This window comes from Lycium ferocissimum, chromosome 7 (assembly GCF_029784015.1).
Source record: "Lycium ferocissimum isolate CSIRO_LF1 chromosome 7, AGI_CSIRO_Lferr_CH_V1, whole genome shotgun sequence".
Lineage (NCBI taxonomy): Eukaryota > Viridiplantae > Streptophyta > Magnoliopsida > Solanales > Solanaceae > Lycium > Lycium ferocissimum.
Window position 1 is genome coordinate 42,293,732 of NC_081348.1, and position 72,089 is coordinate 42,365,820.

At 33.1% G+C, this 72,089-nt stretch overlaps 6 protein-coding genes across 8 annotated transcripts in view; 3 read left to right on the top strand and 3 right to left on the bottom strand.

The window, feature by feature from the left end:
- Positions 1 to 3,165: 3,165 nt before the first annotated feature.
- Positions 3,166 to 8,229, top strand: LOC132065159 (protein kinase STUNTED-like). Its single transcript, XM_059458417.1, is given in 12 exon segments — positions 3,166 to 3,607; positions 3,829 to 4,181; positions 4,261 to 4,334; positions 4,445 to 4,563; positions 4,690 to 4,805; positions 5,022 to 5,185; positions 5,188 to 5,605; positions 5,895 to 6,143; positions 6,228 to 6,385; positions 6,784 to 7,011; positions 7,109 to 7,258; positions 7,765 to 8,229. Coding segments are annotated over 11 exon segments (2,067 nt in total). The 5' UTR covers positions 3,166 to 3,607; positions 3,829 to 4,045; the 3' UTR covers positions 8,020 to 8,229.
- Positions 8,230 to 20,370: 12,141 nt separating this feature from the next.
- Positions 20,371 to 25,542, top strand: LOC132065160 (basic leucine zipper 23-like). Of its 3 annotated transcripts, none has more exons than XM_059458419.1 (5): positions 20,371 to 20,667; positions 22,024 to 22,070; positions 22,147 to 22,580; positions 22,918 to 23,314; positions 25,034 to 25,542. In XM_059458419.1, exons 3-5 carry the CDS (start codon positions 22,179 to 22,181, stop codon positions 25,057 to 25,059), a joined length of 825 nt encoding a protein of 274 aa, XP_059314402.1. In that variant the 5' UTR covers positions 20,371 to 20,667; positions 22,024 to 22,070; positions 22,147 to 22,178; the 3' UTR covers positions 25,060 to 25,542. The 3 variants fall into 3 exon arrangements, with proteins under 3 accessions (XP_059314402.1, XP_059314403.1, XP_059314401.1); XM_059458420.1 differs by lacking the exon at positions 22,024 to 22,070 and having other exon boundaries at positions 25,034 to 25,097; positions 25,202 to 25,542; XM_059458418.1 differs by lacking the exon at positions 22,024 to 22,070 and having other exon boundaries at positions 20,372 to 20,667.
- A 4,531-nt stretch (positions 25,543 to 30,073) lies between these two features.
- Positions 30,074 to 34,243, bottom strand: LOC132065162 (WD-40 repeat-containing protein MSI2-like). Its single transcript, XM_059458421.1, has 6 exons — positions 33,868 to 34,243; positions 32,548 to 32,871; positions 32,275 to 32,418; positions 31,405 to 31,529; positions 30,798 to 30,893; positions 30,074 to 30,595 (listed from the first exon to the last, which is right to left on the bottom strand). The coding sequence occupies exons 1-6, from the start codon at positions 34,180 to 34,182 to the stop codon at positions 30,385 to 30,387; spliced, it is 1,215 nt and encodes a 404-aa protein (XP_059314404.1). The 5' UTR covers positions 34,183 to 34,243; the 3' UTR covers positions 30,074 to 30,384.
- A 2,309-nt stretch (positions 34,244 to 36,552) lies between these two features.
- On the bottom strand, positions 36,553 to 40,380 carry LOC132065163 (heavy metal-associated isoprenylated plant protein 26-like). Its single transcript, XM_059458422.1, has 2 exons — positions 40,089 to 40,380; positions 36,553 to 37,161 (listed from the first exon to the last, which is right to left on the bottom strand). Exons 1-2 carry the CDS (start codon positions 40,167 to 40,169, stop codon positions 36,781 to 36,783), a joined length of 462 nt encoding a protein of 153 aa, XP_059314405.1. The 5' UTR covers positions 40,170 to 40,380; the 3' UTR covers positions 36,553 to 36,780.
- Positions 40,381 to 63,625: 23,245 nt separating this feature from the next.
- LOC132062863 (probable BOI-related E3 ubiquitin-protein ligase 2) lies at positions 63,626 to 65,066 on the top strand. The gene is made up of 2 exons (XM_059455339.1): positions 63,626 to 64,256; positions 64,386 to 65,066. Exons 1-2 carry the CDS (start codon positions 64,146 to 64,148, stop codon positions 64,890 to 64,892), a joined length of 618 nt encoding a protein of 205 aa, XP_059311322.1. The 5' UTR covers positions 63,626 to 64,145; the 3' UTR covers positions 64,893 to 65,066.
- A 5,452-nt stretch (positions 65,067 to 70,518) lies between these two features.
- Positions 70,519 to 72,089, bottom strand: part of LOC132065164 (chloroplast protein FOR GROWTH AND FERTILITY 1) — a 5,954-nt gene continuing 4,383 nt past the window's right edge. Inside the window, exon 2 of the mRNA XM_059458423.1 lies at positions 70,519 to 71,544. Coding sequence (XP_059314406.1) covers positions 70,744 to 71,544 — 801 coding nt within the window. The 3' untranslated portion in view covers positions 70,519 to 70,743. The remainder of the gene's footprint in view (positions 71,545 to 72,089) is intronic.

Genomic DNA, 72,089 nt, shown 5'->3' on the forward strand with positions numbered 1-72,089 from the left:
ATATGATTATATCGAAAAGCATAATGAATTTGAATTTTTCTGTTGGTCCATAATAAGGGATATTCACAGGGGCTAGGAGCAAGATGAGTCAAGGAAATGGACCCTGACCTTGGATGTCTATATAAAGAACACGACTGGGCATAAATTTACTACTATTATGATATATTGAATATCTTTTATAAGAATTTAGAGAAATGTGCGATGAGTTTTTCTTGAAAATCCGTTACAAAATGTTTCAAACAATTCCTTCCTTTCTTTTGTGTGGTTATATAAAGATGGACCCCTCCCTAATAGGAAATCTCATGTTTAAGCTTTAAGAATAGAGAAACTCATAGTAGGACACTTCCCCTTTTAGTGAACCTTACACGATGTGAATTTAAATTAGTCAGACCAATAAGTTTCGGATACTTATGATCATTAAAAAACATAGACCTATCAAGTATTTTCATTGAGAAGTAACTAAGGTGACGAGAGTAATTTTCACTAATTTTCTTCAAACTTTGAGCTTTTTCTGATGCATTATTCTTTTATAGTTTTTTTTTTTTTTATGTGATGTATTGTTCTTTCCACATAAATTATTCAGTGGGAATACTGCTCATTTTTCGGAAGTTTGGATCTAACAAAAGGACAAGTATAAAATTAATGTTGATTCTTGGTGTTGGGGCAGGGAAAAAGGTTAAATGAAAATTCTCCATTGCATTTCCATAATATGCTTCTTCGTCCATCTTGAGCAACGAGCTCGTCAAAGGGATAAAAGAATGACTCTGAATAACGTAGTCAATTGGTAATTGCATTTTGCAACTTGGTTATACTGTAATGAAAAGGCTTAATGCATATGTAGCCCCTGAAATTGTTCCTTTTTTTCATTTTGGCATCTCAACTAGATATTATTTCTATTGAACCCCTGAACTCGTCCTCAAGTGTGTCTATCAAATATTCTGAATCTGATTTTTATTAAAAGCAAAAATTAAATTGTGGTAATGAAGGTGAAGTAATATTTTAGGCGATGGTGTATTATTTTCAGCTCATGGGATGTGTTGGTTTACTGCCGATTCTATTTTTCCAACAAGCCTTAATTAAAAGCTTACTCTTTTTTTCCTTCTCAATTGCTTCTAATCTTAGCTAAAAGATGGTATAATTAAATTATAATATATATTAGCATGTTATTACATTGAAAATAGAATACTATGTAAGTCAGATTGTGTTTGATAGACACACTTGAGGATGAATTTAGGGATTTAATAAAAATAACATCTTAATTAAAGTGCCAAAATAGAAAGAAAAAACAAGTTCAGAGGATACATATACATTAAGCCTAATGAAAATATATTGGCTTTTCATTTAGTGGTCAAAAATAGTCACACTTGTCCATTTTACACTGAGTTTTGATTTTGCTTTTAAAATCATATTAAACTGAACCTGTCAAAATTTTCTTTTGGTCTGACATTTCTTCTTTTATTGTTGGACAACAGAATAAAACAAACAATGATATCAGGGAGCTACAGTTTGACATTTATGATCGCACATATTAAGGAGTAGTTTGGACATGATTTAAAATTTTGAGATGAAATTATGATTCGAAATTACGTTTAGACATGCAATTTAAATTTTTTAAATTATATTTTTTCTTATAAATATGAAAACTATCAAAATATTCTCAATTCTTATACAATCTTACCAAATGAGTAAGTTATAGGTCATAACAAAATTAATACACTACTAGAAGACTTTTCTAAAAAATACAATATCAATTGATCAAACTTTAGTTTAATAAAAAGAAAACTTAACATTTAATAAGAATGTAACACTTTTTAATATAATTCTCCATATGGTATACATAAATAAAGGTTGGTAAATGGTTGATGGAGTAATTGTTAAAAATATCTATCAATTTATGGGTCTTTTCTTATAAACTATAAACTTATGGGTTAAGTTAAAATATAAAGTTATGGATCAAGTTTTATATTTAAAATTTTTAAAATCATGGTTTGAAACCCCAAATCATACCTTTTTGGATGATTTGGGATTTCAATCCATGTAAAACCATGAGATGAAATGTATGTCCGAAGGCTGATTTCATCTCATTATTTTAAACTATGGTTTCAAATCGCATGTACAAACACCTACTAAGGATGAAGGATTAAAGCGTCATTCTCTATTTCATTGGTTCAATAATGATAAGTATTAATTTTCTGTTTAAATCATTATAATCATGCTTATCCTTTCAGTATCTTTTTTGTTTCTTCAAAAGACTGCTAAAAAAAGATAATGGAAATTGATTTCCACGACGGTCAAATTTGATTTAGTCATAATTAAAGTAAAAAATGAGGACCTCCGAAAGTTGACCATAGAGGTTGTTCTCAGCATTGGAGCACGCCACTAGGGACGGGTGATCCAATGGTTATTTCTCTCCTTTTAGTTATTTTTTGACCATTGAAAACATATTAAAATACATTTTTTAAAAACTCGATGCTTTGATATATTTATTTTAAATAAAATAACTATTTTATTAATATGATTTATCTATAAACGAATAAAAATAATTTTAAATAGGGCAATTTGTTCAATGGCGTCATTTTAATTCAAACAATCTTTGGACAAGTTACGAGCCAAAGTGTTTGTTGACTTAATTCGCTTTAAGCTGTTCAAATATTAGTTCAAGCTATCTATTTAACAACCAAAGATTGCAGAAAGGTGATATAAGTATCACCCTATTATTTCTTAGAAATTTTGTATTCGAGCCCTGAATTAAAGTGGACTTATCGACGTAAATCTAAATTAAACGGACTTCCAAATGTGTATTGATATTGGGCGGAAAACCGGAAAAGAAAAAAAAGTTATCGAATGAAATGGTAAGTACCTCAATATTCTTATCCGAAAGTTTCAAGTTTGAGCTTTATGAATGAAATAGTATCAGGTACAGAATGCTTTACTTTCAAGTGGGACTTCTCAATGAAAATTCAGACTAGTTGAGCCAGACTAGAATTAATTTTTTTTTTTTTTTTTTGACAGAGTTCAAATCTCAAAATAATGAATGTTTTCACTATATAATATCATCGTTGTCGTAACGTTGCGGCAACTATTAACTCGCAACAATAATAGATTTCTCAGGCCTATTTGTCGGTGGTTCTTTATAACTGAACTAAATATAATCACGGTTTCTCGGTATTTTCACCGCGTATTACCTGCCTGTTTTTGCTGAACAAACTCAAACAAAAAAAAATATCACACAAAATTTAAACCTCTGTTTTTTTTCAAATTACGTTGTTTAATGTTTATCTCTGTTTTAACTTTTAATCCCTCTTTTCGCGGGAACTCTATATTCCTTACCCTTCTCTCACTTTCCTTCTTCACTAGTAGAATTTTAGGTATCAAATTCCAAAAAAAAAAAATATCTCTGTTTTTAATTTATAATATTTAAAAAAATATTGAAAAACAAAGAATGCCCATATGCTGAAGTAAGCTTCATTGTCAGCAAAGCACCCACCTTTGGCATGTATTTATTTGTTTGTTAGTTGATACAAGTTTGTATATAATCTTGGCGGCATTTCTTTCTTTTTATTCAAAGCTTTAATGGCTTTTTGCGACATATGGGTTCATATTTTAGGTAATTCTTGTTGTCTGATCCTTTTTTAAAGAATTTTTAGCAGATTCAATACGTATTGATATATTGATTATCGGTCATTGTGGGTGTTTACTTTTATTTTTATATTCATTGGAGGGACATTGACACTCTCCTTTCTTCATTCTTTATAATTCAAGATTTGGTTTTATCTTATTGTACTTATTAACGGGGTGTTTTTTTTTGTTTGCTTTTTGACTATTCAGATCAAGGCTTAAATTCTGGATTAGTGTCTTGTGAAGCACTTCTTCCTTTGTCTTATCAGCTGGGGCATTCCCTTTTTGCAGAATCAAAAAGCATTAAATTTTATATGTTGATGGAATATATATAAACTGTAGTATTTAAGAAAAGAGAAATTTTGATATGTTTTGAAAAGAAGGGGAAAAAAAAAACATTTTTTGGCCGTCAATATTTGAAAAGGCAATGGAATTAGAAAAGAGAAATGTGCTTGTGGGAGTTAGATTTGACGGCCATATCAGAGAATTGTTGAATTGGGCTATTGTAAAAGTTGCAGAACCTGGAGATAGAGTTATTGCTCTACATGTTTGTCGAAATGAAGGTATTAAACTTTACTTGTCCTAATTGAATTTTGCTTAACTAAATGTGTTGTCTTGATATTGTACCTTATCATTTTTCAGATTCAATTGCAAAAGATAAATCCTCGCTGGATACTTATCTTGATGATTACGATGGCTTGTGTAATAAAAAGCAGGTTGGTTCTTCTTTTTTCCTTTCTCTAAATTGTTCGTTGTCTTTTTGGAAAAATAAAGAAAAGCACCGATTGTGATTGATGTATGTTGTTTTTTTTATTGGGAATTTCAGGTGGATATCATTTCTCTGGTGTCAAAAGGAAGTTCTATTAGAAGAGTTTTAGTAAGGGAAGCGAAAAAACATGCTGCATTAGCTGTAGTAGTAGGAACTAGCAAGCATAGTACTCTTGGGTAAGTAAACCTATATACCTCTTCTTCTTCTTTTTTCTATTACTGGCTCGACTAATTCAGATTTTGGTTATTCTATTTTAAATTCATGTATATCGTGCTGATTAAATTTGAAAGGGACTTGTGTAGGAGCTGGACCTCAATTGCTAAATATTGTGCGAAGCGGCTGCCTAACACTACTGAGGTTATGGCCATTGACAATGGGAAAGTTTTCTTTAGAAGAAGCTCAAGTTCCCAACTCAAAGGTTTGATAATACTTCTAGATTGCACATTTGAGCTGAAAACGCTGCTAAAAAGAATAGGAATTAACGAATTCTATAGCTAGACAGCAAAATAGTCGTTAATCCTATTTAACCACGGATTAGTGTCGAAGTTCGTAGCTAATTCCAGCTTCTTCTTTTTGTAGTAAATTTTTTTCTTTTTGTATAAGAGAACTGAATTTGTTCTGTTCTTGATGATAGGTTCTTTTGGTGATCCAAAACCAAGTCTTTTTCTAGAAAGAAATTCCACTTTAAGGGATTGCCAATCTGAATCTGGTGAATCCAAGACATCGGAGATGGGAAGGTTCAGTTGTGAAGTGACTAGGACTTTAGAGAGATGGTCGAATGGTGCGGAGACCAAAAAGAGGAACGTACTACAAATCCTTCAGGAAAACACAAGAAAGGTTCTCTTTCACTAGGTTCATTTTCTCTTCCTACCGAAGATTTTGCTACTGATACTCCTGGTTGGCCCCTTTTACAAACTGCAAGTTCATTGAATCAACCGGCTAAAGTAGGAAGAAATATGTCGGTAGTGCAGTGGGTGATGACCTTGCCAAATCGATCTATGCTAGATAGTCCTAAATCCGATTCTTCTCCAAAGGAAAACCGAAATGTCTTTGCAATGGAAAATAGCTACTCCATCATGGATTGTAATGAAAAGGAAAGTTCATCAGTTTGTAACCAGCTGATCAAAGATTTGCAGCTTATTCTTGAGGCAAATTCATCCGGATGCAAATGGTTTAGCTATGATGTTTTAAAATCATCTACTTCCAACTTCTCCTCAGGTTGGTTTTCTCTAGCTTTTTTCTACAACATACTCTTTTTTTTTATTTTTTTTTATCCCATAGTCACTCTTTGCAGCCTTGTAAACATTGAAAATTGGGCTTTCTTATTTTTGGTCCGTCGGCCGAAATTAAATACGGGTGCCAGCCAAAACATACAAAACCTACACTATGTATATTATATGTATATAATATGTATCTTAGACGTAAATTTTGTACTTAATATACATTTTCCGGCTATTGTTTATTTGAGCAGTCCAAAATGGTAATTATCTCTTGAAACTTTGTACAGAGAGCTTGATTGGGAAAGGAGGGGGCAACAGTGTATACAAAGCTTTGCTTTCTGATGGAAAATCGGTGGCGGTGAAGGTTTCAAATTCATCAGAGGAAGCAAAGAAAGATTTCAGGCAGGAAATGGAAATTATGATCAGAGTGAAGCACAAGAATATCGCTCATCTACTTGGAATTTGCATAGAGGATTCCGATCTGATATCTGTTTATGATTTTCTTTCAAAAGGGAATTTAGAAGAAAATATACATGGTAAGCTGCAAACACCAAGAATATATTCTGTCAATAAACCCTGCCGGGTCAATTCTCTAACGTTTAGTTAATTTCCGAAAGCAGGAAGAACTAAATCAGTATTGCGATGGGAAAGAAGATTCAGAATAGCCATTGGGATCGCAGAAGCCTTAAATTATCTGCACAATGAATGTCCACTGCCTGTTATTCACAGAGATGTCAAGTCATCAAATATCCTACTCAGTGATGATTTTGAACCACAGGTGTGCTTTTCAATCTAACAGATAGGATAGTTATTTCATTATGGTACATCAAACAAGATTAAATCCGTTGAGGATTTAAGTTATATACAATCAGTGTAGTTTAACTTGTGATAGCAAGTGAGTTACTAACCATTTTTTACTGGTTTCAGTAGTTGAACCTCTGTATAACAACGTCATTTGTTCCGATAATTTTTAGATGTTAGAGCAAAATGTTGTTATAGAAAATATTTTACATAATTTAACATTAAAGATCGGTTCCACAGAAAATATAATTGTAATAGTGAAATGTTGTTACAAGGATGACTGTTACAGAGAGGTCTGACTGTACTTGTAATCATCTTATGAGTGACTTGATTTTTGTAATTAGCTTAAGCTCGTTGTTTAATTCTCCTTTGCAGCTATCGGATTTTGGATTGGCGATATGGGGACCCACAAATGCGTCGTACCTGACTCATAGTGATGTGGTAGGAACCTTTGGATATCTAGCACCAGAGTATTTTATGTATGGGAAAGTAAGTGATAAGATTGATGTCTACTCCTTTGGTGTGGTTCTGCTGGAACTATTATCAGGGAGAAAAGCTATTGGCTTTGAGACTCCCAGTGGTCAAGAAAGCTTAGTCATGTGGGTAAGCATCATCTACTTTGACATGACACTTTTAGTCCAAATTACAACATTCATTAGTCAGTTCATCCAAGTTTTTTCCTCTTAACATTATTTTCCAGGCGAAACCTAAGTTAGAAAGCGGGGATTTGAAATCCATTCTGGATGAGAACCTGAATGTAAATATTGAAGATGATCAAGTCCAAAGAATGATTCTTGCAGCAAGACTCTGTCTTACACAGGCAGCACGGCTACGTCCAAACACAAGCCAGGTAACTACAACTCTTTGCATCAACGTCTAGTTCCCAGTATAAAATCTTGTAACAGTAACTAATATAATGCGGTGTTTATGAAAATTAAAGATCTATTACTAATTCTGGTGTAAATTATACAGGAATTTGTGCATTTTTATAGGGCTAATTACATTTTTTGACCTCTCAAAAACTAATAGCCAACAAATATATAGGCTCTGTATATTAAGTATAAATATACGTGTAATATACATATTTTATACATATAATATACACAATAAGTGTGTATGTTTTGTATATTTTGGCTAGCGCCTTTAATTAATTACAGCCGACGGGAAAAAATGGAAAAATATACAGGCTTGAATGCCGGATTAGAAATTTAGAATACATGTATTAGCAATACGTAAATAAGAGTAACTGAAGACAAAAATGTCCTTAAATTATGCCATCTCTACATAATAATTCATTTTATTATTCACGTTGCGTTATAATCTATGCATAACTCGATGATGTTGTTATTCGAGTAGATCCTGAAGATGTTGAAGGGGGAGAAAGGCGGGAATGAAGAAGCTAATGGTGAAAATAATAATTCAGAAGAATATAATGATGATGAAGTGTATCCAGATTCAAGTGCAGAGTCCCATTTAAGTCTTGCATTTCTTGATGTGAATTATGATAATTCCACATCCTTCAGTAGTAGTCAGGACCAAAGCAGCCCTCTCTCTTCTGTAGATGAATACTTGAGAAAAAGATGGAGCAGATCTTCAAGCTCTGAATATTAGCTTATGATTTAAAAAAGTTTGCAATCTGCCATTGTACAGTTTTTTCAAAAAAGCACCCTTTTTTGAGGTGATTAGATGTAGAAGGAACAGAAAACTTTGTGATAATAGCAACAAAGTTTGCCAACCCCACAGATATTTTGCAATTCTGTGGATCAGATTTGAAATTTGAGTGTGATCAAATTTCTGTTTGTAATAAAGTTCTTAAGTATCTTTTTCTTTTGCCACTTTTGAAAGTTATTGAATTCTCAAGACACTCACAAGTTAGTTAATCAGGATTAGTTGTTCTATTCTTCGAGAAAAAAAATCCTAATTCTTTAAAAAAAAAAAAAAAAATAGTGCTAACTTTTGGGGAAAGAAATCAAGTATAATACAATGACTTTCCTTTACTAAATTTAACCTCATGTATGTAGGAATAGACAGCGACATATTAATTTTCAAAACATAATAAAATTGATTAAAATCATTTGATTTTTTCCCATTAATGTCAATAACTATAACACGACAAAAGAAACAAAAACGTACGTTTTCATCTATAATAAAAGAGGAGTAAAACTTACCACACAAGTATTGAAAACTTTCCCTAAATAAAGACCTAGTGGGAATCCAACCCAATATTGAAAACATGTTCTATATAACTTTATGATCTATATTAACGTACTAGGGCTAATTTTTTTTTTTTAACCTTTCTCTGTCTGCATACCCCAAGTTGTTTTCATTGTTTCTCTTTCTGCACAATTATGGAGAATCATTGTTTTGACGACATAGTATTCGAGGTCCTCACATGGCTCCCTGGCAAGTCTCTCTTGCGATTCAAATGTATTTCTAAAGCTTGGAACACTTTGATACAACAACCCAACTTTATGAAATTGCACAATGCTCGTTCTCAAGCACGGCCACCCATGTTTTGTTTCAACTGGAAGTATGTGTCGATTGGGAAAAGGATTTTGCAACAAATGAGAAAAAACAACGATTAGAAGGATTTCCTTTAGAACTAGTTGCGCCTTGTCATTATTTCTACCATAAGGAGATGTGTATTTGCTCAAATCATTGCAATGGCCTTATTTGCTTGTATAGCTTTAAAGATACTCTAGTTTACTTGTACAATGTCACCACAAGGGAGATAAAAGCTTTGCCTCTCTTTGTGAATCACGGGAAGTGGCGATTCGGTCCTATGTTGTTCCTGGGATTTGATCTTATAACGGAAAAATACAAGTTGATTCATACTTTTTTGGGGAACAATAATAATCAACCAAAGACCAGAATTCTAACTCTGGGAACCCATTCTTCCTGGAGAACAATCAATAGGCCGTCTAAGTGTTCTCTTATGCCTTGGAGTTGTATTTTCCTTAAAGGCGTCCTTTATTCAACTAACATACCATCCAATTGTGTCTCCTACTTCAACTTCACAGAGGAGAAGTTTGGGACAATTTCAGCCCCACAATATTGTAATTTCAATGACCTGAATAGGGTGCAAACTGCACTCTCGGGAAAACTAGTTATGCAATGCTGCTTCAATCATAACGGGACGCGCGACGATAGTGATTGCATATACTATGAGCTTAACAAGATTTTTACGAAATTGAACTATCCCACCAATTCGGAGAAGGAGATGTTTGCCTTTTTAGAAGCAGAAAAGATCGACAAGTCGGAGCGAGCACATTTTTTAGTAACAACAAGCATTATTAATACCCCTGCTTCTTTGGTGTTCCCTCCAGGCATTTTCTTAAAGCATGTTAGCAGTTTTGTTGAGAACATCATCCCATTATCGTCTTCAGTTTGATTTTTTTTGTTTTTTTTTTTTTTGTTAATAGTAGTAATTTCTTTTATTTAAGGAACTGTAAACATTGCCGTGAATTCTTCCTACTAGTAAGATTTGTGTAGTTTCTATTAGTAGCATTCTTTGGTTCTACATTGATATACATACATTAGATTAAATGTCTAAACTTATTAGCGTAACAAGATACATGGCTTAGAAATAGAACCACAAGTTAGAATTTTGATGCACATAGTGAAGATGAGACGACGACGACAACAACAACATACTCAGTTTAGTCCAACAAGTGCGGTCTGGGGAGGGTAGGATGTACGCAGAGGCGGATCCATGATTTGAAGCTTGTGGGTTCCCAAATTTAGCGATGTGGGTTGTTATTCCGGGTTCTACCAAATTTCTTATATATTTGAAGGGTTTCACATTATAAATACAAGGTTCAGATAAAAGTTGTGGGGACCCCCCTGGATGTACGCATATCTTACCCCTCCCTTTATGGAACGGAGAGGTTGTTTCCGATAGACTCTCGGCTCGGAAATATCTTCAATCTTCACATATTGAAGATGATCCTGCCCAAGAAAATGATTCTTGCGGCAAGACTGTCTAACACAGGCAGCCAGCAAGCCCCCTTAGGGCTCGTTCGGATTGAATTATTAGAAAAGTTACCTTTCATATAAAACTTAGAATTACTTAACAACTTTCTGGTTTTCGTAATAAACATCACATAAGTTATGCACCGTTCACAAAACCAAACAGCTTGTGTTACAAATTCTGTTATAAATTATGTGGAAATTTATGCATTTTGTTATAGGAATCTATGAATTATTGTGACGAAAAAATCACTCAATTTTACTAAGTATCACGAAATTTACTAAACAATTTTTCCCCAAACCAAAAAAGGATCATAGAAAGTCACTAGAAGAAAAGAAAAGAGACATTTTATATGATACACAAAATTGAATTTCTTTTTCGTAACAAGAAAATATTTAGTGATTATCCTAGGAAAACTTTAGTGATATTTTTGATATAAAATTTATTTTTATAGTAACTTTAATACAATAAGATAAATGAGGAGCGATCATCCGTGAAATTACCCGATAGAAGGAAAAGAAACTTAGTGATAGTAGCAAGAAAGTTGTAAACCCCCTGATATTTTGCAATTCTGTGGATCAGATCTGAATTTAAGTGTGATCAACCTATGTTGTACTGTAATAAACTAATAATTAATAAAATTCATTATATTTTCCTTTTGCTGCTTTTGAAAGTTTAATTTTGGCTGAGGAGAGAAAATCAATCAATATTGCTATATTTCAAATTTTCAATCTCAATAATAAATTATGCGTGGTGTGGGTTTAAATAGTTTACCTTTTTTTCGAGAAAAAAAAAGTGAATAACAATAGTTAGTAGTCTCTCGGTTCACTTTTACTTGTTCAATTTTAACTTTGCACGCTCCTTAAGAATTGATAAATGAAATATGTATTTTACTATAATACCTCTATTAATTGGTGTATAATCTCATTGATCTTGGAGAATGATTTAGAAAGAAGTAATTAATGTTAAGTGTAAAACAAGAAAAAACATTGTCTTTCCTTGATATGCTAAAGTGAACAAGTAAAAGTGAAAATTTATTTTTAATGTAGGGGACAAGTAAAAGTTAACGGAGAGAGTGTATCAGGATACTTGATATTGAATTCTCAAAGAATCACAGTTTGATTCTATTTCCCGAGGAGAATCCTTTGTGGGAAAGTAATCATAAGTTATAATAATACAATTTCTTTCATATTAAAGAACTTTCCTTTGCTAAATTAATTAGCTTCATATACGAGCGAATAGACACCCGCAAGTTAAATACTTTTCACAACATAATTAAAGTTTAATTTAAAATCAATTAATGTCTTCCACGTTTTCACATACAAAAGAATTACTTTAATTTTTTACAAAAACAATTCTAACTCTCCTACAACTCTATTAGGTAATCCAACACAAAGTTTAAAAGCTTGCCCTAAATAAAGCCCTAGTGAGAATCCAACCCCAATATTGAAAATATGTGCCACGTATAACTTTATGGCAATATCAACGTAACCCCCCAATTTATTTGAAACTGAGGATAGTTATAATTGTTATTGTTGCTCTTTCTGCACAGAAAATTATGGAGAATCATTGTTTTGAAGACATAGTAATATTCGATGTCCTCACATGGCTCCCCGGCAACTCTCTCTTGCGATTCAAGTGTCTTTCTAAAGCTTGGAATGCTTTAATACAACAAATTACAGAATGCTCGTTCTCAAGACCGCCCCACCCACCTTCTGTTTCAACTGGACGTATTTCCTGATGAGAAAGAGTGTCTTGAAACAAAGGAGAAAAAACAACGATGAGAAGGATTTCCTTTAGAACTACTCGCGCCTCGTCATTATTTCACTGATAAGGAGACGCTTATTTGCTCAAATCATTGCAATGGCCTAATTTGCCTGTATAGCTTTAAAGATACTCGAGTTTACTTGTACAATGTCACCACAGGGGAGATAAAAGATTTGCCTCTCTCTGTGAATCACGTGGAGTGCCGATTCGATCTTATGTTGTTCCTGGGATTTGATCTTACAACGGAAAAATACAAGTTGATTCATATTTTTTTGGAGAACAATAATCGACCAAAGACCAGAATTCTAACTCTTGGAACCGATACTTCCTGGAGAACAATCAATAGGCCGTCTAAGTGTTCTCTTATGCCTTGGAGTTGTATTTTCCTTAAAGGCGTCCTTTATTCAACTAACAATCCATCCAATTGTATCTCCTACTTCAACTTCATAGAGGAGAAGTTTGGGACAATTTCACCCCCACAATATTGTAATTTCAATCACCTGAATATAATGCAAACTGCACTCTTGGGAAAACTAGTTATGCAGTGTTGCTTCAATCATAACGGGAAGCGCGAAGATAGTGATTGCATTTACGATGAGCTTAACAAGGTTTTTACAAAATTGAACTATCCCACCAGTTCGGAGAAGGAGATGTTTGGCTTTATTGAACCAGAAAAGATCGACAAGTCGGAGCAAGCACATGTTTTAGCAACAACAAGCACTATTAATGCCCCTGCTTCTTTGGTGTTCGCTCCTTGCTTTTTCTTAAAACATGTCAGCAGTTTTGTGGAGAATATCATCCCATTATCATCTTTAGTTGAAAAAGATTTGTTATTAGTAGTAATTTCTTTCATTCAAGGAACTGTAAGCATTGCCGTGCATTCTTCCTACTAGTAAGAGCCCCTGCTTCTTTGACGTTCCCCCATATCAATCAGTTAAACCATGTTAGCAGTTTTGTTGAGAACATTATCCCGTTATCGTCTTTACTTTGAAAAAGATTAATTTGTTTAGTTTGTGTTTTCTATGAATCAGGAAGCTGTAAACATTGATCTGCATTCTTATTGATTTCAGTTTCAACCAGTTTTTGTTCTACATTGAATTTATAGCATAACATAGCAGCATATGATTAAGTACCCTATGAATTATTAGCCTCAAAATATCCCAGAATTTATTTCTAAGAAAAGAAAGGGGATCAAAACTTTGTGATAGTAGCAAGAAAGTTGTCAAAACCCACAATGAAAGTTCACGTGAAACAACTGAGTGTATTACATGCGTCAATTGCCATTTAGCTATTAAGTCCATAGAGATTGAGGGGAGCTATTCCGCAATTCCTTGGATCAAATCTGAAATTTGAGATGATCAAACTGTTACAATGAAGTTCATCTTTTTCTTTGCTTTTGAAACTTTATTTTTGGTGGAGTATAAGAAATGAGTCCATAATTCTCTATTTCAATCTCAACAATTAATTTTGTGTGGGTTTAGTTCCTTTAGATGCCAAAATTCACCCGGGGGATTTTACGAACAGGACACAAGAAATTTTCATGGGAATTAATGATAGGCCGGAGATTTGGAGCAGACCCTAGAGTCTAAAGGGTTCAGGTTGAGCAGAACTAAGACAAAGTAATTGAGTGCAAGTTCAGTGACGTAAGCCACGTGGCAAATGTAGAAGCGAGGATTGATATACGAGTCATCTTCAAGAAAGGAAGTATTAAGTATCTTGGGTCAATAATCCAAGGAAATTGGAGATTGACGATGATGTTACACATCGTATGCGAGGTGGATGAAATTAAGGCTCGCATCCAGTGTCTTGCGTGATAGAATGTGCCCAAGACATAAAGATAAGTTTTATAGAGTGGTTGTCAGACCAGCTCTGTTGTATGATGCACGTGTTAGCCGGTCAAGTCGCACGTCCAGAAGATGAAAGTAGTAGAAATGAGAATGTTGAGATAGATGTGTGTGCATATTATGAGAGATAAGATTAGGAACGAAGATATTCGATACATGATGCGAGTGGCCCGTAATCGATAAGATGAGGGAGATGAGGCTGAGATGGTTTGGGCATATGAAGAGGAGGAGCACGAATACGCTAGTCAGGAGGTGTGAGAGTTTGGCGGTGATAGGTTTAAGGAGAGATAGAGGGACGCTGAGAAGTATTGGACAGAGGTGGTTAGACAGGACATGTCACACCTGCAGCTTTGCGAAGACATGACCCCAGATAGAAATATATGGAGGTCGAGGATTAGGGTAGAAGGTTAGCAGGTAGTCAAACATTGTCTAGTTTTTTTCCTTTTTAGTGTTGTTATTATTACTCTCCTACCTATCTAATTTTGTCGATTTTATTATTTCTTGTTGTTTACTTTGCTTCGGTTACCATATTATTTGTTGTTGCTATTGTTTTCTTCTCCTTTAATTTTTAAGCATGACTTCTTCACTACTGTATTTCCTTTTCATACTTATTTTTTATATGCTTTACTTGAGCCGAAAATTCATCGGACACAGTCTCTCTACCTTCAGGTAAGGCTGCGGCCTGCGTACACACCACCTTCCCCATATCTCACTTGTGGATTACACAAGGTATGTTGTTGTTGTAGGCAAAGTTTAGTGACTTTTTGTGATAAAAATAGCTTAGTGACTTTTGTGATCCTTAAACAAAGTTGAATGATTTTCTTGTTACAATAAAATTACTTATCTTTAATATACAATACAATAAAAATGAGTAATCATCCGTAAAATTACCTGATAAAAGGGGGGAAAAACTGTGATAGTATCAAGAAAGTTGTCAACCCCACAAATATTTGAAATTTAAGTGTGTTCAAACTGTGTTGTAAAACTTGTACTAAAGTAAAATATAAAAATAAATAAAAATTTGTAGTAATTCATTATAGGGAAAAGGGTCAAATTTACTCTCCAAGTATGGTTTATAGTTTAAATTTGCCCTCCGTCAAAGTTTGGGATCAAATTTGCCCTCCCCGTTAGAATACTTGTTATATTTGCCCTTTTTTGGATGGAAATGTGACTTGGACTAAAAAATTAGCCACGTAGGCTCCACGTAGACTTCCAAACCCAATTATTTTAACTCATGGCTCGTGACCCGTTTACCCATCATATAAATTAATAACCCTAACCCTTTTATTTTAGAAAATAGAAAAGAGGAAAGGAAAGGGGAATCAGCGACTTGGAGTTCTCCATTTTTTCTTTAAACCAAATTGTGCCTCACAATTTGGTTATTGAAATCAACGGTAAGTCCGAATCAATACCCAAATTGTGAGGCACAATTTGGTTTAAAGAAAAAATGGAGAACTCCAAGTCGCTGATTCCTCTTTCCGTTCCCTCTCTTTTCTCTTTTCTAAAATAAAAGGGTTAGGGTTATTATTTTATATGATGGGTAAACGGATCACGGGCCATGAGTTAAAATAATTGGGTTTGGAAGTCTACGTGGAGCCTACGTGGCTAATTTTTTAGTCCAAGTCACATTTCCATCCAAAAAAGGGCAAATATATCAAGTATCCTAACGAGGAGGGCAAATTTGATCCCAAACTGTGACGGAGGGCAAATTTAAACTATAAACCATACTTGGAGGGTAAATTTGACCCTTTTCCCTTCATTATATATTACTTTTGCTGCTTTTGAAATTTTATATTTGGGGGAGGGCAAGAAATCAATCAATAGTGCTATTCTCCTTTTCTTTGTAACACTTGGATAGAAGTGAAACCATTAAAAATTAATAACACAATTCCGAAACAGTACCCAGAAATAATCTACCATTCTCCTTTTCTTCTTTATAAATATAAATAAACCATTGTTGCAATTGTCAAACTTAATTACGACCTCTTTAATAAATTCTACTTTTTGCATCAACGATTGGAAAATTTTGGACATATTTTAATCAAATTCAAGTTTACGCAAGGTATTGGGGGAATCAGAGGTTAGTGTTAAGAGACTTGATATTAAATTCTCAAAGAATCAAAGGTTGATGTTATTCTTTTACTTATTCCCCGACAAAAACGTGTTTTGACTTTTTAGTTTAGGGAAAGAAATCAAAGTTACAGTACAACTTTTTACCTACTAGAAAATTTTTTCTTTGCAAATTTTAACCTCATAGATGAAAAAATAGACACCCTAGATTAAATATATAAACAAAATTTAAAAATAATTTGATGTGTGCCACGTTTTCGCATACAAAAGAATTACGTAAAACTTACCATCAAATTTCTTGAGCAAACAAGTCTAAATTGCCTACAATTCTAGTATGTAATCCAACCCAAACATTGAAAACTAGCTATAAATAAAGCCCTAGTGAAGATCCAACTCTAATATTGAAAACATGTGCTACATAACCCCTTGGCAATATTAACGTACTAATTAAGGCTAATTTTGATTCACCTTTCTCTATCCGCACACCCCAATTTATAACCTGTTTGGCCAAGCTTATTTTTCTCAAAAAATACTTATTTTTTTCAAAAAGTGCTTATTTTAAAACAAGTGAGGTGTTTGGCATGTTTTGGGAGAAAATAATAAATTTTGAAGTTAAAAAAATATCGCACTTTCCCCGAAATGACTTTTTCAAAAAGTTAAAAAAAATACACTTAAAAAGCATTTTTTAAAACTTGGTCAACACTAATTGTTGCTCAAAAGTGTTTTTTAAATTAATTGAAAAGCACTTTTGAGAAAAATACACTTAAAAGCATTTTCTTAAAACTTGGTCAAACACTAATTGTTTTTGTTTGTTGTTTTTTAAATTAATTGGTCCAAACACAAGTATTCAATTATGTTTCTAAAGCTTGGAACACTTTGATACAAAAAATACTTTTCAAAGTACGTCACGATAAGAAAGAGTATCGTACAAGCCAGAAAAAATGATAACTCGTGCCTCGTCATTATTTCTACTGAGGAGATGCGTATTTGTTTGAATCATTGCAATGGCCTTGTTTTAGTAAGATTCACGGGGAAGATAAAAGCTTTGCCGGCCAAACAGGCTATTATTGGAGACTTGAGTTTTTGTTGTTGTTTTTTTTTCCACGCAGACAATTGTGGAGAAGCATTGTTTTGATGACATATTATTCGAGATCCTAACATGGCTCCCTGCCAAGTCTCTCATGCGATTCAAGTATTCAACTATGTTTCTAAAGCTTAAAACACTTTGATATGACATGATCCCAGCTTTGTTAACTCCCACCTACATTGCTCGTTTTCAACCCCGCCCCACCGCCACCCGCATTTTGTTTGAACTGGAAGTACGTCCTGATAAGAAAGAGTATCATGCAACAAAGCAGAAAAAATGATGAGTAGAAGGATTTCCTTTACAACTACTCGTGCCTCGTCATTATTTCTACAACAAGGAGATGCATATTTGTTTGAATCATTGCAATGGCCTTGTTTGCTAGTATAGCGTTGAAGATACTCAAACTTACCAGTTCAATGTCACCACAGGGAAGATAAAAGCTTTGCCATTCTATGTGAATCACCTGAAATACCTATTATTTCCTCCTAGATTATCTCTGTGATTTGATCTGTGACAGAAACATACAAGTTACTTCATATTTTTGTGGAAAACAAAACACAATAATCGGGTAACTAAGACTAGAATATAGTGGTTTCGCTTTACTGAATAATATGCAAACTGCACTTATGGGAACTTGTTATGCGATGCTATAATAGGGAACTTGAACATAGTGACTGGATATACGATGAGCTTAACAAGGTTTTTGTGAGATTGAATAAGTCTGATTATCCCAATTTGGAGAAGAAAGTTGCCTTGTTTGAAGCAGAAAAGTTAACAAGTCGAAGCAAGAACATGTTTTAGCACCATCAAGCATTATTAATGCCCCTGCTTCTTTGGTATTCGGCAATCACTTTTTGTTAACACATGTTCGCAGTTCTGTTGAGAAAATTATCTCATTGTCATCTTTAGTTTGAAAAAGAATTGTTTAGCTTCTAGTACTAGTTTTTTTTTTTTTTTTTTGTTTAAGCTCTAAATATTGCTAGGTATAAACTGTCTACCAATTTATGAATTGTACATTTTTATTGATTTCAGTCTCAACTAGTTTTCTTTAGTCAATATTGCTCTGTTTCAATCTCAGTATTGCTATTGTCTTTCCAAGTGAGGCAAAAAATAATTAGTTTACAGTTATTGTTAGATGAATATTTCATAACTGAGCCTTGTGAAGGAACTGAAATAGCAATAGAGTAATGATCAAACTCCATCACTTTGCATATTGGCAATTTAAAACAAAAATTATTTTAAGATTTTATACCAATTGGCTTGTATAGTCAATAATTAAACTTTTTCTCGGGCCCAAAAAACAAGTGGTATATATTTGAAATGGACAGTCTGCTTAAATGTCAACGTCTATATCACAATAATTTGATAATATTCTCATCGTCATTTAAAGAATTAGTGTATCAAAACGTACAGCTTTTAATGTAGCTTATTTGATTTTACAAGAACTCTGCACAGCATCTCAATGATTTCACCCAGGAAATACTCTTATCTAAGTAACTGATGAAAGTATTGACCAATAATTCTTGGACGAAATGTCAATAAACGAAAAGATTAAACAATCGAAAACAATCTATGATGTGCCTATCTTTTTATTTTTATTTTAAGCTGGTACTTTTTTCGAATAGTGCATCAATATTTATGTCAGTACAAACTACTACTAATATATAAATCTAGGCAGGGCTGACATAGAAATTATTGGGATGAACATGTGAAAGATGGAGCACATGTCATATATTCTGTTTAAACCCGAGGAAACAGAATCATTAGAATATAAACTTTGGTGGCCATTTTTTTTTAATAATATTATTATCGGAGCCAGCTTGTACATGCAATATAACTTTGTCCATCAAAATTTGAACAAATATAGATAAATCAATTACTATTTTTGGATGAGACCTGTACACTTCTCTACCATTTTGTTAGCGAATCGAGATCAGGAGTTCACGATATGTGGAGTTTGATAAGTAATGCAATATCTCTTTTTTCATGACCTAGAAATCCTAAAGATGGTACAAGAGTACATGAGACGTAAGCAATTTCGTCGTTCACTCTGAATTTTTCTTATTTGTATTCTACTGGAATAATAATTTAAAAAATAATCCAAAAATATGCAAGTTATTATAATTGCAAATAATCGTCAGACACACGGATCAAAAGAGAGAGAGAAAAAATAGAGAAGCAAGATCAATTAGTAGCTATACAATTTCAAAAAGAAAAAGTAAAATGAAAGGCAAATAAAAAAAAGGTCCGTAAAAATTAGGATTACTCTATCCATATCAATTAAAAGAGAACTTTTAAACGTTAAGTTGTTTCTATGTTAAGAAAAGTGACCTTCTTTTTTTAATAGACTAAAAAGGAAACAATGCCACTTAAATTAGACTGAGAGAGTGTTTAACTTGAAATACCTCTCAAACCACCTGAAATCTTGGTAAAATTATAAAAACAAAACTTGTTATAGAAAAAGTATCATTATAAAAATAATATCAGTATTTATTAATCATTTTAAATATACTCCCTTCGTATATTTTTACTTGTCTTGTGTATTAAAAATAATTGTTCATTTTTACTTTTTTAATTTGAAAAAATCAAGAGATAATTTACCATTCTGTTCCTATTTACTCTTATATTAATTATTAGGTTGGAAACTTAAAGAATTGTTAGTGGTTGCATAACTTTTAAAATATGTTTTGATTAATTTCAATCATTAAATGATTTAGTAATAATTAGATGTGATATACTTGTCCACTTTGGACTTTTCAGGCTGTTTAAGAAATAATAAATAAAGTGCATAATTTATCAATGTACTCATATTAATTGATGCATATTTTTATTGAATTTGAAAAATAATTTGAGATGAATAATTAATACTATAAGTAAAACAGGAAAAAATATATTGTCTCATCTTGATATGCTAAAAGTGATAAGTAAAAGTAAAAATTTATTTTTAAAATATTGGACAAATAAAAATAAATGGAGGAAGTAGTAAAATTATCATTTATAGCTTCTTAAGAAATATGTCAAGTAAATAAACGCCAAGTAAAAATAGACAGAGGAATTAATATATGTATGTCCAAACACCTATTTTGACTAATCGATCATGTTGAGGCAAGTAGAGAGTCACTTCTTAGGTGTGAAAAAAAGAAAAAAGTAAAACATAAGAAACTGCCAAGTGCAAGATAAAGTAGTTGGCTGTGCACCGCTAATTGAAACCGTATAAATAAATAATTCGAATCGGCCCCTCAAATAGGTATAAATAACAAATTGAGTCCCGAGATTTCCAGGAAGGGGGAGCTCAATTTGCAGCAACTAGCAGTAGTGTTGTGTGTGCGCATGTGTTTGGAATCTTGACCAGTGGCCCCTCTCTCTGTTTTTACTCCATTCTTTTTTTTTCCGCCATTAAAAAGAATCCCACACATACATTTCGACACCCCCTTTTTAGCCTTTTCTAGGGTTCCTTCCTCTTTTTTCATCCACCACCTCTGTCACCCCATTTTCTCTGCATCTTCATACTCAGCTTCACTGTAAGTATCTTTTTCTGATGTCTTTTTCACTTTATTTTTATTATTTCAATTCAATTTTACTGCCTTTGAATCCCTTGATTTCTCCTAGTCTTTCTTGTTTTTTTGAGGAGTGATTAGGTGGGTTGTCTGTTCTAACCTAATTGATTTCGACCCAGATTAAAACTTTATGTCAGAAATCCAATTTCAAGATTTGGGTCTTTTTCGAAAATTATAATTATCCTACTTTGCATGCTCAAATTGAAACCTTTATGCATTTTCTTTATGGGGGTTTTGCCTTATTATTGACTGGACTAGTAGTTAGGTTCAATTTTATGTCAGAATTTCAATTTCAAGATTTGGGTTTTCCTTGAAAATTATAAATATCTTACTTTTTATACTCAATTTGAAACCTTTATGCCTTGTGTACTTGCATTTCCTTTCTGGGAGTTTGCTCTATTATTGACTGGACTAGTAGTTAGGTTTTTACCTTGTGTCTTTTTCAGTTAATTTTGGTGAATTCAAATCAGTTTTACTGATTTGTTATTGATTTGGCAGTATCTGAATCCATGGCTTTAGCTTTGTGTTCTTCTACTATTTCTTGTTTTGTGAGGTGTGATTCGGTGGGTTGCCTCTTCTAAGCTAGTCTTTGATTTCGACCCAGATTAAAATCTTATGCCAGAATTTCAATTTCAAGATTTGGGTTTGTTCGAGAATTAGAAACATCCTACTTTTTGTGCTCAAGTTGAAGCCTTTAGCATTTTCTTTCTGGGGTTTTTGCCTTATTATTGACTGGACTAGTATAGTTATGTTCAGTTTTATGTCAGAATTTCAATTGCAAGATTTCTCGAAAATTATAAATATCCTACTCTTTGTGCTCAAGTTGAAACCTTTCTGGAGATTTTGCCTTAGGATTGACTGGACTAGTAGTTAGGTTTTTGCCTTATTGTCTTCTCCTAGTATTTCTTGTTTTGTGAGGTGTGATTAGGTGGGTTGCCTTTTCTAAGCTAGTATTTGATTTCGACCCAGGTTAAAATTTTATGTCAGAATTTCCATTTCAAGATTTGGGTCTATTCGAAAATTGTAATTATCCTACTTTTTATGCTCAAGTTGAAAACTTTATGTCTCATCTTCTTGCATTTCCTTTCTGGTGGTTTGCTCTATTATTGACTGGACTAGTAGTTAAGTTTTTACCTTAGTTTGAATAAGGTATGAAAATTGCGTAGAGGGTCTCTTAGTTGCTAGTGTTTTACTGCAGATTTTGACCTTTGGTTACTACTGAGGTTTTTATGATGGCTGAGTAGTTAGGTTTTTAACTTAATTTGAATGAGGTATGAAATTGCTCAGAGGGTCTTTTAATTTGCTAGTGTTTCACTGCAGATTTTGACCTATTGGTTACTATTGAAGTTTTTATGATGGCTGAGTAGGTAGGTTTTTACCTTAATTTGAATGAGGTATGAAAACTGCTTAGAAGGTTTCTTAAATGCTAGTGTTTTACTGCAGATTTTGACCTATTCGTTACTATTGAAGTTTATATGATGGCGGACGGGGAGCTGGACATTTCTAACCCAGAAATGTTATCAAGTTCAAATTTTGGTGAATTCAGTAGTTCTATGGACAGCTTTTTCAATGAGATTCTCAAAGATGCGCATGCCTGTACTCATGCCCACACTTGCAACCCGCCTGGGCCTGATAACTCTCACACACACACGTGTTACCATGTTCACACCAAAATTGTGCCTACCTCAGACGATGATAAGAACCCTAGCGATGATACTGCAGAGTCGACAGAGAATAATAAAGGAAAGAAACGACCCGTGGGTAATAAGGAAGCTGTTCGCAAGTATCGTGAGAAAAAGAAAGCTCGAGCTGCTTCATTAGAGGATGAAGTTATCAGATTGAGGGCTATAAATCAGCAACTCTTGAAGAGGCTGCAGGTAGGGGTGTCAAATGGGCGAGTTGGGCTGAATTTGGGCGGGTCAAAATGGGCTGAGTTAATAAATGACCCGCCCAAAAGTTACTTGGGCTGAACTGGATTGGGCTAAAAAGCGGCTCATAACCCAATCCCGCCCAATTGTTACTAAGTTTAATTTCTTTATTTGTTCTTTCATAATCTTTCTAAGTATCTAATAAAACTATTTTTCCTTTATTATACAATATATAACATATCAAACAAAGAAAATGTCTTCTTGAAAATTTCTTGACAAGGTTTCTCATGAGTCAATTTGGGTGGGTCATGTTTTCATGGGCTAATTTTGCCACCTCTAACTGCAGGGTCAGGCTGTATTGGAAGCCGAGGTTGCTAGGCTCAAGTGCTTGCTTGTGGATATCCGAGGAAGGATTGAAGGGGAAATTGGATCATTTCCATACCAGAAGCCCATGAAGAGCGGGAATGCATATCAGCACATTGTTAATCCTAACCTTCCCGGAGCATATGTTGTCAACCCTTGCAACCTACAATGTGATGATCAGGTTTATTGCCTTCACCCAGGCGCAGAAGGTAAAAGCTCAGATGGCACTGTATTAAATGGACAAGGCTTCAACAACAACTGTGAATTTGAGACTCTTCAATGCTTGGGTAATCAAAACTCTGGACTTGAGGAGGTTCCTGGGTGTGATGTGGGTAATAGCACACCTATTGCCAACACTTCTGGTCGAAGCAAGAGAAAAGGTGAATTCATTTGCATTTTCTCTTAAAGTTGATATTATCTGAAAATTGGACTATGTTAACTATTTTATAACTTAACTAAGAATTGTCCTTCAGTCACATGAGCACAGTTAGCATTTGGAACTAGGACTAAAGTGCTTTTCCTTCACAAAAGAGTATCTTTATGGCTTACAGTAACTCGTCTAGTCAAATCACTACTTTAATTTTTTTTTCACTGTAACTATAAATTAATATAATGCGTAAGTCAGATCTACATCAAAAATCTACTGGTCAAACATCTTCATATAAAATGGACGGAGGGGAAATGTGTGTGTATATATGGAGGAAATGTGAGTGCATAAAAAAAATGCCAATTACGCGGACAACCTCCTAAAGTTGGCACCATTTTTTTTTGTGACACCTCAACTGACTCTTGTACCTATCATACATTCCAATTCCTACCGAAATGTGCCTATTGAACATTTGAGTCACAATTGGCACCACTTTTCATTTTGACACCTTAACTAACTCTTGTACCTATTGAACACTTCAACAATCACTAAAATGTGCCTATTAAACACTGACATGGCACAAAGAGTGATTCTCACTTATGTTGGCGTGGTAAAAAAAGTACCAACTTTTCTAGATTCTCTCTTGTTCTTCCATCTTCTTCCTCCTTTCCTCCATCCTCGGTCACCATTCTCTACGCGCATAACAAAGCGACACATCGAGGACCCTAATTCATATTTTCCCCATTTTTTTGTCCACCGTGAAGCCCCCTAATATATGTATGCTAAAGAACTAACTATGCTTATATGGAGTGAAGACAAGGAAAGAGTTCAAGAAATTCTGGATCAAAATTCCGAGGTGGACTTAAAATGCTGAAGTTTGCAACCTATTTACCTTTTATGTAAGCTTGTCTACTTGTTAGTCCCAGTATGCCGAATGAGGAATCTTTATGTGTTTGATATCAGAAATTGTGAACTGGAACAGTAAGTGAAATCTTCTTGATCTATAGGGAGTGTTTGAGATCTTGGTGGCTTATGGTATCTTTTCCAGAACTTCTGTTTTTAAGATTTGAAAAAAAAAAAAAAGGGGGTCTTTTTTTTCTAATTTCACTGAGGTTAATTAAAATTGGCAGATGGTAGACAAAAGAAAGATCCCCATGTATTTTACCGTGGCTGTTAAAATAACTGTTTCCAAGCTTCTATGCTATAAATTGGTTGGTGACATGATGAAATTAAAGTGAGTTATTCTGTGTGTTAATTAGGTGGGTGGCAGAAGAACCAGTACACTTCACTTTCAATGAGCTGAGCGATAAACGGTTTGATGTACCAGTGTTGAATAGGGCTGGTAAAATAAGTAACCATCCAATGCGACCCATTAGTCATGGCTGGATAACTGAACAATAAAAACCGGATATCCATAATATGAATACCCATTTGTCTGCTTGTTATTTTCATGATTTCTTGCTTTTTGAGCGTCGAAGCTTATTTTGGTTTTTAGCTTGTGTTTCCACTTGACTATTCCTAAAGTCACGGATAATATGGATATCCATATTATCCCTCGATTAACTCTTTTTTTATCCGTGTTAAATATGGCGGGTCGGATATTTTATCCGTTTTCGTTTCACCCGTTTTCGACCCGCCCGTTTGCCACTCCTGGTGTTGAAGGATAACTTAGTTTTACCTTTAACCCTCTTGGCTGTCCTCCTTTATATTGATCTTTGCTTTGCTTTTTCAGGTACACGTTCAACAACAGCAAGTTGATGAGCTTCTTAGGAGAGCATCTTTGTTCTTGAGGATAAGTATGTTTTGTTATGTGCCCTCTCTTGGGATTTCTCCCAGCTTCTCTGCTTTGTTGAGTTCAATTTTAGAATCTGTTCCAGCTGTTGAGTTGGTGTCCTTGTAGGTGTCTGAGTTTCACTTACTTATCAACAGCCGTGTAAAGCAGAACAAATCGAATGAATATAGCTAGCAGAACACATGAAGAGGATAACCAATAGTTTTGGTTTTCTGTGAAGATCTGGAAGCTTTATTCCTCCGTGTTGTATTTATTCATTCTTTGATGAATATTGCCTCTTGCTGATGGATTTCTAGATTGACAAGTTCTCTTTCTTAGATTATGTGAATTCGAAACCAATAAACTTGGAATAGATGGTGGCTTTTTTTATTGCTCGTAGTTCTGCTATCAAGAGTGGCAACATTCAAACACTCTTGACAAACAATTGAAGTGCATTTGCTTGGTTTCTCTGTTCCTGTTCCCTTTGCATTACTTCTGGAACCAGATGGGTGTGTTCAGTAATAGTTTGAGCTGCAGAAAGTACAAAAAATCTCATGAAGTAGAAACCATGAATTGTGAAATATGTAGTATTTATATGCCCTAGTGGGTTTTTTCTCCTCTCCAATGTTTGGTTTTGGTCCCCCCTTTTTGTGTGTAGGAGAAGGGGGAGGGGTTGTCATTAGCATTGGGTCAAAAGTCAAAGGGCTTGTGGCGCTGGGTCGTGGAGTGGTTGGTACGGGAACAACAAAATAAGTCTCTTTCTCCCTTTGTCAATTTACATCTGAGAGTGTTGAATTTTGATGTTTCAGCCTCACATTATACACTTAAGAATTGAGGTTTTCTCGAGGGTGGTGGGTACAGCTAATTGTTGATTGTGTGTTTTAAGTTATTTTTGCTCTGTTAGATCCATCTTGGAGAAAGGAGATTCATAGGGCTTATTTCAAACTTATTTGGGTTTGAGGCATAGTAGTTGTCTGGCAGATCCATATTTGGAGCAGGTTGGGGTGTAGTAATAGTATATTTGGAGCAGGCAAATTGGATAGGTTTGTTAATGCCCTGCCATTAGAAAGAGAATGTGAGGTTTTTTGGAGTTGGTAACACAATTACTGCGTAACGTATTGCAGGTGCTGTATCAAATGCTGGATGTGACGCCTGAATATATAAGGTTTTGCTTGTGTAACTTAGTATTATCATCAGTCAGATTCTGCACAGCTCATATTTATAGTGGTGTTCATGGTTCGGTTTGCGTCGGTTATTGATTAAAATCATAATCAAACTAATTTAGTCGGTTTTTAAATGTCTAAAATCATAATCAAATCAAATAAAATAATAACCACGTGTTTGGTTATTGTCGGTTTGGTTCGATTTTTTGGATTTTATGACTAGCGATTGAGACTTATCAAGAAAAAAACATAAAAAAGTTGAAAAAAATGTTATTTTTTTTTGTTCAAACGATAACTTTTATTTATAGTTTAAGGTGGAATATACATCATAGAAATATTTTCACTATTAGTGATAGTGTAGTACTCAAGTTATTCAAAATTGCTAAACTATTATATATAGAGCTAAAAATTAACTTAGTAGTGGCTGTATCATTTTTGTCATCTTAATATACATATCTGGAAATAAAGTAGAGCATAGCAGCTTTTAGTTGTTACAAACATACATATTAATTAAACATAAAGACTACTTAAAATATAAATGAAAATATATGAAATAAAAAAAAATCGTGTAATGATCCCAAACTTTGGGGCAGTACTTGTATTTTGCCCTCAATTCTCCCATTTCATTAAAAAAAAATTGTATAATAATTTCAAACTTCAAATGTCTTTCTATCATTTTTTCCAAGGCTAAGGTCTCGATTACAAGGAGTTGTTCTTTTCTGCTTTTTAGGAGGATTACTCACGGAAGAAGTATTAGGGCATTACCATGTGCTTGAGTTGCAGTAAATGCTAATTTTACTGAAGTATCTTTTATAGGAACCTTCAAATCTATGACCTCTGTCTTTTTTATATAAAAATATTAGAAATTTAGGACCCATTCAGATAAGAAAAAAAAAAGATATAAATTCGAAAAAAAAAGAAACAACCTAAAATCAAATGCACGATAAAGAAAGGCTAAAAATTTAAGTTAAAGACATTAGACTCTAACGTGAGAACATGTTAAGTAGGTTTACACTTAACACTTAAAAGAGTTAAAAGACTTAAAGACATGAGCTTGGACATATTCTTAAAAACATAGGCCTTGTGTAAAATAAGTAGATCAAAAAACAAATTAATGATTAAAAGGTATAAAATATTTATAGTTATTTATGAAAAACTAATATTATACATATAAATAATTATAAAATTTATGTATATAATTTATCTGTTTGGTTCGGTTATTTATTCGGTTATTTTTTAATAGAACCAAAACCAAATCAAATATTATCGGTTTTTAAAATTTAAAACCAAATCAAACAAAACTAAATATCGATTTTTTTATTCGGTTTGGTTTTAGTTTTGGTTTTAACCAAAATCGTGAACAGCCCTAGCTTATAATATTATTCGAAGCTCATTCTAAAATCGTTTGGTGGACCTTATTTTCTCCTCCTATATTACTAGAGTTTTTCATCTATTTTTTGGTCTTTGCTGAGTTACAACTGAGAACTGATAGTAGTCTGCATTCATCCCTGAATGTTGTCGGGTATTGTTAACTTCCCCACCAACAATAAACTATAGTGCTATATACTTCATTACTCATAGGGTCCGGAATCAAAATGACCTCAAAAAAAAATCTTTTGAACCAAAATACCCCAATCAAAAAAAAGTGACAAAAGTACCTTTAGCGCAATAATTTACTGCGCTAAAGCAGTTCATGGAGACGGAGCCGTTAATTGCTTTAATACTGCGCTAAAGATTTTTTTTTTTTTTTTGTATAGCGCAGTAAAATACTGCACTATAGCGAGCACTAAAAAAAAATTGGTAAATTTTTTTATTTTTTTTTTTTAACACTTAGTGTGTTTTTTCATACTTTGACCAACGAGTAGTCGTGTGTCAAGACTCCGAAACGTCAATATTTTATATAGAACCTAATTTATTTATTTTTTTGCGTACAATAATGTAGGCTCAATACATCAAGGATACGTAAACGTTCGGATCGTCATTTTAGGGGTTGAAAAAGTGCGCGAAGTAAGTTTTGTTTGAAAAAAATTTAGTGTTTGACTGTAAGGTTATTTTAGTCAACTTTATATGTCGAGAAAACTAGTCAGCTTTATTTTCAAAAATTGAAACCGCAGAAGTGAAATTGACATTCACAGCTACATTATCCCGAGATTTTTACGTTGAAATCTATTGCGTATCATCATATTATAAGTAAACAAAACGAAAATTTCTCGCCAATTTGGGGAAAAATTAAAATTGAATGGGATAAAAGGTGTTTTTTTTTAAAATCGACTCGGCCAAACCGCCTTGCGGCCGTTTGTCCTCATATATCTCGAAAAAATACGCAAGTTCAAAAAAAAAAAAAACGCGTAAAATGAACGTCCTAGCGCAAAGTTATGACCATCTAAAGTTTAATCACTTTACAACTAGTTTTTCTCTCTATATTTTTTAGAATTATATTTATATTCAAAATAAAGTTATGTCTTGATTAAAAAATAACACGCTTAAATCAAAACCTTAAAAAAATAAAACACTTAAACCTAAAGTTTCCAAACAAAACTTACTTCGGGTACCTTTTCAACCCCTAAAACAACGATCCGAACGTTTACGTATCCTTGATGTATTGAGCCTACATTATAGTACGCAGAAAAAAATATCAGGTTCTATATAAAATATTGACGTTTTGAAGTCTTGACACACAACTAATCGTTGGTCAAAATATGAAAAAAACACTAAGTGTTGCAAAAAAAGATTTATTAAAATAAGATGTTGCGATCTTTTTATGGAAAAAATCATTAAGTGTTCCTTAAGTGTGTTATTTTTTAATGCGTAACTTTATTTTGAATATGTTGCAAAAAGAAAAATCGCGTAAATCGGACGTCCGAGCGCAGAAAACCGCGTATATTCGAAATAAAGTTACGCTTTAAAAAATAACACACTTAAATCTAAACCCTAAAAATAAAAAACTTTAAGCTAATGACAACAAGTCTTCAAACAAAAATGGACGTCTATATATAGAACACTTAAACCTAAAGTTTACAAATAAAATTTACTTCGGCACCTTTTCAACCCCTAAAATGATGATCCGAACGTTTACGTATCCTTGATGTATTGAGCCTACATTATTATACGCAAAAAAAAAAATATCGTGTTCTATATAAAATATTGACGTTTCGAGTCTTGACACAACTAATCATTGGTCAAAGTATGGAAAAAAAAACACTAAGTGTTGCAAAAAATAGAGTTGGCCAATTTTTTTTTTTTTTGGTACGTTTTCTATAACGCAGTTTTCTTTGCGTTATAGAATTTTTTTTTTTTAATGCTTCGATAACGCAAGAAAATCTTCGCTAATTAACGATCTAATGGCTCCTTTCCGTGAATTCTGCGCTAAAAGTACTTTTGTCACTTTTTTTTGGGTTGGGTATTTTGGTTCAAAAGGTTTTTTTTTTAGGTCATTTTGGTTCCGGACTCTTACTCATACAGGGAAGGTGAAAGAAATCCAGTCTTTTTTTTTTTTTGGTAGGGGGGGGGGGTGCGGGGGGAGCAGGCTAGAAAAGCTCCAAAGATTTATCGAACGTTGAACAAAGTTGTGGGTTGTTAATAGAAAGATCAGGAGATCAGAGGACACACGCACAATTAGGTTTTATTTATGTTCATTTGATCTTGGTATAACGAAGAAATGATCTTAAAACACTTTCTTCTCACAATGGAGATCTTTTCTTGGTTCAGTCCACAACCTGATGTCACCTTTTAACCACTACATTGTGAACAAAAGATAATTCCAGACCAGAGTTCAGAAAATTCAAGAAAACCAGCTTATTATAAGTTCTTTTTTAGTTTAACACTGCAGTATTCAAAGTCCGTTAACCCGATTAATTCAGATTTCCTGAGAGGGTAAAGCGCTCCCTATCAAAAAGTTCTCATTCCAAGCTAGAACCTTAGACGGTTCTGTAACTAGTTAGCATGCAATCTGACATACAAGTACATATCAACAATACTCTTCTAGTTAATATTAATAAACCTGCATCTAATTAAGTTATATCCAACGCCACATACAAGTGCAAATTAACGGCACTCGTCTAGCTCATAAATCTGCAGAGACAAATACAACGGCCTCAAACTGATGGAGAAGAAAATGCACCAAAAATTGAACATTCAGAGTTTGGAAACTCAGCAGTCGACGTTGTCATCGTCATCACGGTAGATGCTCTCAGCCATCTGCCAGATTTGGACAGTATTGTCTTCTGCCACACTTGAAATGACCCATGGCTCATTCTTGTTCCACGAAAAGTCAGATATCTTTGCTTTATGACCACCATGAGAGAAAAGAAGTTCAGAGGGCCCGTCTTCAGCTTCCCCTTCCAATTGCTCATCACCAATCCTGAAGACATAAAACCAAATCAAATCAACTATTATTCAAGTAGGTAGTAGACAATTAAATGAAGAGGGTTTAAAATAAGCTGCGGTCTGATTATTCAAAGGAAACAACAATTTTGTTTCAATCACCATTATTTCTTATTAAACTTTAATGATACTCCACCACCATGGTTTGTGTTGTGGAATTCATTTCATGCATGACGTACCTGTTAAGATCCCAGACCATCAACCTTCTGTCACCACCTGAAGATGCCAGTACAGTCTCATGATTAGGATCCCATTCTACCTGGAATACCTCATCGCTGCAAAAATTCATTAGCGTTTAGTGAGAAAAGCTTTATCATTTGTACAAACAAAAGGTAGTAGAATGCACGAGTATTAGGAGAAGGGTCAGAATAACTGCTGGATAAGGCAAAGGCCTGAGAATCAAGAATCTTCAGCTATAGTGACTGAATAGAATTGCACTGTAAGATTATTAAAATGAACTAATGTAGAGGTATCCTATTGCAATGTCATCAAAGAAACTATGAGGAATGAGCTGAGGAAGAGCATAAGCAGGGCTCAAAAGCAACAGCAGATTTGACCATTCCTTAAAAGTAGACTTGACAAATACTTCATAGTGTTCATTTGTTTTGGTTTCAAAAGGACTTCTTTTGCATGCCAATGGATCCAAATACTAATAAGTCAATCATCAACAGAGACAAGTATCAGCAAACTGTGATTTGCATAGTCACCAAGCCAATAAGATAATGGGTGACTTAAAAATTTGACTCCACTAAATTTGGAGACTCGAATGTAAGTTGAAGGACATACGTATGACTGCCGAACACATGCAACGGAGTGCTCAGCTTTCGCATGTCGAAGAGACCAACAGTACTATCTGACGACGCTGTAGCAAGAACCCACTCATTATAAGAGTTGAAAGATAAATAATTCACCTGGAGGAAGGAAGAAAAAACAAGATCAGCAAGACTGTTTCAGGGAAAAGTTGTTCATACGGTGAACATGTTATTCACTTGCTGATTTCATAATTCATTAATGTATGTGAAACACGTGATTTAATTAACCTCTTGAACAGATATAAATAGAACCACTAAAATGTATCAAGGATAACCATTGTTAGAGGTTCCATTAGTTCCAATACTCATGACATCTCAACTTCCCTGTCATATTGTTCCATATGAAGCTTTCGTAACTATGATAAATATCATTCAGAGGCCCAGGAAGACCCCTTGTCTAGTTTCTTAACAATTAGCATTGTAGAGTCATGGATAAAGTTCAGGATATTTCTTCTGTACAATAAAGAGATTGTTTCCTTTCAGGTAACATTGTATAGTCATGAATAACAATCTACTTTTTGTTCCACATCATAGTTTCTTATGTTTCTCATAACATTGGATTGGATGCCTAGCTCATCATCTATGGGTTATCAGGTTTCAAAAGTAAAATATGTTGAGGAACATCAAGGAGATTAGATAGATGCAATAGAATATAGATATTATTAGGTATAGTACATTGTGGAAATTAGATATGAATTGTTTTAATTACTTCTAGAATAACAATACGGAAATAAACAATTAGATGAACATAGTTGAGATCAATCTCAATAAAACAGCTAAAACAGAGTCAAGTAAAATATTAAGCAGATGGAATTTAACCGAAATAAAAAGAAAAGACACTTGCCTCTTTCTCGTGCACTAAAACTGAGTGTTGGGCCTTGTTTGTGCGTAAGTCCCAAATGATCAGACGACAATCATCTCCGACGGAACCAAATAAGTTCTCGTTCTTTGGATGCCATGACACGTCCTCAACTACATCTTCATGCTCCTACACAAAATTACTAGAATTAAAATCTCATCTGCCATAGTAAGTACTTCAGCTCCAGAATCAACAAAAGTATCTCAGTCGAATCAGCACATCTCGAGAGTGATGGGCGAAAAGCATAGATCAAATTACCTCATACGTATGATGGGCCATAAGCACTTTGTCTTGAGGCATTGCAGATACATCCCACAAACAAATCTTACGATCATTTGAACCACTCAAAAGAAAACCCTCTTTAAATGGGCTCCAAGACAAACCATAACCTTCTTTATCATGCCCTCTAAGTCTAACATCAGGGTTACAAGATCCCCCTTCATGATCTAGGGGCTGTTTAGAAGAGTCAAAGACATAAACTTCAGAGCTACTAGTCTTTGCTCCAACTACAGCTGGCTTCTGTGGTATACATCTCGCCCTATTAACTTCTCCATCAACATGTATCCTCTGTACTATCTCTACCTGTCAACACTAGCAAAACTTACTAAACCAATTTATTGACAGGTCTTAACAGCAGAAAAAACAATCCCAGATAAAGCTTCCTCATATAAAACACTTCTAGCTTCTATGCATAAGTTCCTTCAATAACAGAGAGCTTCTTCATTTAGATATTTCATCAAACAGTTCATATTCGTAAACATGCATTACTACATAGAAACTTGTAAAAAGGAATTTGAAGATGAGATGAAAAATGATTTTTGGAAGCTGAAATTGTGTTTGGAGATGCATTTTACTTGAAAAGAAGTTGAAGTTTTGTGAGTAGAAAACTTCAAAAACTTGAAAAAACTAGTCTAAACCACTTTTTGAGACTTGAAAAATTCATCTTAAAAAACTGCCCAAAACTGGTCGCTTCTTATAACCAAATTACCAAACAATGTTTTCAAAATATTTTTGAGAAAAACAAAATTATGCCAAACAATTACCACATCCATTACTCCTAATAACTTTTTTTGAAGGAATACTCTTTATAAAATCAGATCTATCTATACTATAAACATTTATATAGAGAATAACTTCCTGTAAATATTCCTACACTATTAGCATAGTTTAAGAGTTTGAGAAGAACTTCTTTAAATTGTTTAAATACGTATAGGTTCCAATGCATAAGTTTTCTCATTAACGGAGAGCTTTCTTCATTTAGGTATTTCATCAAACAGTTCATACCTATACACATATGCATTACTCAACCCGTATCAATGAAAATGTATCTAAGTTACATAAATCCACTCAAAAAATCTTTTGTACTATCTCTACCTGTGAACACTAGCAAAACTTACTAAACCTATTTATTGACAGAAAAGAGCAATTGCAGACAAAAAATTCCTCGTACATTCATTAACAGAGAGCATTTTTCATTTAGATGTTTCATCAAACAGTTGGTATGTGTACAAATATGCACTACTCAACACGCATTTACACATGTCTTAATGAAAACGTACGACTCCAAAAGTCACAGACCTTAGGGATTTGAGGATTAATGAGATTGTGTTCAAGTCCAGAAGCAGGATTACGTGGCAGATGAACATTAGCGACCATGAGGAAGTTAGGGAAATCATCGGAGGTGTGAGTTCCGAGAATGAGTTTGTGGACGGCAAAAGCACCGTCGTTAACGGTGGGTGAGGGAAGCCATTGAACGGTGAGAGAAGGCCATTCAAGTGCGTGACAGACGACAAGATCGTAGAGTAACGGCGTGTTCTTCTTCCAAACGGAGAATTCTTCTTCTACTTCTTGTTCTGTTTCTCCACCAGCCGCCGATATTTCTTCTTCTGCCATTGTTTGGTTGAGGGTGAGGGTTTTTTGTTTCCCGCCAAAAGATGGTAACGGAGTTAGGAAAGGGCGGTTGGAGAATTACTGACATATAAGTAGTGCTGCTGCTGCTGCTCTAATGGATCATAGTGGACTTGGGCCTATGGAATGTAGCCCAAGACTCTTTAACATTTTTTTCATTTTTTTTTTTGCACGGATTGGCCTTCTTTTGGGATGGTCTTTAAATTTTGGCCCTCAGATTTGTGGTCTTTAAATTTTGACCCTCATATTTGTGGTCTTTAATTTTTGTCCTTCGCTTGAAAAGGTGGGCGAATACCTGATGTTCTGGGTTCGAACTCCCGCTCAAGCATAAAATAAAAAAATAATTTCGCAAAGCAAGTACGGGGGACGTGTATGTCGGATGCATACTACGTAAGGAAAATTAAAGTTTTGGGATCAGGAATAACTAAAAGTAGGCGGAACTTTGTCCTTGAGGCATAGTTTAGTTATGCCTTATGGGACAGATTTTTAGTTAAGCGCATGCAAAGACCAAAAGTATGACCCATAAGGAACTTTTCCTTAAGGCATAGACTTTATCGCAAAGCGCAAACTTTTAGTTATGCGGAAAAGTTCCGCCTTATGGGGCATTCTTTTAGTTATGTCTTATGGGGCACACTTTTAATTAAGGCACAACTAAAAGTATGTCCCATAAGGCGGAATTTTTCCTTAAAGCATAACTAAAAGCTTACCTTGAAAAGTAAAATAAAATAAAATATATGTCTCAAGGCAAAGTCAGCCAAAGGGGGCAGAGCGAAATTCAAACTCTGCTTTGCGAATTTTTTAAAATTTTTTATTAAGCGGGGATTTGAACCCGGAACCCATGAATTTTAAGCGAAGGGCAAAACTTAAAGACCAGCAATTTGAGGGACAAAATTTAAAGACCACCCCGAAAGAAGGGCAATTCGCTTTTTTAGAATCTCGCTTGTTTTAGGATCATTCGCACAAATGCCCTATTTAGGGGTGGTCTTTAATTTTTGGCCATCAAATTGCTGGTCTTTCATTTTTGACCTTTGGCAGTTTAAGTGTCCGAAACTACCCCTAAGATTCTAGGTTTGAACCTTGGCAGAGTATAAAAAAAAAAAATGCAAGGCAGAATTTCGTAGCAAATTAGGCCTATTCGGGCAAAAGTTAGGCTTAAGGCCTAACTTTTTTAGAATTTTAGCAGAGTAAAAAAAAAAAAAATGGTAAGGCAAGTTATCCTTAAGGCATAGCTTATATATAAAAGTTATGCTTTAAGACATAATTTCTATAAGGCATAACTTTATCCTTTATTCGGCATAACTTTACCCTTAGGCATAACTTAAAACTATAGTTATGCATTATAAGGCCTAACGTGGAAGTACAGCATAACTAATAGGCCTAACTTTCGGGAAATCTTGTCTTACGATTTTTTTTTTTTCACTGGCGGGTTTGAACCCAAAACTTTGGGGTTTTTTTAAAGACCGGCGTGTTTGAAGAGCAATCACTTAAAAAAAAATGCTTGTTTTACATTTTTTGGGGGTTTTGCAAATTAAAGGGCTATATAAAATTAAAGACCTAAAGAATTTTGAGAGGCAAAAATTAAAGATCCCTTATTATGTTTTTTTCAGGCGTTAAATCAATTTATTTGGTGTGAAGATCAATCCTTAGAGCAAAAAAAAAAAAAAATGCTTGTTTTATTCATACATTGTATTATTTGCCAAATTAAGCAGAGTTTAAGTTTTACTATATAAATTCATGCTTACTAAAGGATAGAGCTTTTTTCCTTTTAGCTAATTAGAATTTTGAAAATAAAAAAGCAAACTGCTTAAATAAGGAGAAATTAGTTGTGTAAAATGTAAATATAAAAATGTTCTTATCCTTTTTCTTATTATGTTTTTTCCAGTGAAGAAGTTAAATCAATTTATTTGGAGTGTATAATCTCCTTTCTTAGAAGCCAAGGGGAAAAAAGGGTCCATTCTTTTCGCTCAGCTTGGCAATTTAAGTGATTTGGCATCCTCTCACACCTCCAATTTCTATCTGGTCATCCCGGAGCTTCATGTCTGTCTAATCACCTCTCCCCAATCCTCTACTTCTACGCCGTTGACATCTTCATTCCTAATCCTATCTCTCTTCCGTATGCTAATCCTATCCCACACATCCATCGCAACATTCTCATTTCCGCAACGTCCATCTCAAACAAAAAGTTTGGCATGCACTGGTGCTTTACAAAAAGCAACATTCTGAAATCCAACAGTTAAAGACTACCGCGCACACAACTCAAATTTTGATACCTAAATGTCAATCATAACAGTGTTAACACTGTCAATGGAAGCAACAATTTGCAAGAGAGAGTTCAGTGACTAAGAAATCACTACAAAAGTTCGAATCTCACTGATCTCACATTCATTGATTTAACAATACACAGTACAATCACGATAGAACTTTAGCTTCGACTAAAAAACAAAAAAGAAACACTATGATGTGTTCATCAAAACTTAAAAGTAGGAACTTCACAAAAAGAAATACAAACTTAACAATAACGAGTGCTATGGTACAAGTCTACAAGATTCATAATTTAACAACAGAGTAGCAGAAATATTAAGTTCACATGACCACACAAGCTGCAGGATTTTCATCGCTAAATGCAGTAGTATAGCGAACTTCAGTAGAACTGGCACGTGCGAGCTGGTTACTTTGATAATCATCTCTTCGCACATACCCAGCGGGAGCCTTCTTATCATACACACCCTGTGCATAGGGATGAGCAACGACGTCGTATGGGACGTATGGCCAAATCTCTGCCTTCTTCCCCGTGCGATGGGCCACACGGGACACAACTTTTTCTGGATCAACATAGCCCACTACTGTGAGCTTGTGCTGTTTGGGCTCCACTGTCACAGATGAAACTCCTTTCATTCCCTCTACGGACCTTCGCACTTTCCTCTCACAGCCTTCACAGTCCATCTTCACTTTTATCTCAACTGTCTGAAATCCATAGTTTCATAAATTAATAACAAGTTATAATTGGATAAGATTCACCAATAACCATTTTTCAATCCCTATAATTAAAAAATTGTCATTATCATAGAGTTTAGAGTTTCAATTTTTCAAAGAAATGACTGAAAACTGGCTAGTGGACGCTATTTATACCTTATAATCTAAAACACTAGTTCGGCACATATCTTGAGTTTAAGAGAATTTCTTCTATATATAAGCTGTTGCTTTGATTCTGACTAAGCGAAAAAATATGAAAAATGATGCAGTCTTCGTGTAAGTATTACACGTCAACCGAAAAAAATATAAAAATGATGCAGTATTCCACCATCGTAACATGTAAGTATTACCAATTTGATACTAACATGGACGTAGAAGTATTTTAACATTCTATTGTACATTTCTATATTATTAGTGCAGGTAAGTTAAAATTTTTTCCACCATCATATTAAAGTAACATGCAATAACTGGTATGGTAAGCCAATTTGATACTAATATAGAGCGTAAAGTATATACTTAACATTCTATAACCAAGTGGCTTAAAACATTTCTATATTTTTCTTCTACTCTCTAGTACACAAGTTAAATCTATACTGACAAAACAAAGTAGCCTTAGCCTAGTAGTAAGTACAGAATCAATAGAGGTATTCACGTTTTCCAGAAGAGAAACACGTACAATTTGAGTTGAAATCCAAGATACGAATCTTTTTTCATTTACATTTCAGTGGAGCCCAAAGGTAACCAATACTGAATCTGAAACTGTCTTTTTGGGAATAACTAAGTTGTTTGATTTGACCCATTTCTTCACACTACCCTTAATGGAAATATTGGGGTGGAAGAGGTATGACATTGTTAATGCTTTTGGTTATAAAGAGATGAGAAAAATGAGAGAGGCTTTGGTTATATCACTGGCCGGTGGGAAAGAAGACAAGTATAGTAGTGAGAAAAGAATTTTACTTCTTTTTTTTTTTTTTCAAAATAAGTTAAATAAGTTTTATATTAGTTTTCTTTTTCTTAATTCAAAATTTAGTAATTACTTTGGGCTCACATGCCACATGTCATTGTTCCATCCATCCTTCTGCCACATCATTCGCGTGTGAGTTACACGCCCTTTATTTTTTGGATGGGTTTTTGTGTTAAATTGGTAGAAATATCAGTTGGGATTAAATGAAATCCCAACCTATCATCCCAAGGTAAATCTATACTGACAAAACAAAGTAATTCACCTAGTCGTAAGTACAGAATCAATAAGGCAGGTCCATAAAAATACGATATGGTCCAGCCAAGGTATGTACATGTGAGTGGAGGCCCAAAGGCCATACTGAATCTGCACTATCTTTTATGCAAAGCCTTGCAAGTTGCAACACACTACCCCTTAATGGAAATATTCTACTTTTTGCTTTTGCTTTTGCAAAGTTAAGAAAAATGAGTACTTTGGTTATATCAAAAGAGACAAGTATAGTAGTAAAGAATTATTTTCCTAAAGGCAGCAGATGACCAGATCCTTCATAGAAAAAGGGTAACCATAGTAATAGGAGAATTACTGGAAACGAGAAAAAAGCGCGCACATGGTAACACCAACCCAAATCTATTATTAGCATGCATTAACTTTTTTTAATTTGTCATTTATCTAGCCGTAAGACCTTTCATGAAGAGAACTCGAAAGTGGAGTTATATAGGGAAAGAGACCTTTTTCAAAAACCGTGTTCGGAGAGACAACGTTTTCACTAAATGGATTTATCATCAATTATATAGACATAAAAAAATTTAACCTTGTATATACAATGTGATTTTTACGTTTAAACTCACATATACAATGTAATTTTTCTAGCGAAAGGTTCAAATGACCCCTGCCGAGCCTCTAGCTCTGTCTAGGGTGTTCGAGTCAGCTTAGGCGCCACTCAATTATTTTACAGGTTACATGTTGCTTCCAACCAACACACGTGTTGAGTCACTTTGCACCTCGAGGATTGGACAAATGGAAAAAGTTCATCTAGCATTTTTTGTTAGTACTAGTAAAATTTAAGCATTAACCTATTTCAACTTTGTACCAGATTATCCTAATTTGAGAGCACAAGAAATAACCAGAAAAGGTGAAGGTAAAATGCTAAACGTGTTAGTAAAAAAGGTTTAAGAAGACCCTTTTAGGATTAGTGGCAGGTACATGGAAATCAGATACAAAATCAAAAAACCGAGACAGCTAGATTTGAGATGTCAGTGGGAAATAAATTGATTTATATTCCTTAACCACCGGCCTAAAACAAATCTATTAAATAAACATCTTATGCAGGTAACAGGAAAGAGGACCTGGAAAGCCATTTGCTCCAATACTGTCTGTTTACATTAATATAGAAAAACTATTAAATGTTTCATTAGAAAGATTAAGGCCTAAATGATCCTCAAAATTACCACAAGAATACTGCCTCCATCTCAAATTATCTATCGTGATTTCTAAAAATAATAACCTCAAATTATTTGTTGTTTTTGAAGTTCAAGACAAAATTACTATTTATAGGGTAATGTTATGATTGTTAAAATACCAATTAAGGGTCCTCCTAATTAATGTTTCTTAAGAGACATGTAAAAGAAAATCACTACAGATAATTTGAGACAGAAGGAGTAACAAACTTGAGATTTAGCAGTCTAATTAATATTAGACTCATAAATAGCTACAGCAATGTAGCTCCATAAATAATTAATCACTTTTATCTGCAAACAGAATTAAAACCTAATCCTAAAGGAGGAGTAAGCTACCATTAACATAGTAAATCTTCAGAACTTACAGATTTTACACAGATCTGACCCTAAACTTGAAGAAAAAGAGAAAGCAACAAAGCCCAAAAACTCATACGACATAGGTGTAAGAAAGAACTAAAGATAACATAGGAAAAAAAATATTGATTAGAACTTGGATATACCTGCAATTGCCTGCGTCTGTTGTGCCTGGAGTGGCCAGAGGAGCAATCAAACATATCAGAAATATGGTCAATAACACCCATTTTCCTTCTTTAATTTCTTTCTGGTTTTGAACAAATTAAGCTCTATTTATAATGTGTGTAACTGTGACACTACTGAGCGTGTGTACTGATGAGAGCAAAGAAGAAGGAAGAGTAATGATTGAAATGAGAAAAATATCTCACTAAACAACCTATCTATATACTCTACAGAGTTGGCAACGTTGTTCTGACAGATGACAACGAGTGATTACCTAAATGGCTTAGTTTGTCGTTATTGGCTATACCTCTTTTTATATACTGATAACTCCAAGCAGCTGTCACAATCATTTTGTTTTGAATTTAACTTATCTATTGTCATTTAAAATAATTTATACTAACGATATAAATAACTTTAACTATTGCTTAGTTCATTTTAAGGAGGTTTAAATCTAAACATCTTTAACCCAATCTGATATTGTAAAAAAATAATTTATACTAACAATATAAATAACTTTAACTATTGCTTATTTCAATTTTTATGTACAAATATCTACTGTTATTCCCTTTGTCTCAAATTATTCAGAAAATATTCATAGTAAAGACAAGATACATTTGGATCAAAAAAATCCGTGCTCAAAGTAAAGTACCCCTGTACAATGAGAAAAGGTTCAAATATACCATCGTTATACCTTAGATTCAAATATACCCCTACTGTTATATTATTGGTTCAAATATTACCCTCATTCGTAGGTTGTCCAAGGTGGACATCCAATCCTACGTGGCAGTGACATTCAATTATGTGGATGCCTTGTGGCATGCCACCTCATCCACCTTAGCCCCCTAACCCATTTTACGCCTCCCCTCTATTTGTTCTTCCATCACTAAATAACGTCGTGGTTATTATAAATAATTGTCTAAAATAATTTATCGTATTAGAAGTTCAAGACACAACTAATTATGTTTTCCCCATTTTACCATTAGTAAAATTTTGTCATTAATGAAGATGACACATAAATAGAGATTATAACTTAGATATAAATAAGGGTAAAGTTAGTCAAATACCCCTCCTGATTAATACTCTCTTTGGATAAAAAAAAGTGTTCACTTAGCCTTTTTTCTTGGGTCAAAAAGAGTGTGCACTTATCAAATCAAAAAAGAATTAACCTTATTTTTTCATATTTGCCCCTATTAAGTGTGATGTGATCAAATCCAATACATATTTAATTAGGGCCAGTTTATTCAAATTAAATATTTTTTTAGGAGATAGTATTTTCTTAAGGAGTGTGCAAATAGTTAAATGAACACTCTTATTTTATCCGGAGGGAGTACTTTTTCTCAAGGGGCATGCAAAACAAAAAAAAAGAACAAATAATTTGAGACGGAGGAAGTAGTAACTTAATAAAGGGTGTTTGTTTAAACTTATAATCCGGTCAAGCTAGCTCATAAGTTATAAGCATACTTTGATTTATCTACTTGTTTGATAAATATTCAAAGTGATTATAAGCCAAAATCAGCAAAAAGTCGTAAGTTGGTCATCCCTGTTTTATTATTTTTTAGCTTATAACCATTTTTAGTTTGATAAATATTATTTTTTACTATTTTATGCTGAATATTTTCTTAATTCTCAAAATACTTTTTTCAAAACAAAATCTCTAGCTTCCTCTCAATTCCATTTTTGTCCTTCATCATTTTATCCGTACAAAGATACTCCTATATTTAAGTTACTTTTTATAAAAGAATAAAGGGTAGTTGAGTTATTTTATTAACATTTTTTTATCGAACACGTTAACAACTTATTAGCTGTTTTAGCACTTTTATCAAATATGTAACTATTTATTAATAAAATTAATTTCAACTTTTTTAAAAAAATTCCAGCATATAATACTTATCATCTACTTACAAATTAGCTTGTCCAAACAAGGTCGGTAACTTCACATAGTCAATCGATTATTGATTAATACATAATGGATTGAAACCTACTTAAAAACGACTATTTTGCTCCCAAGGTGGCTTGTCAAGCATTTGTCAAATTCATACCACCCATTTCAGATAAGATTTGTAACTGGACACACAAACAATCCAACTCATTGAATTTTCTTTTCCTCTTTCTATTTTTTTTTTGGTAGCTCATAGTCTAAGTCCTTAAGTATATCTGAAATTGAACTTTATTAGGAGTATTTTGTAATTTCCGAATTTCAAGTCCTTTTATTTAACAGAATAGCAGAGTTTGTAACCAGCCATAACTCCAAAATAGTCACAGTTTGGAGATCCCACGTGAGCTTCAGTTATTGGACATCCAGAAATTTTGTTACATGGATTACGATTGACCGACCACGGTGACCCTTCGTGCCTTTTGGAGACCAATGACAGATAATTAAGGCCACGGCCCACGGCCCAAACAAATTGGGAATATCAAACTTTACTAATCGAGACTCCTTTTGCTATATTTGAAAATAAAATTTTCAAGAACGATAGAAGAAACACAAAGTATTATTCATGTTCAAAGTAAGCCATATCACCTCTTGTTTTTTTTTTTTTAACTGAAAGGTATAGATCAATTCTTTATTTATTTGATAAGTTTAGAAAATTTAAGTAGTTATGTTACGTCAATAAATTAATGTCTTGTGCATTAAATATATAGCTTTAAAGTTGACCTATTGACTTACTGACAACATTTCACATGCAAGTGTGAAAACATATTTATTGGATTGACGACTAGTCCACATCTCCTGCCCCATTCACATTTAAATTTAAATAGTATAAAAATCCAAATCTAGAGTTTGACAGCCTTCACTTCTAATTTAAGGAATTTTGTAGGTCCGGCCCGGAAGTTTCGGATCGTTGTTCTTATTTGCTTTCATGTTTTGCACTGTATTGGGAAATGAATAGTCATTAATGTAATCGAAATATGTTACTACTAAATAGTACAAAAATGCATTTGGAGTGGTCCCTCACGTCACGTATTTGTTATCAGTCCATTAACATTTTGACCCATTAATTAAGAAAAAACATTTCATAGCATCAAACATAAGGTGTATTTGACTAGATTACATGTATCTCTTTCTTAAATTAGTAATCAATGACTATATCACAGTAATTATGGTGCAGTTACAAAAATAATAATTTGTGACTTTGTGATTTCTTAAATTGATAGTTTTACCACATATTTTTTGTTAATGACCAATAATTCGAGGAGTAGAAATTTTAAAATTATCAAAATTTAATTGGATGAGGCCCATCCAACTGGCCACTAATGCTTTTATTTGGGCTATAGTAAAACTTCCGCAGGAGTGATTAGAAATGGGCCTCGTATCCAAACTCAGAAAGCCCATAATTCTTAATAGGCTTTAAGAGAGAATCGAAAGACCCAAAGCATATCATGGCAGCATAGTTTAATATAACTTATTAATTGATAAAATATACTTTTGATATTACTTTCTATTGAGACCGAATGTAACCGGACCAGTTGGTCCGGACATATTGGATGGTTAGACGTTCTTGGAGAATGTCAGATGACTGGAAAAAGCTTGATTACTAAATTCTTGCAATTATTAGGTCGGTATTTATGGTGACTCGACAATATATTACATTGTGTAATTGTATTAGTAGTTATTTATGATGAATTTGTAATTATGATAAAATAGGATTTTAGTTAACAAGAAGTTATTGAATAGGATTCTTATTAAATTTGCAAGTGGAGACGAACTTAGCGAAGGGCAAAAAGAACGTTATTATGATGAATGAAAGGCGAGAAAAAATTTCATTATCCAACTGGCCACTAATCTTTTATTTGGGCTAAATTCTGATTAGAAATGGGCCTCGTATCCAAACTCAGAAAGCCCATAATTTTAACACTTTCTTTGCCTCATGGCAAAGTCATTGACTTATTAATTGACCATGATTTACCTTCTTGAAAACTTATTGCTAATTAGTTAAAGGAAATGTGAAAATAAAATGATTAATTCAATAATTTGAAATTTGTTTAATATATGTGTTCACTATTATTTTTGTCTTATGCTCTTTTTTGAAATTTGAAATTTGTTTAATATATGTGTTCACTATTCTCTCTTTGATTTCCCTTGACTTGTCTTATGGCTTGTTAAATTATTAATCATTCAAACGAAACGAGCAACTATTTCCATGTGTACGGAAAGGACAAACACATCTTTTGTTATTTTTTACTTTTTTGCTAAGTTTTGAGCAAAAAATATTAAATAAAATAATGATGTTGATACTGGGCTTCTTGGAAACTAGGAGAAAGAAGACGAGAAGAAAAGGCACAAATTAAGGAGGTTAAGTTTGATAAAGAAATAGAACTTGTGGGCCTTGATATTGGAATTTGGAAGAAAGCAAAACCGTGTTAAATCGAAAGAAACATTGATCAGAGGAAAGGAAAAAGAGATACTCCTTATTGATTATTCAACTTAGACAGCTCCATATTCCAATAAATTTAGTACGTTATAAAGGACTTGATTGAAAAAGAACAGTCTTTTTAGAGGATGTAGAATTTACTGACACGCTGAGTTACAAAATGATCCATCAAGTGTTAAATAACAGACTAATACGGGTGATTCGGTTAAGAAACAAATTATGCAAAGATTATGATGTAAGAATTTTTTTTGTTAAATGTTTAATTTGTTATATTAATAATTATTCATGAATAAATAATATTCTATTTTTATTCTACGCTTTATTCCACATAAAATATTACAGAGTCCTGCATAACATATGTTGGCATTATTTATGAAAAATGAAGTATAAAAGTAGCAAACCAAATATTCTATAAACTAATGCCGAATTTACGCAAAAATTAAATCCCCTAAATTCCTAACCAAACCAACAAATTAAATATACGAAGTACCTAATATAAATAACATGACCATTATCTCCTTTTTCAGGAAAAAGCTGAATCATAGTCAAAATTATGGGACCTCAAGCTTTGTTAGAATAGTGTGTGTTAATCAAAGTTGCACGCAAGGGATGGCTCACAGCCTTTGGAAAAATTTCCTTTATCCTTTAAAACATAGAAAAGGACGCAACAATCAATCGTGAGACAATTCAAGTGCATGTACAAATATTAACCACAAAGAACTAAATCAAAATTAAATAATTATCCTTTTCTTGATCATAACACAAGCTTTAATGATTGTAATTATTAGAAATAGATTCATAATTTGATCTTTATGGGTTCGAGTTACGAATTCTATTTCCTACTCGGAATCTATTATTTGTGTTTATCTTTAGCAAAATTTTAAACACACATCAAATTTGAGCTAAATTTATTGAGTTCGAATAAATATATAACGTTAATGTTAGCATCCGCATCCGGTAATTACGACGTAAGTTGTTTGGCGAGCGGTAAAAGCTATTATTGAGTTCCTAAGTTTGCCAAAGAAAAATGTTGTTACCCTTTTCTCTATTTTGAGTAAAAAAAGGTCTTCACCGGATAAGAACAGTTACGAAGCTCTTGAATTTATAATGGCAATCGCTTCTACTTTTCATCTATATATTTGGTGTGTGCACCTAAACAAGCAAGTTATTTTTCAATCTCTTTTTGGATTTCACTCAACTAAAGTCTAATATTAATTCCTTCGTTTCAACAATTAATAAATCTTTTTCAGTAGAACTGAAATTTATCTACCTTCTAGACTAGTACTCATATTCAAAGTAAGTCGTGGAATTCAAACTTTTGCTGGCGGTCTAGCATTTATATTGGGAAAATGACTCACATGTTTAGTCCTTTTATGGCTCACCGCAACAATAAATCCGAAGATAAAACAAGATCGGAAATCAAGACTAACTTTTCGTAGTTATAAAAATACATTTTTTTAAAAAAATTCCAAGATGTACAGACCACATATCTCATCAAATCTTGGAGTCTTTCAATCTTCAGCCTTCACATGAAAAAAAGTGGAGAGGTATGGCCAAAATTAGGAAACTGCATGGAGCCATGGACACGGTATTATCTAATAAAATGGGCACGTCATGCAACAGGTGAAAGAAATAACGCTTTCATTTGAAACAAAAGACTAAAAAGTGGTGGTGGAAGAAACATTATTGTATTTCCAAAGACCAAAGAGAATGCATCACTTCAACCAAAAATTCAAAAGCCATTAGCGTCAAATATACAATTGGCAGTATTCAGTGTTGGACTTCTTCTCGAATAGTAATATTCTGCACAATAAAATTGGTGGATTCTAGTGCTTTGCCACCTAAAAAAGTGACACCTTAAGGTGACCGACAAGAATGCCGTAGCCAACATAGGAATAGTGGCGGAACAAGATTTTCATAAAAGCTTAAAGTAAATCCGATAGGAAAAAAAAATACATACATAATAAGAAGTATTAATAAAATTCAGACATATAATTTCTCCCTCTCTCTCTATATGTGTGTGTATGCGCAACTTTTCAGCGAAAGAGTGTCTTTGACTTTCATTGGATATATAAGAATAGCTCTTTCCCTGCACAGGAGGGATCGGTCCCATGAACCTTTAGTTTTCGAGTCTCTTAACTTGTTTATGGTAACAATAATATTTACCTTTCGAATCCAAATTAATTTGGTACTAATAATAAATGAATTCTCATGTCATTCTTAAAATATTGATGACGAGCATACAAAGCCAATGCGTTATCAACACTGGAGGAATATATAATTGATGTAACATCAATTGGAATTATCTATAAAATTAAACAATTTATAAATAAATATGTTTAAAACAAATTCACAACTAGCGTAATACAATGAAGCTATTATTCATAGATCTGAAACTATAAATCTACGGATGCTAAGTTTGTTTCTTCCCCGAAAACAAAAAATAGTACTACTATTAAAGAGCACTCCGGTTGACTATACATTGCACTGATATATAGCATGTCTCATTAGTCCACATTGACTACTCCATATATAATGCCATCAAAATGGACCACACAAGACCAAACAAATGCTGATAATGGCCCATTCCCTATTTGAGAAATTGTCTAACCTCGCCACGTTTTTCAGTCTTTCTGCTTTAAGCTCAAGCTAGGTAGGCTTAACTAATTGGACAACTTTGAGAGCTATTCAATTACTAGTACTAGTATGGTAGGCACACACATCAATTGTCTATTAAACATGGAGGAGTATGTGAAATAACAACTTGCTATTTATGATTAATGTACGTATAGTTGTACCATCAAGATTACTTAATACATGTTGTTTGCTTGATTAAAAATGACATTTTAAAAAATCACATAACATTTCTCGTGATACGAACAAACATCTGTCATGTGATTAACTCATAATGTTAGCCATGTCCATAATATCATCTTTGGGTGTATGGAAGATACATTGCGAAAACTAAAAATAAAAATCCCATGCTGCCTAAGGAGAGTTGTATGTCTCATATCGTATACTCCTATAACCTATGGGCAAAGCTGAACCTGGAAGATACATTGCGAAAAATAAAAATAAAAATCCCATGCTGCCTAAGGAGAGCTGTATGTCTCATATCGCTGGGCAAAGCTGAACCCAACATTGTCGATACGGATGATAAATATATATGTATGAAATCACTGAAATATCAATAAATATTAAATTGTGAATCAGTTTTGACCTATAGTTTGTTGTCTTTGATTTTCTGCTACTATTTGCTATTCCTTGTACTTCTAGTGATTTATTTATCTATTCCTTTTTCCAGATTGTTGATCATGTTCCTTGATCTTGCACTATTTCATTTTTATAGTGCTTTGAATTGTTTGTCCTTATCAGGCCTTTTTGCGCGTCTTTCTCGAAGTTGATCTTTTCGGAAATGATCTCCCGCATTGTAGGGGTAAGATCTGCGTACACTTTACCTAGACCCCACATTGTGGGATTTCACTGGGTACGTTGTTGTTGTATTAAATTGTGAATCAATAATATCCTTAAGTGTGTAATATATTCAACAGTAATTTATGACAGTACTTATTAGCATTTTAATATTCAAAAATGTGTCATAAGTGTCTATTATATGCTAATAACTTCTGCATGTTAAGAGGCAGAAATGTTCCTCCATTTCCTACGGTTTTTTGCATGCCATAATATTTCCATTAACCACTACTTCATTACTCATTTATTTAGTGGAAGAATATGGTAATAATATTCTTGTAACTCTTTTCTCCATTAACTCAATATTCATGCACATTCTTCTTGTAACCTCTAAATAATAATTCTTCCATTTATCTACCTCCTTTACTACCCTATTCATATCAAATTAATTCAAGGATGAATTTTTCAACTATAAATAGTTTGTCATCCTTAACTTGTGGGGTGTAGAGAAAAATATATACTTTGAAGAGTTCTTGAAAAGTGAGGAAAAAAAAAAGAGCTTATTAGTTGAAGGAAGGTGTTCTTCTTTTTGGTGGAGCTTTGGACTCAACATCTTGTCAAAGTTTGTTCGAGTTATACGACGTGATCGAAACCGTATCCTCGGAGAGGAATAAGTCGGAAAGATTCATCTTTGGATCCAGTAGATTTTCTTTGCGGTGGCTTGAATCTCCTTAAAGAGAGCGAGATATCCGTGCCTCAGTCGAAGATATTTTTATTTCTTCATTTTATTTTTCAATTGTAATTGTAATTTAATTGTATTATCACCAACAATTTTAAGGAGATTCAATGGCAACAATTGAAAAATCCGCCGATGTCAAAGTAGGAGATCTTAACAAGCCATTTCGGTTCAACGGTACTTATTTTAAGAGATGGAAGGGTAAAGTGCTTTTCTACTTAAGTCTTCTCAATGTTTCTTATGTGTTAACTGAGAAGAATCCAAATAAAGTAGACAACTCTTCCATGAATGATGAAGAACTAATTTCTCTTCAAGAAAAAATTGTAAAATACGAGGAAGATTCATACAAGTGTCGGTATTATTTACTTAATTGTATATCAGATAATTTTTATGATTATTATGATAGAACTTACTCTACTGCAAAGAAAATTTGGAAAGCGTTGCGAGAGTAAATATGATACCGAGGAGGTCGGAGCGAAAAAATATATCGCTAGTAGATTTTTTCGTTTCCAAATGGTGGACAACAAATCGGTGGTAGACCAAGCTCAAGACTTTATAATGATCGTTGCGAGCTCGAGTCCGAGGAGATAAAAATTGGAGATAACCTTATTGTTTGTGGCATAATAGATAAACTTCCACCTTCGTGGAAGGAATTTCAAAAACTATGCGCCACAAACAAGGAAACCTCTCTTGAGACGTTGATTATGCGAATCCGCGTGGAAGAAGAGGCAAGGGGCCAAGATGCACTTTTGCAAACGGAAGAGAGCAACTTACAACCCGTCGCAAACAAGGTAAATTTAATTACTTCAAATAATGCTGCTCCTAATGCTAACAAGAATACCTCTATGAAGCCTAAGAAGAAAATATTCAAGAAAAATAATGGTAGACCTCCCAAGAAAAATAATGGTGGTAACAACCAAGCAAAAAATCAACAAGCACAAAATGGAGGACCATGCTTTGTCTGTGGCAAGAGTGGGCATATTGCTAGATTTTGCAAGTTTCTAAACGTGGTCCTACACCTCGAGGCTAACGTTACCAAAGAGCCTTTTGTGGCGGTGATATGTACATAAATATGGTTGAAAATGTTGATGGATGGTGGGTTGATTCAGGTGCAAACTGTCATGCCTGCTATGACAAAGATTGGTTCAAAGTGTATACTCCATTTGAGAAGCCCAAAACCATCATGCTTGGTGATTCTTACAGTACTTAAGTGCTTGGAAAGGGAGATGTCGAGTTGAGCTTTATCTCAGGAAGGGTGTTAACTTTAAAAGATGTACTTTTTACTCCTTCCATGAGAAAAAATTTGATGTCTAGTTTTCTTATAAATGAAGCAGGCTTCAAACAAATTATTGAGTCTGATCAATATGTAATAGTGAAAAAAGGTATTTTTGTGGGAAAGGGGTATGCTTGTGATGGGATGTTCAAGTTGAATGTTGAAATGAATAAAGTTACTAGTTTTTTACATATTATTTTCTTCCATTAATTTTTGGCATGCTCGTTTGTGTAATATTAATAATTGTTATGTGGGAATCATGAGTAGTTTAGGATTAATCCCAATGATTAAAAAGGATTTTGAAAAATGTGAGGCTTGTAGTAAAGCCAAAATCACAAAAAAGCCTCATTTTCAATTTGAAAGAAAAATTGAATTGTTAGAGTTAGTTCATATTGATATTTGTGAACTTGGAGGAATTTTAACTCGTGGAGGAAATATATATTTTATCAATTTTATTGATGACTTTTCTAAGTATACATATGTTTTCTTGATGAAAAATAAAAGTGATGCTTTTGAAAATTTTAAAATTTATCTCCATGAAGTTGAAAATCAGTTTGGTAGAAAAATAAAAAGAATTAGAAGTGATAGAGGCCGTGAATATGAGTCTAATGAGTTTAATTATTTTGTTAGATCATTGGGAATAATTCATGAAACTACTCCACCTTATTCTCCTGCGTCTGATGGTGTAGCGGAGAGAAAAAATAGAACTTTAGTTGAGTTGACAAATGCTATGCTTATTGAGTCTAGTGCACCTCTAAATTTTTGAGGTGAAGCTATTTTAACTGCGTGTTATGTGTTGAATCGTGTGCCTCATAAAAAGACTAAATTAACACCATTTGAGTTGTTGAAAGGTCACAAGCCAAATTTGGGATATCTAAGAGTTTGGGGTTGTCTAGCTTATGTAAGGCTAATGGATCTCAAAATAAGTAAACTAGGTAAAAAAGTTACTACTTGTGCTTTTCTTGGTTATGCTTCAAATAGTACAGCCTATAGATTTTTTAGTCTTGAAGATAATATAATAATATAATCAGGTGATGCTATTTTTCATGAAAATAAATTTCCATTTGATTCTAAAAATAGTGGGGGTCATAGGATTGAAGAAAATATTTTATCACTATCTAGTTCTTCTACTTCTGTTTTGAAAAATAAAGAAATTGATGATTTTGAAATACGAAAAAGTAAAAGAGCTAGAGTAGAAAATGATTGTGGTCCTGATTTTTATGTTTTTAATGTTGGAGATGACCCTATCACTTAACAAGAAGCATTATCTTCAAATGATGCTATTTTTTGGAAAGAGGCCGTAAATGATGAACTGGGATATCTTGTTTTCAATAAAACTTGGAAGTTAGTTGAGTTACCACCGGGTTGTAAAACAATTGGGTGTAAATGGGTCCTTAGAAAAAAGTTAAAACTAGGATGGTTCGTTGATAAATATAATGCTAGACTAGTTGCTAAGGGTTTTAAACAACTAGAAGGCCTAGAATTTTTTGATACTTTTTCTCAGTAACTAGAATTACATCCACAAGGCTTTTAATTGCTATTGCTGCAATTTTTGATTTGCATATTCACCAAATGGATGTAAAACTACTTTTTTGAATGGGGACCTAAATGAGGAAATTTATATGGAACAACCCGAAGGTTTGTTTGAAAACGGCCAAAAAGCAAAGTGTGTAAACTTACTAAATCCCTATATGGCTTGAAACAGGCACCAAAGCAATGGCATGAGAAATTTGATTCCTGCATGATTGAAAATGGTTTTAAAACAAACGAATGTGATAAGTGCATCTATCATAAGTCTTGGAATAATTCACATGTTATTGTTTGCCTCTATGTTGATGATTTACTGATCTTTGGCTCTAACATGAATGTTATTGGTGAAACTAAAAATATTCTTAGAAGCCATTTTGACATGCAAGATCTTGGTGAGGCAAATTTAATTCTTGGAATAAAAATTACTAAAATATGTGATGGAATATTCCTTGACTAGTCACATTATGTTGAGAAAATTTTGAAAAAATATAACTTTCATGATTGCAAGCATGTTGTCAAGTGTTCACTTGTTTCCTGTTCAAAGTGAAAATAATGTGATAAATCAAAAGGAATATGCTAGCTTAATTGGAAGTTTGAGATATATGACTGATTGCACTAGGCCTGATATTGAGTATGTAGTTAGAGTACTTAGCAGGTTTACAAGCAAGCCAGGTAATGAACATTGGTATGCCATAACGAGAGTTATGAAATATTTCGTTGGTACAAAAACTTATGGCTTGTTTTATAAAAAATATCATGTTGTACTTGAAGGCTTTTCTGATGCAGATTGGAACACTTTATCTGGTGATTCCTGTTCTACCACTGGTTATATTTTACGTTGGCGGTGGTGCTATTTGTTGGAAATAAAAAAAGCAAACTATTATTGCTAACTCTACCATGGAGGTCGAACTAATTGCTTTAGTTTGACTAGTGAAAAAGCGAATTGATTAAGAGATTTATTATTTCAAATTCCTTATTTTGAAAAATCAATTCTTCCTATTTTAATTCATTGTGATAGCACCGCCGCAATTGGTAGTTCAAAACCGTTATTGTAACGGTAAATCGGACCTATAAGGAGAAAACACGATCTTGTGAGATCATATTTGACAAGTGGTACCATTAACGTTGATTATGTCAAATCTTGTGATAATCTTGTAGATCTACTAACCAAGGCTTTGGCAAGAGAAAAGGTCTGGAGCACATTGAGGGGGATGGGATTGAAACCCATAAATTCATGAGTCATATATGAGGAAACCTAACCTGGGGACTAGAGATTCTATAACCAGGTTCAATGGGAAAAACGAATCATATGATGACTTGTTGAGAAAAATACACTATTTTATTTATTCCCTCCCTATGGTGTGAGTGCATTATTTTGTAACAGTGTGTGGAGGTTGAGTTTATAAACTTTTAATGAAATTTTGTAACTCGTATGAGTGGGGTGTTAAGTTGCAGAAGCACCCTTGACAGATTTCACCTATGTCAGTGTGGAAGTAGGCCGCTTCCTATGAGAATTGGGCTCATTCTCAAAAACACTCATAAAAACCTGAATAGCACAAGGCCGTAATGTGTTGGCTGTTAAAGCTCATGTTAACACCTTGATTATTATGTGTAAGCAGTAATTCTTTATTTCCCTAAAGCAGTCATAGTTCAAGTCCGAGATCACTACGGCTCTGGAGTGAAGATTATTATTTTACTAAGTGGAGGTTCAATGCAGAGCACACCTTCATTATGCATAATAGTCTCTCTTCAACTAGTAAACTCTCTTGTATTAATATTAAGATGAGTGAGGGATTGACAGTACTTATTAGCATTTTAATATTAAAAAATGTGTCATAAGTGTCTATTACATGCTAATAACTTCTGCATGTTAAGAGGCAGAAATGATCCTCCATTTCCTACGGTTTTTTGCATGCCATAATATTTCCATTAACCACTACTTCATTACTCATTTATTTAGTGGAACAATGTGGTAATAATATTCTTGTAACTCTTTTCTCCATTAACTCAATATTCATGTACATTCTTCTTGTAACCTTTAAATAATAATTCTTCCATTTATCTACCTCCTTTACTACCTTATTCATATCAAATTAATTCAAGGATGAATTTTTCAACTATAAGGGGTCGTTTGGTAGAAGGTATAAGCTGGGATATCCCAGCACTAATTTTTATACCATGTTTGGTAGATAAATTTATACCTTGTACCAAACATGGTACAAAATTAGTCTTTGGGATATCACTTATACTTCTTATCCCACTTATTGGGATTATTTTATACCATCTTTTGATGGTATAAAATAATCTCAATAGATGAGATAAATTAGTCCCGGAATTATAATCCCGGGATAATTTCGACTATCTACCAAACGACCCCTAAATAGTTTGTCATCCTTAACTTGTGGGGTGTAGAGAAAAATATATACTTTGGAGAGTTCTTGAAAAGTGAGGGAAAAAAAAGAGTTTATTAGTTGAAGAAAGGTGTTCTTCTTTTTTGTGGAGCTTTAGACTCAACATCTTGTCCAGAGTTTGTTAAGCTATATAGCGTGATCGAACATTTGTAGTATCTGGAGGGAAAAAGAAAAATTATTCTTTGGGAAGCGTAGATTCTTTGTAGTGGGCTTAATCTCCTTAAAGAGCGAATCACGCTACTCAATCGAAGATATTTTTATTGCTTCATTTTATTTTTCAATTGTAATTGTATTATCACCAACAATTTATATATGTATTTGGCAAGGTGATCAAGGCGACGGAACGCTTAGTTTGGAATGGGCTACCGGGAATTTAATTAAGTGAAATTGATGATAGTAACATGTTTACAAGTTGTTGTAGGTATTTATTAAAAGCTTAATTTTTTAAATAAAATGATTAGACACTAAACAGTCGAGTATCAACGGTGACAAAAATAGTAGCGATTCGTTGGGATTTGGCATGATACGGTACGAAAGAGTGGTGTCACGTACCTTTCACTTTAATCAACTCATTTTAGCCTCCAACTTGGACATGCAGTGTGAATGCCAGATGAAACAAGACGTTAACTGAAATTGGTCCTGATTAGTGCAGTTAGATAATCGCAATAGGACAACTGAAAATAATAATTCAAGTTTGTTGGTGTAGTTCCCTAGATGAGTGAAAGCAAACAGAGATTGGAACTGTGGGTTTTGTTAAAAAATGGAGCGTTCACATGGGATGGTAGCAGTGAATATATGGTGAAATATTAATCAGAAATGGACCAAGCGGTGAACCATATGAAGTTGGTGGGAAGCACATGGACCCCCATTTCTATCTTGTTCAACTTTCCCCTTACTTTCCTGACTCCCCTCCCCGCTTAACACGGGAACCTTCACTCAAGAGTCAGACAAACACCCAAAAACTCAAAATTACTAGAAGGTTCAAATTATCATGTATTTAAAAAAGTTAATACTTAATTGCGTGACATGTGATATCACCGATTACAAAGTTTATGCGTTTAAATTTAAGGGCAAATTTATTTCATTTCGCATAGTTCAAGGACAAATCTGACCCAATTATTAACGGACGACAAATGTGTTCCACTTGCTTATATCAGGAGCAAATTTGACTTTTTACCCTTCCTTTTATTATTATTTGTGTTCGGAACAATGCTTAGTGGATTTTTATCGAGTATATATATTTCTAAGTACAATTTGAATCCTCATCTCCTACAGGGGTAAAGACAACGTCTTCGATACATTTTTTCCCTTTATAATCAAAAAAATTTCGGGAGTTAAAAGACAAGGTTCGATGGACTCAGTTATTTGTGTTTCTTCACTTTAATAATCTACTGTATTTTATTTATTGGAGAGTACGAACTCGTAACGTGCACGAAGAGCTCTTTCGTTTTGTAAATAATGGTCCTTTTTTCTTTGATTGTTCAGTTTACTTATCTTGGTACAACTTACATGCAAGCAGCGGCGGAGTCACATGTAGTTGAGGGAGATCCGTATGTTACCCGATAACCCGAAAATAATTTAATTAATAACAATTTTATTTTTATGTATATATATTACATATCATTTAAGTCGTAAATCTTTTTATATTTTGCTTGAAAATTCAATGCAAGAAAAGTTTGGTGAGATCTATTTTACTTCTCTTAATAAAACTTCATGTCAGCACAAGAACTAATTTTGTAACAAATTTTAAAATTCATTTTTCCAAAGCTTCTTTTAATTATCATATAAAGTTAGAATTACGACTTTTTTTTTGAGATATATAGGGTATATGTATTATTGTAGGAGGGACCATTTGAGGCCAAAATTTCCAAGTCAGATGATAAAAAGGTAAACCTTCTTTTTCAAGGGATAAATGTACTCTACATCTTCCTATATTATTAAATGACTTTTTAACCGTAAGATTTCTAATTTACCCTCGAATAATGATAAAAATGTCATGATATATTTAAAATACAACTTGCAAAGTTATTTGTTGAATGGATTATGATAGGTGTAGACCTTTTTTGAAAGATATATAGTATATGTATTTTCGGATATCTTGAGGCCAAAATAAAGCATTTCAAAGCAACTTAAAAGAAAAAATAACGAAAATGAAAAAAGTAATAACAACAAAGAAATGCTAGATGAAAAAGCGAGAGAAAATAATGATAAATAGTCATGATATATTTAAAGTAGACTTGCAAATACCGAACTATACATAAGTGATTTAAGTCCCGATTAACCGAGAAGATGTTTTGAGGAAAAAAGTTGAGATTAGATAATTTTTAAAAGAAAAGTCAGACGAAAATGAAAAATTTGCATCAACAACAAAGAAAACCGATGAACCAGCATATTAAAGTAAACACAATCATATAAAAATGGAAAAAGTTGTGGTTAAAAAGAAGTAAACCGTCCAAAATGGGGGAGAGGGTCAGAGGGGGATGGGTCAATTGCTACATATACTAGAGTCTGTTAGGTGTTAATTTGGGGATATATAATGGGACATGTGATGTGTGTCAAAACAAAGAAAGACACGTTTGCTGATTTCTTCAGTAAAGTCAGTCTGTAAAAAAAAGTCTAAAAGGATGTAAACAAGGGAACACACATCTAGATTTGAACTTGTTATATGACCAGGACAACTTCTTCCTCTTTTTCATTTGCAGTTCTTTTCATACTATTCTTCTTTCCTTTTACTATAATCCGTCTTTCCCAGGCCTCCACGCGCTACCACGAAAGCACTTTTTCCTTTTCTTTTTCATTTTTGTTTAATTTCTTTGTAGCTTGTTAAGAAAAATTATACTTTCACTCCTCACGACTCAACCCCGAAGGAGAGTCTTGAAATAACGATAAAATTGTCTCCATCTGATCTATAAGTTATGAGTTCGAGCCGCAGAAGCATCCACATGCTTGCATTAGGGTGTATGCTAATTCAAGAGGTGAAAAATAATCCAAAATTATATAAGAAAATAAATTATTATCTCACCCACTAATGTGAAATTGCTAATACCTCCCCCCTTCCCGCCCTTCAAGTTTAAGACTGACAACTACAGCGCAGAAAAGATAACATGTGAAACTAACATCGAGTGATAACATGTTAAGAAATTAGACATTAAGCTTAACTCGACTCCAAAAACTAGTTCAAAAATGATGATTCTCCAAAAATCATATAACACTATTAACAATTTGACATTTATTAAAAAAAACCATTTTGGTAGTCATGTTGCATGAATTTATATCAGAAATCGAAACAACCCTTTTACCCTTGAAGTAAAATAAAATAAGAGCGACCAAAATGGCTTCTTTTTTCAGCACATTACACCAAAATGGCATGCCTTTTTTTTTTAAACAAATGGGTATTTTAAAATTCATTTTGCAACAAATTTTGCTTTTTTTTAATTTCGTTTTTAATATAAAAAAAAAGAAATTAAAAAAATAAAAATTTTTGCATTTGTGCAATATATAGGGTATCTTCTTTAGCAATGTATTATTGTAAAGGGACAACTATTTGAGGTGAAAATTTCCAAAGTTATCAGATGCATAACTAAACATAATTTAAAACCTTCTTTTTCGAAAGGGATAGGTTAACAATGTAAGAAGATCCGAAATTGATAACTAAATATAACTAAAAGGCTCATCCTAAGATATTATTGCATTCTCTAAGAAAGTATCTCTCGGATCGACTTGCATTTTAATCGTATACACCATTTTTGTTCCAACTACATGCTTAATCTCGGTTTACAAATTAACAACAATTAACATAAGTATGAATGTCATGATATATTTTAAAATACCAAGCGATATGTCCAACTTAACGGAATATAGAGTACTAGATTTTTTCGAATGGATTATTAAATTTAAAGTAACCATAAAACTTTATCCAAGATAGTAGGATTGAGTTTGTGGTAATTAAGTTATATCCCAAAGAAATTAACAAATCAATTTTATCGATCGTGTGGATCCTCGTATATATACTTCAAAACCTAACAATAAATTGTTCGAAAATGAAAAATAGTAGTTAGTATCAACGTTAATGAAATGTTCGATGTTTAACAAAAAAGTTTCATATCAAATAATTAGTTTGGAATGACAAATACATATATAAAACTTCCCACCCATAAAAAAGTTGTGGTTAAAAAGTTTGATAATTCGTTAACAAATTTATGGGGAGAGGGCAGTTTCTTTTTTTAATGGGCAAACTTGAGGGGGATAATGAAGGAATTATCAAATATGCTACATAACTAAACATAACTAAAGTCTGTTAGACTTTTAGTTAAACACAACTTTGGGCATAACTAAATATAATAATGGCCCTCCAAAGATATTGTGCATTTCTAAGAAAGTATGTGTCAAAACATTTTAATCTTCTTAAGACACGATATTGTTCCAACTCACATGCTTAATCTCAGTAAATTAACAACAATTAACATAAGTATGAATGAGACAAACATATGTCCAACTTAATGGAACACACATACTAGATTTTTTGAAGCTATTAAATTTAAAGTAACCATAAAACTTTGCGTCCAAAACAAGTTTGTGGTAATTAAGTTATATCCCAAAGAAATTAACAAATCAATATTCTTAGTTCGTGTGGATCCTCGTATATATATACTTCAAAACCTAACAATAAATTGTTGGAATTAAGGGAATAGTAGTTAGTATCTCACGTTAATGACAATGGGTTCGTTTTATGGTGTTTAACAATTAACATACCACGAAAGCAACCCATAATTAGTTTGGAATGACAAATATATATATTTTTGTTTAATTTCTTTAGGATAAGTTTGATAATTAGTTAACAAATTTACTTTCACGGGGGCATACTAACTAAAAGATAACTTGTACTTTTGGTGACCCCTAAAGCATAAATTTGTGAAGGAATTAATAAAGTTATGCGGACCAAGATAACTAAACATAACTAAATTTTCCCCCGAACCCCCTGAGACTTTTAGTTAAACACAACCAAAAGTCCGTGGGAAAAAGATAAAACTTTGCGTCCATGACAAACTGAGTTTGTGGTAATTAAGTTATATCCCAAAGAGTTGGAGTGGTCAAAAACATTGAAGATTTGTCTATGTATTATATAATGTAATTTTATGTTTTTTCTTCTCGGTAGTAGTACTAATTAGGTTGAAGTGAAGTTGTACTTAGATGATTAACAATGGTTGTAGTACTAATTAGGTTGAAGTGAAGTTCTATTTAGATGATTCACAATGTAATCTAATTTTGGTTAGCATATTGAATATGATTATGATACCATATACTTTGTGAAGCAAACGTTAACATGTTAGTAATGGTTATCTATTCAACATGTTAACACTAACAAACATTCAATGGAAAATCCTTACGGAGAAAATAGCAACTACCATTTCAATGCAAATCTAGACAATAAGCATTGACCATTTGAATGCAAATTCTCCAACCCACACACACTTAAAGGAAAATGGTTATTTTAAGTTTTTTATCGGTTAAAAACTTAAAATACTTAAAATAACCATTTTCCTTTAATATTTTCCTTCCCAAAAAAAAAAACAAAATTTATGCATTTCAGCAAATCGAAACAACCCATTTGGGCTTTTTAAAAAAAAAAAAGGCATGCCATTTTGGTGTAAGTAAAAAAAAAGTATAAAATAACGCGACCATACTTTTCTTTTTGGATGCATAAGCGATTATTAATCCCCTCAATTATACGAGATATACTAATAGGCCAATAAGGGTTAGAGTTAGGAAGAAATTAGATGGGCACGAGAAGTAGAGAAGGCTACTAGCTAGTAGTTTTAGGTAGGAAAATGTACTTCTCCTAATGCTCTTATAGATTAGCATGGGGATTAACACATAATTTAGTAAGAAATACTAAATAATACATTGATTGTCTTTAAGCATACAAATAAGGCCGCACATTAGAAGTCCTACAAGAAAATGAATGTGTTAGGATGCAACAACTTTGGCACAGCTACTAGCCTACTACAATTTATCCTTGGCATTTTATTTCTTTATACTTGGTTTTAAAATTGTACTATGAAATTTGATGTATTTATAATTTTTTCTAGATCGTTTCTTACGGGTTACAAGTGGCAAAGGAATACAGAATGCGTGATAATCCAATATGATGTCTAATACAATTTCCAAAAGTGACTCTTAGGAGATGACAATTTGATAACGAAAGGAGATAGGTTAAGCATATGAAGGTGCATGATTCATTTAATTTTAAGGAGGGTAAGAAGCAAGAAATTGATGAATCATGAATTTTTTTGCAAAAAAGGCTTCATCTATTCTATTGCTTTATTCATGGGTTTTCTATGTCTCTCCAACTATCTCATCCTTTATCTTTAAGTTATCACTTTCACAATTTTTAAGATGCATAATTATACACCCTTTTTGTTTAGTTTGCGTGAATATCTTTTTCAGGTTAGATAAGTATGTATTCAACGGAAAAATTGGCATAATTCAAGGTGTGTTTTTTGGAATTCCTATATTTAGAGTTTGACTAAAGGTTAAAAGATGTGATCGTAATTGTTATTTTAAGTTTTTCACCCGACCCTTAGGTATTTAATTTGGGGTTCAACTAGATTCGGATACGTGCTAGAACGTCACATATTGAGGTTATAATGTTTTTTAATAAAGACTACTTTATATTTAGGGCTCGAATTTGAAGTCCCTGATTAAGGATGAAGATTACTTATCACTTTACCACAATTTTATCGATCGTGTTAGTGATTATTACGTACTTGTATATTTAGACTGAACTTGATTTACTCGACAAAAATTGAAACTTAGTCAGAATTGTTGTGCCAATTGAAAATTATAGCGACATATATAACAAAAATAGGTTTCATCATCAATTATGTCTAACTCTAGGACTGGCTGCCAAATTATGGGAAAGCAAAACTTCAACTTCCCACTCAAACGTAATGACATTTGGCACATATAATTAAAAATTGACCTTTCGTATAATGACAATAATAATATAGGCATGCTCACTAGACTCGGTTCTTTTTTTACTTACAACTGACGAGTCATTAGCAGCCATAGGGGTTAGGGGTCCATATGGACGATATCCAATATATACTTCATGAGATAACGTAATTAAATTATCACTTTGTTTGGATATATGATTGTTACATATTATTTCATAATGTATCGTATTATGTTGTAATATTTTGTGTTGTATCGTATTATATTGTTTTGATTAACTCAATGTTTGAATAGATTGTATCGTCATTTTAAGACGTTGTTACATAATCTCACGCATCAACAATTTGAAGGATAAACCTATAAGAAAAGTAGTAAATTTCAAAATATTTCTTCTCGGATAAAATTACCATAAAAAAGGTAGGGTAAATGATAAAATAGAATTATTAGATAATAAAAACGAGAAAAAAAAGATAAGGCAATGACGCAATAACACCAAATCGGTCGTTACATAAAATGAGACTTTTCGTCGTTACGTAACGATAGATTTAATGGTACGATACATTAAAATTTAAGTAACAATCAAAACAAACATTATATTTAAAATAACAACACAATACAATAGGTAACAACCATCCAAACAAGCTGTAACTAATTACACCGTGTTAGATCCAATCAAATGCAAACATTATCAATTAAGTGATTTATTTAGTTTAAACTAAGTAATTACACCGTGTTACATCCAATCAAATGCAAACATTATCAATTAAGTGATTTATTTAGTTTAAACTAAGTAATTACACCGTGTTACATCCAATCAAATGCAAACATTATCTATTAAGTGATTTATTTAGTTATCTCTTTGTTTTTTATGGGGAAACAACAACAAACTGGACGTTTTTATTTATTGATTAAAAATAACTTATACTGTGAATGGTAATCTGTTATAAAATAATAAAATTAAAATGCAAGAGGACATATATATGAAAGAGACTTGAAGATTGATATGATTTATTTCACTTCTGTGTGTCTTCCATAGGACATGATCACTAACTAAAAGATAATTTTTACTTTGTGATCACAAACTAAAAGATAACTTTACTTTGGTGATCACTAAAAAAGATTTGAATGATACATGGACATTCACTATTAAATATTATTTACAACTCAGCATTATAAATTGATTCATTGTTGACCTTGTAAATTTAGTGATTCATTTAAGTGCATGATTCCTAAATCTGAATATTAATTAACTCAATTATACATTGTGGATCATAAGGAGGCATGTATCACCATTATAACTTGTACGCCTGAAATATTTAAAGCAAATCACAACCATTACACTACGTCAGTTATATGAACTATCACTATTTATCTTGCTTCATTTGGACCTATTTCAAATATTTAAATTCAAAGCTATCATTTTTTGCCCAATAAATTTTAAAAATGTTTGAAGGGAGCTATTAAGGTAAAACTTGCATGTATTGAGTGTTTATACCGAAGCAATGAATGTAAAACATGTTCCGTTATATACATATTTATCACTTAAATCACGGTTAAGTGATGTTATTTTTCACTTTAATTTTAATTGCTAAGGTTAACTTCAATAGTTTAATATAAATACTGAAAGCAAAAAAATAATAGCCAACTCTTAATTAACTTGTCAATTAAGTTAGAAGAATCGACATTCCTTTGAATTCCAGTTCAATACGTTGGTGGGAATTCCTTAAATTTGGTTTTATCACTTCCTTGAAATTTCGTTGGTGAACCTATCTGTCAAGATTTCTACGTATTAACTTCCTAACAAAACACTAATTAAATTTTACCAGAAAAAAGGTGTGAAAATAAAGCAACTTCTTGATAACATTATTACTTTCAAAATTCACCCATTCCTGACAATTATCAATCTCATTCTGATTACTAATATCAATTAATAGATCACAAGTTGTCTTAACCAGCTCTGATTAGGCTGGAATAGATATTTGACTTTGAAAAGTAAGGTAAAGTACTGCGCAAGTTAATTTAGAAGTAGATTTCATATTATTACTTCTTTCTTTTTTGGCAGAATTCAAGTATTGTATACTAATAATAAAAAATATATTAGACAATCCAAATATTTTTTAAAGTTAACTGCATGCAAGTGTTTATACCTTAGAGTCGTTTCATCGCTAGTTAAAAGACTAGTAACTTTTTAGCGGCTTTGTATAAACTTCACCTATCAAGTACGTTGTTTAATTATCTTTCTACCATCCCACATAAACTAAACATATACAGTATAAGTTATGGGTTAATTTATCTATTATTTTATGTGGAATAAAAAATAAAATAATTAAGCCTTACATAGCTAATTTATATATAATTAATTCATAAATTTTCAATATCTACATAACTCTAACCAGCAACCAATCAACCCGTTAGTATGTATTGATAAGCTTGTTTTATAAAAATAAGATTATAACTATAGAGAGTGAACCGAATTACACCAAACATGTAAAAACTTTTGTATATTGTCGGTGAAGATTTAATTATCTTATTATACTCCTATTTACTTAAAAATTATTTCAAAAAGGGAAAAAAAAAAGTGAATAAGGAGTGGGGAATCCTATTCTTTAGAGCAAGGAAACAGACAAATTTTATGATTCCATCTAATCTTTTAAAAACGGAAAAAAAAAAGCTGACCCTTTCTTTACTATTCAAAAATCCTAAAATAGTGCCTTGTATTGGCCTCAAATACGACAACACCAAAACTCATTCAATTCAAAACCGCACAAACAGGAATGGCAATTGAATATGAACTAAATAAATAAGTATCTTTTCCTATAAATATTTCAATTAATTAATTCAAGTCTGACCTGATAGTCAAGTCACAAAATCTGCATGTGTACGTACTCTCTTTAAATGCATTGTTCACAAGAATATATAGAGAGAGAATCCTCTTCTTTTGGCTCTCTGCCCCTTTTTCAGGTTTTCAGTTTCTTTCATTAAAGAAAATTCAATTATTCACCCTACTTATAAAGACTGAAGAAAATTAGACCCCACCATTTATGAATATTTTTTCCCCCTTTATAAGAGCTTTCTCTCTTTGAAGAACAAACTATTTCTTGTTTGGTGGTGAAAAAAAGAGAAGGGTATTTTTTGTTCTTTGTTTCTGGTTACGAATATGGCTATTCAAGCCCAGTTATATACGGATAATCTTGGGTTTTCATTGGGTGGTTCACAAGATTTAATGGAAAACGGTTGTGGATTTAATCAGTTCGGTTTCACTACTCATCAACAACAACAACAACAACCCATTCAACAGAATTTCCAGCAGCAAATTTTGCCCCAAAAAATCAATCAGAATTTGATGAACATCAATGTGCCAAAACAGTATAGCAACGTTACTGAATCAATGCCTTTTTTCCCAGTTTCTAGCCACCCAGATCGAAAAACAGAGGATTGAAACCGATCAGTTCATCACTTTACAGGTAAATGATTCTTAGTTTTGTTTTCTCCCTTTTTTTTTTTTATTTGGTATGAAATTCCATCAAATTTTTGTTTATTCATGTTCGAGTTACAGAAATTTAACGTTGGTTTTTTTATTTTGATGAAAACAGAATGAAAGATTGAGATTGGTTTTAAACGAGCAAAGGAAACAACAACTAGCATTGATCTGGAGAAAATACGAAGCAAAAGTGCAATTTCTGTTAAAACAAAAGGATGAAGAAATAGCTAAAGCAGCAAACAGGACAAAAGAGCTTGAAGATTTCTTAAAGAAAATGGAAATAGAGAATCAAGCATGGCAGAGAATCGCCAATGAAAATGAATCCATTGTTGTGTCATTAAACAACACAATCGAACAGTTAAGAGAAAGTGGTTATTGTTTATCAACCAATGGTGAAGATGCAGAATCTTGTTGTGATGAACAAGAACAAGAACAAAATGGAAAAATGATATGCAAAAGCTGCAATTCTCGATTTTCGTGCATGGTTTTCTTGCCATGTAGACATCTTTCTTCATGCAAAGCTTGTGATTCTCTTCTCCATCAATGCCCTGTTTGTGGAATACCAAAAAAGCTAGCATTGAAGCCTTGTTTTGATCAGAAAAAAAAAAAACAATGGTAAATGAGTAGTTAAATTCATTAATTTCTTTTGTGTTTTTTTAATCCTTTGGTCAGGGGGATTTACTGTTTTTTTTTTGTGTACTTTTTTGATGAAATCCCCTAGTGCTGATGAAATGAATAGTGTTACTGGTGTTTAGTGTACAGTGAAAACTGAAATGAAGCATCTTTTTTAACCTTTCTTGGAGACGTTACTTTTTTACCTTTTTTTGGTGACTGAGATTTTAATTCTTTAACTTTATACAGTGATTTGTTTATATAGCAGTCGTTATTTTAGTGTAAGTAATTTGGAACCGTGACAGAAAAGGTTGATAGTAATAGCAAATATGTCAGAATTCAGTGTGGCTCTTTTACAAGAGCTCCAGTAAGTATTTTTTTTTTTTTTATCACTTTTAACCTTTTTAGAGAAATTTTCCTATTTTTTGAGTAGGCAATGTTGATTGTTCAGTGAGCTGGAGATTATTTAAGTAGGCCTGTTGCTATAAAACTAGGCATAAAGTTACAAAAATTCGGCATGGATAAAGTGACAGAATTAAAGCTTAGTTGGGCATATCTTTCCTTTTGGTACGTTACGTAGACCTCCTAATAATAATTATGTGTCAGAGACATTAAACATTATTTATTCACAGTATAAACTATCATGAACGTAATTAGTTGAATAAATTATAATATTCTTTAATTCATTTACTTTAAAGATCTACTACATATTAAAGCAATGGCGTGAATAAATGGACGACGGCACAGTACAATATGAAAGGAGGAGGGTCCAAGAAGGAAGTGATTTGTTTGTCTTGAAAACTGGAAAATCACATTAAATGACTGTTGTTTAACCATTATTTTGTTACTCCTTTTTACCCGATGAATGCAAGTGCATGGAACTTTCTCATCCTTTTTTCATTTTTACCTGCCTCTTGAGCATTAACAGTAAACTTATTTGATCACGATATTTACAAAAATGTTAAGTTATTAATGGTAGTGAGAAAACATATACAGTATTAAGATAGCAAACTAAACAAAGAATCTTTTGAAAAGAAATGAGAATTCACTTCGGAAAATCTCCGATTTGGGGTAAAGTATTCCCTAATAAAGACAATTCCATACACGGGGCTTAGATCCATCACAATCTTTGTTGGTTAAATCTTAATAGATATAAGGGGTTGTTTGGTTCGCAAACTTAGTTGCTCCGATATTATAATCTTGAGATAAATTTATACTTTTAATCAAAATACTATAAATTTAATTGAAAACTTAATCCTGAAATATCCACGTACCAAAAACAAACCCATACAATATATTAGTAGGAGGAACAAAAAATTTTTGAAAAGAAATGGGCTGCCCAAAAATTTGGCAGCACAGTATTTAATAGAAGGTTACGTTAATAGAGTAGTAGTTGGGGGCAGAGTGTCAGCAAAGTCAGTTTTGTGTGAAGCTGAAATCTGAATTACGTGTTGTACTGTGCGCTGCGTACGGCCAAAGAAGGAGGAGTGGACTTGATTTTGAGTCGTACTCAAATTGGGCTTTGAAACAGATCCAATAGCGTGTTGTAGGCCCCTTTTGTCTACATTCCCGTCAAAAATGTGAAACCAATACGTAACGCCTTTGACTCATTCGTTTGTGAAGAAGAAAAAGCGGGATTCTCGATCTTGAATTTGGTTTCCCTTACTTTCTGTTAAATCTATCTTTTGAAATACTGATCTGTGGACAGAAGATAAAGGAATCTGAAGGAAAGTGAAATCTGAAGGAAAGATCAAAATAATGATGAAAAAAAAAAAATCTGTGGACAACTGATTGAAAATATTTTTAGGGAAATTTTTTAATGAAATTGTGCAAAATAAACAATTATTTAGATAATAATAGCTTCACATATCTGAATGTGAATGCACATATAAATATTAAATTATTATATTAAGGTCTGAATACTAAATAATTGAGACTGTTGTTTTTTCAATATATGTATATTTAAAATTTGTCTTTATTTGATGACTGATGGAAGGTGGTGGTTGTTTTTTATGATGGTGGTTAAAGACTTAAAAGTGATGATAGTTTATTGTGGTGGGCAAATGTCAAAACTAGCTATAAAAGTGAATTGAATAGTGGTTAACTATTATCTTTGTAGAAATCTTTGAATAAATATTTTAATGATTAAAATTTTGACATAAATCTTAATCATCCAGACTCATTAAGTGATTGTAAATTTTTTTCAAAGAGACACTAAAATAATTATAACCCGAACGATTCAAATTAAAATCTAAAAAATAAACAGACTCAATGACTGGATTTTCATTATAGGCGAACAAATTAGACGAAAAAAGGGAAATGATCTATATATAATATAAAGCTAGGAATAGACAATCCCATGTGGCACATCTCAATGGCCTCCATTGACATTTATCTTTTTCCTCATTTTTTTGACATTTTCTCCATCATTTTTATCATTAACTATATTTAAAAGCCCATATAAAGACAATTAAAAAAACAAGGAATTGTAGTAATAAATTAAGAAGTTGAAGAGTCAATAGCAAGAGCATTACATACGAAATGAATATTAACTTGTAAATGCAATAAACATATGTATTAAATGTTTAATCAATGACCTCATTTTTCTGATAAAAAATTTAATTATTAATGATCAACATTCACAATGTTAATATAGCAAAATACGTTAAACATGATATAATGCAACCATAAAGAAATTAGTTTTCCAATAATAGTTTTCAACCTTTCATATTACTTCTTTATGGGAAAGCCTCGAGTCTTCGGTCTTCCTCTATTTTTGAGTATTAACTCCCATTATTTGCTTCCTCACTTGTAACTTATATCGCATTTAAATTCATCAAACCTCTTTAATTACCAAATACTACATTTAAATATGAAGATAAAGAACAAGTGTAGACAACTCTATGTTGATTAGAACGACTCTTATTGTCTCATGCGTTTTTTCTCCCTACACATATTTTATATTTCAATGTCATTATACTATGTTCATTCTTTTTAACTTTTTCTTATTTTCAGACATCAAATTTTCCCCAAGCTGATGAATATGAAGGTTGGAGGTTTCTGAGATGAGAAGGTAAGCAAAGAATTCTCTTCTATGAAAATACTAATTATTTTTATTTAACTATCTGTAAGCTTTTTCTGCGAGGCTATTCAAACTCTTTGTCTCTTCACCTAATGATATTCTAATATTTTTGTTGCTATTTTGGATTTGGATTTGCCGACAATGTGCAAACCCATCAATGCATGGTTTGAAGGCCCAAAATACAAAATCAAAAATATTACGGCACACCAGCTTCGATTTGAGCTTCCATTCAACAACAACACCATGATCAAGTGTTGTAGTAGCCGCCATGTATCTCGGCAACGTCTTGAAAGAGCCCTCCCAATTGCCGAAGACTATTTCATGTGCACGCCTACGCCCAAGATACGCCTTCCTCCTAGTGACAAGTTTTGTTATATACTTTCAAGACTACTAATACGCCTTTAATAAATGGTAACCGAAAAATTTGAAATATCAAGATATAACAAAAGTGAACATTATATTAACACAAAAAAATAAAAGAAACTTAGGCGAAGGGGATATCTTGGGTTCTTCTAATGTCGCCAACTAATACACGCGCAATCAAATTAGTATCTAGATCGCAATGATCATCTCTGGGAGGTCACCCATATCACAAGTGTGCTTTGTGTAGAACTTTGAAATAGTCCACATCTTTTCAAATAGCTTCTTTACCACTGAGCATCCATTCGCAGCCTTTGATACTTTCGCTTGCAGACCAATCGCCAAAGTTTTCGTGTGGAATCGTCAACTTTAAACCCCTCATCCCCGGATGCAATAAATCTTAACAGCCCTCTCAAAGGAGGAAACTTTAGTGGTGGAAGTACCTCTAGTGGTGGTGGCACATCTCGCGGTGGTGCACATCTCGCATGGTGGCGAAGATCAACTCAAGAGCATTAATTGATGAATGTTTTTTAAGTTTTTTTCAAGAATGTTGTGGTTGTATTTTTAATATATCATGGGTTTCTTATTAATGAATTAGTGTGTTAAGTATTTTCATCTACTCATGGTTATGAATGATGCAATTTAATTAAGTTTTTTTTTTTTTTTTTGCATGAACGCTGCCATTTTGACTAACTTTTGATTAATTATTAATGAACAAGTTTAAGTATTCGTAAAGAACTTCAAGCTAATGTCACCGAACCTTGAACGAAAATAGCGTTCGAGCACTTTTCAACCTCTAAAACGGTCATCCGAACTTTTGTGTATCCTTGATGTGTTGATCCTACCTAATTAATCGCACAAAAATAAGTAGGGTTCTATATAAAATATTGAAGTTTCGGTCCCGAAGCATGATTAATCTATGGTCAAAGTACGTTAAAAAAGTACAACGAAAGAAGGGTTAACCAAAGAGCAGAAAAAAAAAAACAAAGCACTATAGGCAAAGAAATTATCGGCTATAAGCTTAATCGAGTCAGGTTTCCGTTAACTCTTTAGCGCAAAGAATTTACATCGCGCTAAAGGCATTTTCGTAACTTTTTTTTTTGTTGGGGTATTTTGGTCGAAACTGTTTTTTTTGGGGGCATTTTGGTTCCGGACTCCTAAATCATGTAGAAGCAAATTATGTAGAGATGGACTCCATTTTCTTTGTAAGATATTTTTTCAAGTCTTTTTTTAATTTACTTTTTCCCTGTTTAGATTTTTACTATAAGAACATAAACCACGTTGGTTATTCTCCTATCCTTTGTAAGTTTGTACAGTTTCTAAAAGCAGTAGTTTCCTTTGATTAATCCTGAAAGCTAACATTAGTACAAAACTATATAGAATATTATTTTCCAAAGCTATTATGTATAATATTGTTGTTTCTTAATTAATAGTATAATATGTAGATTGTAGCCTGTCAGCTATTGTATATGAATGTGATAAACATGTCATAAACTAAGAAAATTATTTTTAAAATTTATGATCTTAAATATGCTATGAATTTCTTATTGGGTTAAAATCATGTCATTAAGAGTAAAATAAAAAATCAAACTAAATCATATGTATCGCTCAAACGTTTTTAATGACATCCAATATTACAAAAGAAAAAAAAAACGAAGCATTGACACCAACATGAATTTAAACTAAAAATCCTATTTAATTGGATTGAAACACTAAAAATAATCTTTAGAATATTTTTAGAGCTAGAATATTTAAAAATTTGTTTTGTGAATTTAACGGTATTTTTACGATCGCGCAAAAGTCATGACAAACGCACTAGCGTTGTCAATACAAGAGAAACCCTTTGGTAAAATGCCGTAAGGAGTGGATAATTCGTTTTCTTTTTTTGTTTCCACTATGGTTTTTCGCAGTACCGTTTTTTGCCCTCTTTCATTCGTTGCCTTTTTTTTTCCCTCACAAAGCGTCAACAAGAGAAAATATGAAAAAACATGACTTTGCCATCAAAGAAAAAAATTACCGTGAAACCTTAAAATGCTGCTAGTTTAGACGTGAGAGAATATCTTTCTCACTCAACCACATTATGGATTTTATTAAGTCCTACTTGACACAAATTTTCAACAAAACATAGTTTTCTTAAGCAAATGCAAGTGAATAAACAAAACACTTATTTTCTTACGCAAACGCAAGTGAATAAACAAAACAGTTAATTTCTTAAGCAAATGCAAGTGAATTCCTATCTTTACACACACGAGTTGCAGATAATCTTCAAATTTTTATAATATATATAACTCAAATGTTACCATCCACCCCGCTAGAAGTAAATACTACAAGATTTCTCTTCAATTGAAACATAATTCCTCATCAAAACGACATCCCCTAACACTGAACGTAAACTAATTTTATCGCCGGATTAGACCTAATATAGGCTAAAACCAAAAAATTGACTGATGATAATAGCAAGTCCTAAGCCAATTGCTATTAGGGAAGAAGCCCAAGTTAGCTTCTCTGTTATTCTAGGAACCCGATCCTTCAATGCCTGACTACACGAGCCTATAAAGACAGTATAGCTTCCCATTGCTATAACTGTACCAACCAAGAACATGCCCAAAAAGGCAGCACCAGCAACACGAGAAGGCAAAGCAAGTGCGGGTAAAATCATCATCAGTGCATCTGGTTGAAGACCGTGGACAATTCCTGTGGCAAAAGTTGCTAACCCTATCTTTTTCTTCTTCCCAATAACGGGGGTGTCAATGCCTTCAACACCATTTTCAAGGGCCACACATGGTGTAGGAACTTCAGATGCTTCTTTAATTCCCATTGCTCCAATGACAAGGAGAGTGAAGCCGACTACTCTGGTCCCCCATGTACGAATAACTTCAATGTGGAGACGGTCCTTTAAGAGAAGAAATAATAGGCCGAAGATTAATTGTCCAGCATCATGGCCACAGCCCCAGAGGGCCCCTACTGCTGCACTTTCCATACGTGTACGGCCTATAGAGAGAGGAGCCAAAGCAGCGAGATGGTCAGGACCTGATAGGGTGTGAAGGCAACCAGCAAAAAAACCAGCCCATGCGCTTGTTAGTAGTTCATTACGTACTAGTGGAGCCCCAGTCTTAGCTGCAGTTGGAAAACTAGCAAAAGCGGGTGAAACAATGACTGGATGGAGGAGCATAACAAGAATGGCTGAGAGTAGGACTATTGTACTTGCAGAAACTACCTGAAAAAGAATCATAAGCCGTGTAGAGGAAGATAACATAAGTGTCTTCTTTTTTATAGACGTAAATGTAATGCACAATATAATGCAGTAGAAGCAAATGTAATGCATGGACCATAAACGGCTTTACTCTACTCAGTGCAGTGCTACAGGCAAAATGAGCATAATGATGAAGTTCAATGCAACATTGAAAACTGTAAAATGAAGTTAGCCAGGTGAACCTCTATCTATCTGCAGGTTTAACATCTCAGTGGGTAAAACAGCTATTTTAATAAGACGCTATTTATTACGGAATCATCTTTCCGTAAATGTTGCAGTTTTATAGACTTCGTAGTTTCCAACTTCCATCTCTACTTGAAACTCAGGCATCAGAAAAGAGAGAAACAATAGTCTGAGGACATAAGCATTATTTCTATACAAAACATCTTAAGGTTGTTGAGTATGAAACATTTCCAAGTAACTACCGATAATTTAAAATATTCACAATAGAAGGTCCACATTAATGAAAACAAAAACAGCTAATCATTCAATATTGGACATTTTTAGGC

Excerpts from the sequence above, each read along its gene's own strand:
- LOC132065160 (XM_059458419.1), top strand. The coding sequence starts at position 22,179 with ATGATGGCGGACGGGGAGCTGGACATTTCTAACCCAGAAATGTTATCA. Across the intron at positions 22,581-22,917 it reads AACTCTTGAAGAGGCTGCAG|GGTCAGGCTGTATTGGAAGC; the intron begins GTAGGGGTGTCA and ends CTCTAACTGCAG. Across the intron at positions 23,315-25,033 it reads TGGTCGAAGCAAGAGAAAAG|GTACACGTTCAACAACAGCA; the intron begins GTGAATTCATTT and ends TTGCTTTTTCAG.
- LOC132062863 (XM_059455339.1), top strand. The coding sequence starts at position 64,146 with ATGTGCCAAAACAGTATAGCAACGTTACTGAATCAATGCCTTTTTTCC. Across the intron at positions 64,257-64,385 it reads ATCAGTTCATCACTTTACAG|AATGAAAGATTGAGATTGGT; the intron begins GTAAATGATTCT and ends TGATGAAAACAG.
- LOC132065162 (XM_059458421.1), bottom strand. The coding sequence starts at position 34,182 with ATGGCAGAAGAAGAAATATCGGCGGCTGGTGGAGAAACAGAACAAGAA. Across the intron at positions 32,419-32,547 it reads TGGCCCATCATACGTATGAG|GAGCATGAAGATGTAGTTGA; the intron begins GTAATTTGATCT and ends AATTTTGTGTAG. Across the intron at positions 30,894-31,404 it reads CATGTGTTCGGCAGTCATAC|CGATGAGGTATTCCAGGTAG; the intron begins GTATGTCCTTCA and ends GAATTTTTGCAG.
- LOC132065163 (XM_059458422.1), bottom strand. The coding sequence starts at position 40,169 with ATGGGTGTTATTGACCATATTTCTGATATGTTTGATTGCTCCTCTGGC. Across the intron at positions 37,162-40,088 it reads ACAGACGCAGGCAATTGCAG|ACAGTTGAGATAAAAGTGAA; the intron begins GTATATCCAAGT and ends TATGGATTTCAG.